The 63,742-nt window shown below is 42.6% G+C and overlaps 3 protein-coding genes across 3 annotated transcripts; 2 read left to right on the top strand and 1 right to left on the bottom strand.

The window, feature by feature from the left end:
* Positions 1-964: 964 nt before the first annotated feature.
* tmem109 (transmembrane protein 109) lies at positions 965-5,548 on the top strand. Its single transcript, XM_032525963.1, has 3 exons — positions 965-1,368; positions 1,849-1,951; positions 3,539-5,548. Exons 1-3 carry the CDS (start codon positions 1,168-1,170, stop codon positions 3,907-3,909), a joined length of 675 nt encoding a protein of 224 aa, XP_032381854.1. The 5' UTR covers positions 965-1,167; the 3' UTR covers positions 3,910-5,548.
* A 1,825-nt stretch (positions 5,549-7,373) lies between these two features.
* Positions 7,374-26,515, bottom strand: wu:fc21g02 (ESX-1 secretion-associated protein EspK). Its single transcript, XM_032525849.1, has 14 exons — positions 26,272-26,515; positions 22,365-22,410; positions 17,713-17,860; positions 17,570-17,627; positions 17,056-17,137; positions 14,923-15,038; positions 13,411-13,579; positions 12,064-12,194; positions 11,500-11,583; positions 11,268-11,297; positions 11,065-11,133; positions 10,845-10,979; positions 10,353-10,475; positions 7,374-8,239 (listed from the first exon to the last, which is right to left on the bottom strand). Exons 2-14 carry the CDS (start codon positions 22,408-22,410, stop codon positions 8,126-8,128), a joined length of 1,305 nt encoding a protein of 434 aa, XP_032381740.1. The 5' UTR covers positions 26,272-26,515; the 3' UTR covers positions 7,374-8,125.
* Positions 26,516-37,192: 10,677 nt separating this feature from the next.
* LOC116695576 (neuronal membrane glycoprotein M6-a) lies at positions 37,193-63,018 on the top strand. The gene is made up of 7 exons (XM_032525912.1): positions 37,193-37,457; positions 50,149-50,341; positions 50,891-51,047; positions 53,159-53,312; positions 55,630-55,706; positions 55,792-55,857; positions 62,107-63,018. Exons 1-7 carry the CDS (start codon positions 37,421-37,423, stop codon positions 62,257-62,259), a joined length of 837 nt encoding a protein of 278 aa, XP_032381803.1. The 5' UTR covers positions 37,193-37,420; the 3' UTR covers positions 62,260-63,018.
* Positions 63,019-63,742: the final 724 nt, after the last annotated feature.

The raw sequence follows: 63,742 nt of genomic DNA on the forward strand, positions 1-63,742 counted from the left end.
AGTAGGTTCATTATGTATTATACCTGTAACCACAATCGTTTGAAGGCCTGTTATGATGCTAATGACATTTTTAACAAACATTTGTACATTTTGTATGAGAGTTATTACTAGTAATACTTCATTAAGTAGTGCGATGGTTTTTTAATACCTTACCCTTTCTTTTGGATTTCAAAATCTGGTTCAATATTAAATGTATAACAACTTTTTTCCTGTATTTCAGCTTTTGACATTATTTTTGCACTGAAGCGCAGGACAGGTGGGTGATGTGTTCTGGGGACAGTCCACTTGGTGGCAGTGTAGTTCTGTTATCATGATGCCAACAGAGAGCACCAGCACACATGACTTCTGACCCCAGTGACATTTATTTTTCCATCACTAGTTCATTTTCTTTTTCTGAGATGCCCAGAGGAGGGCCTGGGGCCCTCATGCTAGATCATGCTCATCGACTGGGCAGAAGTGGACACTAGGTGCGGATCTTCTCAAGCACTAACTTTAAAAAGAGATTCTGTGTTACAGATACAATCACTAGAAGGGTTTATTATTTTAATTTTGGACTTTGTCGACATTTCTCACTAATCAATCAAACTGTCTGTCCAAGAGAAAAGCCAAACGATACATTAACATTGCCTGTGCTATGACTTTTCATCAAGAAAGTAGTGTGATGTTTATTGGCAAAAAATGCCTTCGGAGGACATGTCTCACGGTTGGAGGGATGTCTTACAGCCCGAGGATGTAGCTATGGATATGAAATGAAAACGTGGGACTTACTGTCTATGCTTTGAAGGGTGTTTGCCGCGGCTGGTTGGCTTGTCTCCGCGCCCGGCTGCAGCCGCCTGCTTCCGGCCACTCTACCAGCGATGCGCCGCTCCTCTCCAACGAGCCTGTGGTAAGGTAGCAGGCGGGGCTTAAAACGGCCGAAAACAGCCGAAAACAGCCGAAGACCAGTCGGCGAAGAGCCGTCCCTGGCTGTTGGTTAGTGGAGACTTGTTGCACACTGAGCCAGTGGGGGCACCCTCTCCACCATCTCTCCAACTCCACTTGGTTTTACCACATCCTATGTGACGTCACCACCCGTCTCTGTTTACCTGGCACGTCCACGTTAACGTAAGAGTTTACCGTTACGTTTTATCGCTCATAGGAGTCTTTTACAACACATCCGCTTTCAAGATGTTCGTCCATTCGGATGGCGGAGCTTTCACCGGGCTGTTTGTGCTCAGCGCCTCGCTGCTGCTTGTCTCGGGGGAGGAAGTGTGGGAGAGCCGCTCCGGGATCCAGGAGCTCCGGAGAGCCCTGGCCGACCTGGCCGGGGAGGGGAGGACTTACCTGGGCAGGCTGGCCGGGGAGCAGACGCTGCTCTCGGTGCAGAAGGTGGGACAAGGGAACAATGGAGTCAGAAAGAGAGTGCAACAGTTAAACTCAAGAAGCTAATAAGCTTCTTGATTTTTAACATACATGTACAAATCTATATACTATAGATTCTATTCTATATAGCCTACTATAGATTTGTATATTTTTAGTGTCAGACGAAGACTCAGCCACATGTAAGCTATTTTAAGATTAAGACATGGGCCTAAGGGAAAGTTTCATGTTTTAGGGTTAGGATTACACATCTATAGTTCACATGTATATTTCACATGTTCACATCTATATTTTACATGTTTACATCTATGTATATTTCACATGTTCACATTTATAGTTCACATCTATATTTCTATATTTCACTTGAGGGAAAGTTTTCTGTTTTTTTTCATGTGAGGGTTACTTCCTGCTTTCATGTGTGGACTGACTAAGTCCAATGTAGCTAAAGCAGGCATTGTGTTAAACATGCCCCCCCCCCCCCCCCACCAGGCTTTCTCTCAGGTCCTGGCGGTTGTGGCAGAAGCTGTGTCCGCAGCTCTGAACGTGCTCTTCCACAATGTCTCACATGTCCTGCAGGCTGCTGGAGTCCAAGGTAAGGTCCCACTCACGCCATGTCTCTTCTGTCTGCCACATCAGGACAATCTGCAGGCTTCAAACCATAAGTCCAGTCTGTCAGTAGAAAATCCTCTGAGACAGAGAGAGGATACGGGAGGACGGGAATGCTGGTCTACAAACCAATCAATTAGCAGTATCTGGAGACGCAGTTCTCGTAGGTGATGAGGACAGGACAAAGTCTCGTAGAGATCTTTAGTTGCCTTGCATAACTGCAGTGTGAAACCAGAAGTTACTGGATCAAATGTATCAAATGTAACAATAACAAGGATCTTGGTCCGGACCTTGGCTCGGACTTTGAGGTGTGAAAGCCCTCTTTGACCGATTAGAACCAACGCAGCTTTGCCAAACTTTATTTTATTTGTTTATTTAATACAGGGACAGTGCATATTAATGGACATTATGCCAATATGCCAGAGTTAGCCAAAAGGCTATTTTTCATCTGCAGTCCCTAGACAGATTGTAACAAGTCACCCTAAAAGAAGTAAAATTACATATTACATAACACCATAATCATTGAAATACATTATACATTGGGTAAAAGTACTACTATAGGTCTAAAGTTAAATATAAGAAAAACTAAGTTAGAAAGATAGCTGACCAACAATCAGACAAAGACATGAACACATGTCCACACACAAGGCAGCGGGAGGAGGTCTAATATAATACTACTACTACTACTACTAATAATAATAGGTCCAACGGTTAATGGTAATGTTGACAGCTCTGACTGTCAATGACACATTTCTTTAACTGGATCTTGAATGTACTATGTGTGTGTGTGTTTTTCTGAGGGGTATGGGGGTGAGGTTCCACTCTTTAGCAGTGCCAACAGAAAAAGCCCTTGGGCCAAATCCGCTGTTCCTGAATGGGACGACACAACGGGGATGATAAACCGTGAATCATTTTATAGACAAGACATAGATTTGAATATTTGACCATGTTTTCCCAGGTATAATGGAAGGTAACAATATTACACCAACAGTAGAAAGCATCCGGGAGGAACCAACCAATCACATCATCAGTGGATGGAGGCGGGTTACCCCATTCAGACAGTCTACCTGGGTATAACCCTGGTGGAGCCATCGGTGTGAAAGGGGTGTTAGTGATAAACTGGAGATGTTCCATAATAATACAAATGATAATTGTATTTGAGACAGTGCTACATAGAAGAAAACCAGCAGCAGTGAGTGAAGAGGGCCTGGTCAGACCCAATCTGCTAGTCTGAAATGTGTGTTGAGCTGGGATTGAAGGTGGGGAGGGAGTTAGTTTCCCAGATGGATTGTGGGAAAGAGTTCTTCTTTTAATGAGAAAGCTAAAGCATTTCCTCTCCAGGGTCTCAGTGTTATCATCCTGGCTCCCTGTTGTTGGTTTCAGTCCAAATCGTGTGTGTGTGTCTGTGCATGTGTGAGACCTGGGTTACAATTCATTTTAAGACACAAAAGATAAAAAAAAAAAACCCTTAACAAGGATTCTGTTATTTATAACTCAGAATAAGTGTTGTATATTTCCATTCTTATGTAATAAGAAATTGACATTTCTCTGTTTTTGACAATTGATCATATAGGTGTCCCCGTCCCAAGAGTGTCCCCAGACGGGCTGATCTTTGTGACCCAGTGGCTTATCCTGGCTCTCATTGGCTACTGGCTGATCTCCCTTGTTTTCGGATTGGTTGCCTCGGCTCTGAGGCGGGCTCTGTGGCTGCTGAAAGTAGGCGTGGCTTTGCTGTGTTTTGGCCTGATTGTGAGCGACCGCAGCGTGGACGCAGACACCACCGCCATCCGATTGGCCGGCCTGGTGTGTGCCTGCGTACTATTGGGCGTGGGGACGGGGCGGGGCTCCGTGGCGGCTGATAGGACGGCTCAGCTGGAGCAACAGCTGAAGACCCTGGAGAGACGGCTCGGAGACATGGAGCGGTGGAGCAGGACGGAGGAGTGACGGAGGGACTGAGACTATGTTTGTCCTTTGTCTCCTATGTCTGCCCCTCTCATGCCACATGATGCCTTTAAGGACTTCTGGAACTTCACGAAAGAGGTTTCTACAGTTTGGATCATCCCTACCTGATGACTAAGTGATTCCTGGAAGCAGTGCTTTATTATTCTACATATTTTTATACCGTTTCTCTCTTTTAAATGGCACTTGGGCCACAGTGGGAAGGAATGAGTCTTTCCGTCCACGTTCTAAGTGTCCTTTACAACATTAAAGAAACATTTGGGGACAACTCCTTCTACTCCTTCTGTTTCTCCAGTTAGATGGTCTACGTGATGCGCGGGTATACCCACTAAGAAATCTCCACGATGTCCATACACCCGCTTAAAAATGATACGCAAAAACCTATTTGTGTGTACATTTCACTACAGATATTTTTGTCAAGTGACAGCAATCTAATCTAACGCTGCAGGACATGCATCTTTCATGGACATGCTGCTCGCTGGGTAGCGTGGAGGTAGGCTACGTAGCGACCAGTAGCCTAGCCTCCATTCACCGCACGTTTAAGACAAATAGAAGTGGCCTCTGTTATTTCGTCCTCATGCTTTGGGGTCAGCTTTTGTGATCCAGGGTCAGGTCCCTGATGTGTGTGTGTGTGTGTGTGTGTGTGTGTGTGTATACATATCACACACATGCTGTATATTTATGGCATACTCAGCTAAAATATAGCTTAGCCTTTAAAACGTTAGTGCCTTATTTCACATGAAATAGGCATTTTTTTAATATCAAAACATCACTTATGTTTTATTAACATTATCCAGAAAAACACTTGATTTTTGGACATGGTGCACCAGTGACTGGAAAAAGCCAAATACCAACATTTTTTAGGAGAGAATTACTAAACTCTCCAGATGATTGGGGGGGGGGGGTCCTCCAAAATCTTCTTTATGATGTAAGATCCTGTTACATGACTAGGTAAATGCATTGTGGGTAATGTATGCATTTGAACGTCTAGTACCCAGGAGGGACATTGGGGAAATCCAAAAGTATTTCTTGCGTAAAATAGTAAATAAGCTCCGCTTTGGTGTTTTATTTTTAGGTATAATTGCGTAACCTACAACATTATGCCCAAGTAGAAAAATAATGCTTTTATAAATTCGTTTGATATTTGTGTCACATTTCTATCCTTAGATTTTAAGTTGTTACTCAGAAGGGTCAGTTTGGTCAATGGCTCTTAAAATCTTTTATTTCTTGCATTAAATACTCATACAAGTGAGTAAAGAAGGGAGAGTAAAGCTACAGTATATAATGGACTATTTTACGTTTAAATTAACATTATGAATATGCTTAGACATGCAACGTCTTTGACCTTTATATCATTTGTTACATTTACATAAAACAATCAAAGAAAATCCCATTAAACATTATCATCAGATATTAGACACAAAGGTAAAAAGCAGCCTTGGCTTGCTCTTCAGAATGGGGTTGTCCCAGTTTATGTGACTCTAAAAACCCAGTTGCCCAGACACCAGATGCAGGACCCAGAGGGAGTCCCGCTGCTCTAAGACCCTCTACGTGTACATCTAGGCCGTGGAGATCAGGCTCCACCGTATTTACACACCTCCAGAAACCCAATGAAAGACTCCGTTACTAGAAAGAAAGGCTTCTGTGATGCCATGTACAGTACAATGAATGTCTGTTAGTGGTTGTAGGTGAACATTCAAAGGTGTATGGCAGATGTCAGAGCTCCAACTGACAAACATGAAGTTGCTACACTGTCTCAACCAGAGTTTGTGAATGATGCTACTTCCTGCTCAGCTGTGGTTGGGTGATCAACGGCAGGCACACAGGCTCTAATTGGCTTCTGCTGTAACGGACAGGAGGCACGAGGTAGCGTTCGAACAGTTAAGCTGTTAGCATTTACGATGAATGGAAGCATTACTATCAGAGGATTCAGGCCACAACAATGTGACACACCACACACACACAACACCACACACACACACACACACACACACACACACACACACAACACACACACACACACACACACACACACACACACACACACACACACACACACCCACACACACACACACACACACACACACACACACACAGACTAGTGTTGACCTATAAAGAAGCATAGAATCCAAAAAAGAGGTAGCTATTGTTTTAGCAATTCTGTTTCATATTCTCAGGAAAATCAAAAATACATATGTTTCCTCTAAGCTGTAGGAATCGGACTAGATCATTTAGGTGTGAGTTTCCCAGTGTTGGAGATATCGATCAAAGAGATGTCTACCTTGTCTCAGAGATAAGCCCTTGGCTTGTGGCGCTCCAAGCGCAAAGTCCTTACTCTCTTTCCAAAAGCCCTGTCCTGTTACTCTAGGTGATCCACAGACCTGGCTGGGAGCAGATTCATAATGCGAGCTCCCCTGGGAGAGCTAACACTGCAGCTCAGCCGAGCAGGACCCATTCATGTTGGTATCGAGCGGTCACATAAGGACACTGGTGGCTGTAGGTCGGTAGGAAGAAAACAGGGTAACACTTTACCTTAGGGTAGCTACATAAGAGTGACATGACACTGTCATGACAGTCATGACACATGAACCCTAACCATAACTTGTCACGAGACTTACTAAAAGAAGCGTTATGTCAGAAACGTTCATGACAGTGTCATGCCTCCATTCAATTCAATTTTATTTATAGTATCATTTCATAACTAGTTATCTCGAGACACTTTACAGACAGAGTAGGTCTCGACCACACTATAATTTACAGATATAGTAGGTCTAGAAAGCTCTATGATTAACAGATAGAGTAGGTCTAGACCACACACTATAATTTACAGATAGAGTAGATCTAGACCACTCTATAATTTAGAAATAGAGTAGGTCTAGACCACTCTATAATTTACAGAGAGTAGGTCTAGACCACACTCTATAATTTAGAGATAGAGTAGGTCTAGACCACTCTATGATTAACAGATAGAGTAGGTCTAGACCACACACTATAATTTACAGATAGAGTAGATCTAGACCACTCTATAATTTAGAAATAGAGTAGGTCTAGACCACTCTATAATTTACAGAGAGTAGGTCTAGACCACACTCTATAATTTAGAGATAGAGTAGGTCTAGACCACTCTATGATTAACAGATAGAGTAGGTCTAGACCACTCTATAATTTAGAAATAGAGTAGGTCTAGACCACTCTATGATTAACAGATAGTAGGTCTAGACCACTCTATAATTTAGAAATAGAGTAGGTCTAGACCACTCTATGATTAACAGATAGAGTAGGTCTAGACCACTCTATAATTTAGAAATAGAGTAGGTCTAGACCACTCTATGATTAACAGATAGAGTAGGTCTAGACCACTCTATGATTAACAGATAGAGTAGGTCTAGACCACTCTATAATTTACAGAGAGTAGGTCTAGACCACACTCTATAATTTAGAGATAGAGTAAGTCTAGACCACTCTATAATTTAGATATAGAGAAGGTCTAGACCACTCTATAATTAACAGATAGAGTAGGTCTAGACCACACTCTATAATTTACAAGGACCCAAGAGAAGTTCACTCTTATGTAGATACCGTCAAGTAAAGTGTAACCAAACATAGTTCCTCCTTGAAACTGACCAACAGTATGTCAGTGTAGTCCGGCGCACATTGGCCAGGCCCTGTGGTGTGTGTAGCTGGACAGTAACTGGACAGGGACACACAGACACCCAGTCAGTGGCTAGCTACAGGCCCCTGCTCAGGTCCCTGGCTGTGGATAGTGCACAGGCTAATTCATTGTACACAAGTACACCTCAAGGAAACTCATTTGTCAGTGAAGCCTTTTTCAGTTTGTGTGTGTCTTAGCTGTTACTGTCAGGTTCTTTCCCCTGCGGACTGGTTGGGATCCCTGGCTAATCACAGAAAACCCAGCAGGGCAGGAACACACAACCCAGCCCTGTGTTCACAATGTACTTATGACTTTACTCCACATGCTAAAACCTCTCCTTTCATTGTCTCCTCACCTCAGGGAATTGGATCCCCCCCCCCCCAAATAGTTGACTCCTCTTGCCAAACCTCAGCTGTTGGAGCCAGTAGATTTTATACCATACATTTTTGCTCATTTAGCCTAGAACCACGTTACGACATTAAAGAATAGAATCTACTGTCCAGATGCTGCAGCAGGACAGGGAGGACGCTGCTCCACCCGGCGGCATCCCTACAGGAAGCTGCTGGAGTTTTTGCCTCCGGTGATGTTGAACTGGTAGGCACCATCGGAGGAGCTGAGGATGTCAGACCTCGGAGCTTCCGGACAGGATGCTGCTGCTCCAGCCTGGGGGGGGGGGAAGCATGTTCAATTTATTTCCAAATTCATAGGAATACATTTGATGGCTTTTTATTTTAGTTTGATCTGTGACAGACTGGCTCAGGGAATGTGACAAAGAGGGAGTCCCAACACAATGTGGTGTTTATATGTCATACAGTGGCTTGAATACACCCATGCTAAAGTTGATTAAAAAGAGGAATAAAAAACATCTTTTGGAAACTGATCTTAATGCCTTAATACAAAAAAATAGTAAAATCCAACCTTTAAGGACACCAATATTCTTTGTGAATGAATAATGTAAATAAATAAATGTTCTTCCTTAAAATACAGGGGGCATAAGTATGCACCCCCCTATGTTAAAATACAGGGGGCATAAGTATACACCCCCCTATGTTAAAATACAGGGGGCATAAGTATACACCCCCTATGTTAAAATACAGGGGGCATAAGTATACACCCCCTATGTTAAAATACAGGGGTCATAAGTATACACCCCCCATGTTAAAATACAGGGGGCATAAGTATACACCCCCCTATGTTAAAATACAGGGCATAAGTATACACCCCCATGTTAAAATACTGGGGGCATAAGTATACACCCCCCTATGTTAAAATACAGGGGGCATAAGTATACACCCCCCTATGTTAAAATACAGGGGGCATAAGTATACTCCCCCCTATGTTAAAATACAGGGGGCATAAGTATACACCCCCCTAATTCCTATAGAAGCAGGCACATTTTATTTTTATTTCATGGATACTATGCATCCTGATAAGATCCTTTGGCCTTTGGAATTAAAACAGCCCCGCCACACACCACACACACCAACAACACACACACACACACACACACACACACACACACCACACACCACACACACACACACACACACACACAACACACACACACACACACACACACACACACACACACACACCACACACACACACACACACACACATTAAGCTTAGCTATTAAGATAACCGAAATAAAACCATGCCAATCTCTATGTATGGTGAAGGGTATGTGATGATTTATTTATTTACAATACATTATTCATTCACAAAGAAAATTGGTGTCCTTAAAAGGTTGGATTTTCCAAGATTTTTTGAATTAAAGCATTAAGATCAATATCCAAAAGATGTTTTTTTATTCTTCTTTTTAATCAACTTTAGCATTGGGGTGTATACTTATTCTAGCCACTGTGTGTATTATGCTTTTGGGCTTTTCCTCTTTCCTTTATTGAGTTACATATCTTTTTTGTGCATGTTATAGGTTTACAAAGTTCCCCCCCAAAGGGACTTACCATTTCCAACAGAAAACACTGTTCACACTGTAGCCCAGTCTTTAGTTCAGAGACAAACGTGACATCACTTTGTAAGACGCGTTATAATGCTCGCCTAGCTGCTAGCGTGGCACGCCCTCATACTCAGCCACTGCTACTGACTGGCTAGTAGTCCTTACCTAGGTACTGTCAGGGCACGCCCTCATACTCTGCTTCTGACTGGCTAGTAGTCCTTACCTAGGTACTGTCAGGGCCCTCATACTCTGCTTCTGACTGGCTAGTAGTCCTTACCTAGGTACTGTCAGGGCACACCCTCATACTCTGCTTCTGACTGGCTAGTAGTCCTTACCTAGGTACTGTCAGGGCACGCCCTCATACTCTGCTTCTGACTGCTAGTAGTCCTTACCTAGGTACTGTCAGGGCCCTCATACTCTGCTTCTGACTGGCTCGTAGTCCTTACCTAGGTACTGTCAGGGCCCTCATACTCTGCTTCTGACTGGCTAGTAGTCCTTACCTAGGTACTGTCAGGGCCCTCATACTCTGCTTCTGACTGGCTAGTAGTCCTTACCTAGGTACTAAGCATGTGCGACTCCCAACAAAGATGGAAAGAGGCTGAGGTTTATACTTTACAGAGTAGCCGGGCTGGAAGGTCTGTGTGTGTGTGTGTGTGTGTGTCTGTGTGGTAGAGTGAGTGACAGAGTGAAGGTGACTATCTTTAGAGTGAATACAGATTCTAGAGTCGTGAGAGAAACAAAGTGTCTCCCCTGTGCTTTCTTACCACGGTGGGAAATCTGTAGCAGGAAGAGTACAATTGAGTGTGTGTGTGTGTGTACCTGTGGCGTGGCAGTCAGCAGGGGTTCAGCAGGGGAGGGAACTGTACTCTCCATCTTGACGTACTGGTGAACAGGTTCAACGGCTGCTGCTGGAGGAGAGCTATGCATGACTGGAGCATAACCCTACACACACACACACACACACACACACACACACACACACACACACACACCCACACACACACACACACACACCACACACACACACACACACACACACACACACACACACACACACACACACACACACACACACACACACACACACCCACACACACACACACACACACAGGTCTTGCATTCAGTGATTGCACAGTTTACAAATGTGATTGTAGAGAGGTGGGACAAGGTGAGCATGAGGCCAGGGGGTTTCTAGCTGACACTGTCCCATGTTTTACTTCCTAGCCCCGTGTTTAACTTCCCAACCTGAATCCTTTGACTAAATGTCATGACTCTTTTTCTCTAGCATTGAGTTAAAGAAACGCATCGTACCATCGGCGCTACAGGTCCGGTGGGGTACTGGCCTGGTGGTGGACCGCTCCATTGTGGAGGCTGGTTAGGGGGGATCATAGCTCCACCAGCAGGAGGGTAGGCCGGGTACTGGGGTGGGTAGGCCGGGTTAAAACCCTGCAGACCAAGAAAATCAGGAGTTAGATTAGTTAACACGTTCCATGTTGTCAACGCATGTTAGGCTGCTGTTAGTGATACTAACTGGGGAGGGAGGGGGCCCGCTCCACTCTCCTGGGCCAGTAGGCTGAGGTGGGGGGTGCACTGCAGGACCCTGAATAAGAACACACATGGGCACAAGAAAAAAACGTGTCTCAAGTTGGCATGACACATGCTGTCTGTGATGGAATAAATAAAAAGTAAAAAATAAGAATTGTGTGTGTGTATGTATGTGTGTGTGTGATGTACCATGCTGGGCTCAGTGCCATGGTAGTACACCTGCCAACACAGAAACACAGTGAGACATTGGTAGAAGCACAATGGGACATGCAGTCAGTTAATAATAATAATAATAATAATAATAATAATAATAATTATTATTATTATTATAATTATAAACAGTATAAATTATTAAATGAAGACATGTTGGAGACGTTAGCCTATCTACAGATACACAGACATCACATCGGTATACTCTCACCACTCCTGGGGTCCCAGGGCCGCTGTAGGGAGGACACGGTCCAACAGGACCGCTGGGGGGAGGCTGGACTGTGTTTAGTGTGGCCTGGAGACACACAGAGAGATATTAATATAATATATTTCACATTTCACAGGCTGGAACTGTATATTCTTCTACACTCATTTAATTATCACTCTGCGTGCTAATGACATGAATACGTCAGCTGACTTAAACGGCAGTTCTTAGAAACGTGTAGTCTATAGAAACAAAATGGTACAACATCTGCAAGGGCAAGTTCTTTTGTCCTACACTGGACGCTTCCTCCTGAAGAGCCAATGGGGAATTGTTTGGAATTTCGGATTGACGTAAATAATTGAGATGCGTATGAACTGTTTTTAGAAACAGATGGAGAGAATCTTCTGACCTCATCTCTTCCCACAACCAAGAGCCAAGCTCAGCACACCGGGTGTATACCATGAAGTAGAGTAGCCCGGGCTTGTGCCTTTACACTTTGACCAAAAGTCAAAATATGGAACCTTTCTTTCATGTTGTGTGTGTGTCGCTGTCTGAGCCTGCTGTTGGTACCTGAAGTGTTCCAGAGGTGCCCGATTTCTTCGTGAAAATCTTCTTCCGACAGCAGCAGCAGATCCCAGCGGGGATGCCCAGCAGTAAGAGCAGGGCCATTAGAGGGTTTCCCCCGGTGTGCTCATGGTGGTCTACATGGGGGGGGAGAGGGGGGCGGAGATGCTTAGCCTGACTCTGTGTGTGTGTCTTTAGTAAAAGCAATTTCAATCATTTTCCAGGTTTAAGCCCATTGACAACAAACCCAAATCACAAATTCAATACAAGGGAGAGGAGGGGTTGCTCCTCTGCTCCTCACAAAACACATGCAGTTTTGTGGACATACTGTACGTTTTGGCGCCACAGGAGAGAAATACCTCGTGTAGTCGCTGGATAATTTGTAATTTTACAGAAAGTCGCCAGATTTGTCGCTAGTTGCTTTTTTGAAAAAAGTCGCAAAGAGGGTCTGAAAAGTCGCTAAATCTAGCGACAAAGTTGCTAAGTTGGCAACACTGTTTTCATGGAGACAGACGCTGTGTGTACGGAGGGCAGGGGTTGTGTGTGTGTGTGTGTGTGTGTGTAGAGGGACAGAGAGACGGAGGAGAGCAGAGAAAGAAAATGCAACTGAACTGATTGATAGTCTATGGAGCTAGACAGCCAAATGTGTCTCTTTCACCTGATTTCCGTTGAGAAATCTCAGATTTGATTGTAGTTTTTGAATTTTTTCAACATGGATTACAGATCAAAAGTTGAATGAACGAGTACTTCTGTCCTTTCGATTTCTTACAGGTTGGGTCGTTGTTGCCCTGACGCGCTAGCATTCTGCTAATAAATGCTGATTGGTCAGTGAAGGACTGATTACGACCGGAGATCCCGCTTGACGGCATCTGAAGCGGAGCCAGAATGTTACAGTGAATATTTTGGCGTGTTATTCAAAACATTAGCAGACCTCTTTCTAGCGCGTGTATTGACAGGGAGAGCCTAACCTGTCAGCTGTGTGGTCGATGCCGTGTGATGTGTATGACGTCGCTGACATTTTAAAAGGGTTTTAGAACAAAAAAGCCACTTTAAAAAACTCTAACACCCAGCAGGGTGTATTGTCTTAGCCTCCCCTTTTGAATGTAACATTGAAATTACTAGGCAAAAAATGATATCCTGAGCCTGAGAAAAGTGGATTTTGAGGGGTATAGATCCATGGACCAACATTCATTCTGCACTGATCCGTGAGTGCCCTCTAGTGGACCCAGGGTGAAACTGCAACCAGTTCAGAAGCCCGAAGTATTGAGAGAGAGGAACTTCTTCTCTCTTATTAGAAAGCACCAGTATAGGAAAAAAAACCACAAACAATAGCCAACACTAAGGGGGACCCACCTGTCAGGTCCATCCTGGTAATAGACACCACCCGGTTCCTGCGGTCTCTTAGGGTGTAACGGCCCACATCGCTGGTGTTAACATTCCTGATCTCGATGTTCATGGAGTGGGTCTTAACCCGGTCCCAATAATCCGGAAGGTCCTGGGACACCGGAGCACCATCGCGCACCTGAGGGAGACAAAGTCCTGTCAGTTCACTCTGGAACCCCAGGCAAATCTCCAAATCCTCGATGTGATTACATTTTCTATTCTATGGTCACGGTTCCATTCGATTCTCGATTTTTACATTTATTTTTTTAAATCACAAGTGGCTATGCCATTTTTACACTAGACTTTTATGCAGTATAATATCTGACATGTATTACATTACATTGTCAAATTTACATTAATAAATATATATCATATATAGTAGTAGACAAGTTGCACAAGCACACCCGACTTGTGCCATATTTTCCCAGCACATCCTCAGTTTCCCCAATACCAATACACAAATTCATCAATGTTTATTTTTAAAAGAATGATATGCCATTGTTGGTACACGTGTGTGTCACTAGTCTAAAGCCTCCTGTCCACTATCTTGTCGGGATGATTTAGATGCGGCCTCGGCCCTTCACCAGGCGAGGTCGCGGTTACTGAAGCTTCTAGTAATGAACCCATTTCCAAACCAATTCCTCTGAGTGGTTCAGTGCTTCACCAAAGCTTCATTTGCCCTTCACTAACATTGTGGAAACACAATAAGCATGGAAAAAAGGATATTGGAGTCGGGTGTGGCTCCAGCCTGGAGACCTCCCGGCTGTGTGCCGTCCGCGAGCTACGACTTTTCAAAATAAAAGCTTGCGTCTGGGCCGCTATGTTTTCGTACATTGGTATTTGGATGTTTTTGAACTAAAGAATACGGAACCATGCTAATGAATACAATTATTTTTTTAGCAGATGTCTTAGTTACAAGAGTTTTGTGTTTATATGTGCGGGCGAGATTTATTTAGTTTGGGAAATCGCACGATGGGGGGTGCGAGACTGAGAGCTACAGGGAAAAATATGCACCAAACAAAATGACCCTTCCCATAGACTAACAAAAATTGCATGACACTCTCCTCAACAAACAATAAAAAGACATGACCGTCCCCTGATGTCCTCCGGTGGTCCATCCCATGAATACTGAACGGTCCCTAAGTTAGAGGAGTTTGACTTGCAGCACTTCAACGATTCCTTTTTTTTTTTTCAAAATTCAAGATAGTGAAATTGTGACACCCTCATCCATGAGGCAACCAACCACTACATCCACCTGAAAAGCTTCCAAAAAGGTATTTATGTCGGGAAATTATTATTCCTTAAGGTCAGTTAACGCACCACGTACAATCCCAATAATAAATCAGCAAAATTACTTATGAACAACTGCATTTTACATACCTCTGCACCTTTAACAATCCATCCATCCCCTTCCCTGCTAGTTTTTATACACCCATCCACCCATCCGTCCACCCATCCGTCCACCCATCCCCCCCCCCTCACCAGCGTGACGTTGGCAGCCTCCCCAGAGAAGGAGAGCACAGCGTCGGCCAGGTCGATGCCCTCCAGCGAGATGTCCAGACTCTCTCCCGCTATACACTTCACATAGTTGTGTCTGGCTGGAAGACAGAGCCCGACAGTTAGATTTGTCCCTCTGGCGTCTGTCCTGAGGGTTAATAAGCTTCGACAAGCACATGGATTCTTTTTTTTCCGGAGAGATTATTATCACAGAGAAAAATTCACTTTGAGGAAATGGAAATCTACTGTGCTGCACATGGTGTAAAGCTTTAGTCATTTATAGAGTAACCTACTTTTATAAACTCGGTAAAATTCAGGTTTCATGGTAGTCTGCTTTATTAGCTTGCAAGTTAACTATCATCGTCAAACTTCTGCTCTAAGCTAAATGGCTAATTTAATTTATGATCATTAATGAAGTTCCTTTACAAAACAAATCTGAAGAAAGAACTGTGTGTTTCATGTCAGCAGCACAGAAGGTAACGGTTCAAAATGCAAGCACAAGCAGGAAACCCTGCTACGCTAGTTCAAGCTTCTTTGTGCTATATCCTAGGGGGTTAGCACTCACCTTCATTAGCATTCCATTGACTCCCATTCATTTTGACATCACTTTGACAGTTAATAACTCTACATCTGAAGCGTTTAAAGACTCTATTTGTCCAGAGAAACGGGATCTGCTGTTCCATTTCTTTAACTGTCTATGGCTATATCAATATAGCTAGCTGACCTTCTGGTTACTATCAGGGGCGGATTTAGTCATTTTGAGGCCTAAGGCAAACACAGGCATGGGGCCCTCCACATCCCTTGTTCTCCCCCTTTTCCGTCCTTATTTATCTGAGAAAGACACGCTTGTAACTTTTCTCCAGTCTTCACTAGAGCAACCTGGGCTGACACTGTAAGTGGGTAGCTCCTCCTCATCAGTGTTAGCATTGCTAGAGCAAAAACTGGCTTCTTGCTGCTCTTTAGTAACGTTAATGTTCGTGTTGTCAGTAGCCGTCGTGAAAAAGGTTGTTACCTTTGGAAGTTTTGCTAAAAACTTTCTGCTTTCTTCCCGCTTCTTCTTTTTTTCAGAACCACTTCGGTAGCTTCCCTTCATTTTCCAACCGTCTGTAGCCTCCAGCTTCCAGCCTGCTGAGCCGTTTGGTTACAAACACACGCAGGTGCGCAGTAGGATGATGGAATAGTCCAATGTAGCGGGGACTGGGGGGGTTTTCTCATCATGAATTTAACAATCGGATAGCACTTTAGCGTATCAATGTTTAGAGATATAATTAATTGGTGAAAAGTAAGACAACAAATCCTAACCATAAGTTTATGAGGCGTTTTACGGGGCCCTTGGTAGCTTGGGGCCCAAGGCAATTGCCGACCTTTGCCTAATGGTAAGTCCGCCTCTGGTTATTATTAACACCTATAAGCATAAATATATTCCCTCACCTATCTAAGCATGCAGAGAGGTTTGGTTTGCTTTTCCTGCTTTTCCATCCAAATACAAGAAATGAATGAAATGTCCTTTTGGGTGCTCATACCATTGAAGTAATATATCTAAAAAGTACAGGTGATTGTGGTATTATTCATTTTGGCAGTGATAATAGTTTGACATTTTGTGCGAACGTTGTTTCTTGCATCACATCTGTTCCATGTGTCTGAGGACGTGGGTGTTATGTGCTTTGTTGTTTATTATAGTGACATTCAAGTCTCTGAAATAGAGTCTATGTTATAATACCCAATGGCTGACATCACTGAGTCATTGAGACTCAATCATGGACTTTTTGACTCTTCTTTGCTGTTGTTTTGCTACAAATTAGTCTCTACCATTGTCCTGTAAGGGGGACTTTTGGTCACAGCGGCTGATGTTTAGAAAATGTTCACGCTTCTGTCGATAAGGGGCGATGTCAACATCTATGGACAAATTTAATGAATGTCCGCTGTCCTGAACCAAGTGGAGGATTTTCAGTGAGTGACAAGGTGTCTGACCCAGATATCTCCTGTTGGGTGCTACATGTGTGAAAGGGAAACTCCGGAGTCCGGAGTTTATATGAGAAAAACTGCTCTACACTCCCTTAAAGCTATGTTCTCAAAGTTCTTAGCAGTCCTGGCTAATACAAGCCTTGGCTAACTCACTTGTGACGGCCACTCTGACAGTGGAAATCTCTTTGTTCCAATAGTCTTTCTGGATGTATGTCCCCTGGTCCTCATAGGTCACCTGAGACAAACATACAGACCACATTAAAACACTTCATTCCAACCATTGGCACACTAGGAGCAGGTGTTTCTTTCCACCGCTGAATGGGTCTGGACACGTGCAGCTATTTCCCTGACCAAGCTCCTAAGCACCACTACTGCATTACGATAAGATAAGATTAGAATTATTAACTAAGATAAGCCTCTAGAAGAAGTTATAGAGAGTAAATTGAGTTGTGGCCGCAGCACAAAGACAGAAATGAGTACAGGTAAATGGGGAAGTCAAAAATTGAATAACAATAATAAGAGTTAAATACAACTAGAATGAGAGGAAAAGTAAAAAGAGAAACTATACAACAGCAATTAAAGATAAAGAGACAACAATTAATTAATCATATTAACAGAAAGTGTTGACTTTAGAGTCATCAGTTTAATTAATTCAGACTTTGGTTACCTTGTCGATGTACCAGCGTCGGTCGGTGCCGGTCCCAGACACTCTGCCTTTGGACGTACTGCGGAGGACACAACAACAGTCACATGGACAGAAGGAACAGTGGAAGCAGCGGGCAGAACACGGCCGTCCCTACAGTCTCTGACCTTACTCTACCCTTCTCCAAGTAGCGGAAGGTCTTTCCAGGCTCAAACGCGGGGATAAAGTCCAGCGTCTCCACACCCTTGGGCAGGTAGATCTTCAGCTGGCGACCATGGGCCAAACGCTCATTGAGGTCTACGACATTATAGGACTCTGAAGCACAGCGGAGAGAAAAGGAATACAAACATAATTTTTTCAAATATTTGGGCAGCTGAATTCTCTATATCAGTGGTCCCCAACCTTTTTATCACCGCGGACCGGTCAACGCTTGACAATTTTACTGCGGACCATGTTGGTGCGCCGCTAAGACTCTACTCCCGCTAAACTCTGCTCCTCTCGACCACAGCCCTAACGCTCTCTGACTTTGGTCGCTATGGTAACGTTTAAACATCCTTTCAAAATAAAATACAGATACGCCACAAAAACGAATATAAGGAACATTTTATTTTCATGAAAGTTTTAACTCACGATAACGACAAATCAATGGGAGCCCTGAGCTTGTTTCTCTGCAACGAGACGGTCCCATCTGGGAGTGATGGGAGACAACGACACCCGAAGTGTGTTGCTTATGTCCAGTCTACTCCGTTGTTTGGTTTTGGTTGCCGTCACTGCAGAAAACCCCGCTTCACACAGATAGGATGTCGGAAATGGCAAAAGGGTTTTCAGTGCTGTCGTGGCGATCTCAGGGTATTCTGCCTTGACTTTAATCCAGAACACCGGCAGAGTGGCTGTCTCAAACAGACTTTTAAGGCCGCCGTCATTTGCGATCTCCAGCAGCTGATCTTCTTCTTGCACAGACATGGTAGATTCACCTGGTTGGTTGACAAATGGGTCGCGGATCCATTCCTTGCCAGTTCGTGGGTCTTTTGTGGTTGGGAAGTAGCGCTCAAACTGCTTTAAAAGCAAAGACAGGTGATCGTGCACCAGCTGGGAGAATGACGGATCAGGCTCCGTCTCACCCAAAATCTCCGCTAATGTTTGAAACATGTCCAATACGCCTCTGCTCACGCGCCGTCCCCACAAATCCAGTTTGGCTTTAAATGCAGCTACTTTATCTGCCAACTTGAAGACAGTTGTCATTTTCCCCTGAAGTGACAGATTGAGTTCATTGAGCAGGTTGAATATGTCGCACAGGTAGCCAGTTTTGCGACCCTTCCTCGTCACTGAATGTGCTGCCAGCGGGACTTCTTCTCTGAGAGAAATCTTTGCAGCGGCTCACGTAACTCAAACACTCTGGTCAGCGATTTCCCTCGGGACAACCATCTTATTCTGTGTATAAGAGGAGGCGTCGGTGGCTCTGTGTCCATCTCCTCGCAAAGTTGCTCAAACAGGCGCAAGTTAAGGGCGTGTGCTTTGACGTGGGTTAATAACTTTAACAATATCATTCAATACCTGTTCAATTCTGGTGGCATTTTTCGGCTTGCCAGCATTTCCCTGTGAATGATACAATGTGTAGATTCACATTCAGGGGCGACTTCTTTAACCGAGCAGTTAAACCAGACAGCCGTCCGGTCATCGCAGCAGCTCCGTCTGTGCATATGCCGACACAGGAGGACCATTTCAGTTTTCCTGATATGTAACCATCCAGCGACTTGAACAGTTCTGCGGCCGTGTGTTGGTTGGCAACGACAGTGCACACAACATATCCTCATGCACATCCCCTGATAAAGATATCGCACATACACAGTAGTATTGCCTTGTTGTCAACATCTGTAGATTCGTCACCTGGAGTGCGTACCACGGTGATGTATTATCCTCTCCAACAATTGTGTCTCAATGTCTTCGGCTATGTCTTCAATGCGCCGAGTCACGGTGCTAGCCGACAGAGGCACCTGAGCGATCTTTTTAACAGCAGCCTCTCCTAGTAGTTCCCGGCAAATGTCTTCAGTGGAGGGCAGGATCAGTTCTTCACCAATAGTGAATGGCTTTTTAGCCTTAGCAATACGGTTAGCCACCAAGTACGATGCTCTCAGTGCATTAGCATTTACTGATGTGGTGGCCCTCAGTGATTTCTTCTGTCCGTCGTGTTCCTGTTTTTTTCTTTCAAAATACTCCAGGGGCTTGTCTTTTAATCCTGGGTGCTTGGTCTCCAAGTGGCGAAGCAGTTTTGAAGGCTTCATTGCCTCATTAGCGAGCCGGTCGGCGCATACTATACAGAGCGGGCTCGGTTTGTGGGAATCACCAACCGGGATAAATCCATATTTCAAATAGGACTCCTGGTATTGTCTATTAAAAGCTTTCTTTTTCTTGGAAGTGGGCTCTTCTCCGGTCTCTTCACTGGGCCTTTTCCCCTTCGCAAAGAAATTTTCCAAAGACATCTGTTTCTTACTCATTTTGCCGATTGTGGGTTCAATATTGGCGCGAAAGACGTAACCGAGAGAGTAAATAAAAGGTTTTTCAAAATAAAAGATCAATCAGACTCAGACAATACATGAAACAGAAATATTTAATTATTTCTTGTACGGCCCGGTACCAATTGGTCCGGGGGTTGGGGACCACTGCTCTATATCATACCAAGACCCATCCCGTCAGGCTTCAAGGTATGTGTTTGTGTGCGAACAGCCGCGCAGTGTAGCGAATGCTCCGGCATGGAGGGAAAAGGAGCGCTACTCGTCTGTAAAGGTTTCCCTTTAACGTCACTGGGTTTTCACTTTCCACTGTGATCTGTGTGCTTAAGCGTCTCCCTTTGTCTTTTGAACCTGTTTTTGCTGCTGAGTCAGTTTGACATCCTGGATTTCCTCCATACGGAGCCGCTTCCACTTCCACCAATCAAACTGGCTACACCGGCTTGGCTGGCGCGCAGGGGTGAGCGCGTCGCGTTGCCAGTTGCTGCTGGTAGCGCTTCGCTTCGGCAGCTCAACGCAGTTTATTTTGTCCTATTCTGCACAACAGCTGCCATTCAACATCTGAACCTACACTAGTTCACTCAAGCACTCTCTCCTAATCCCACACTTGTTAACACGCTATAGGTCTGTTAGCTACTTTAGTAGCTCGTACAGTGTATTGTGCACGCAACTGTGTGCACTGAACCGCGAGCAACATCAAAGCGCCCATATTCTGCTCATTTTCAGGTTCATAATTGTATTTTGAGGTTGTACCAGAATAGATTTCCATGGTTTTATTTTCAAAAAACACCATAATTTTGTTGTACTGCACATTGCTGCAGATCTTGTTTTTACCTTGTGTGTTTAGGTCTTTGTTTTAGCTACAGAGTGAGACATCTCACTTTTATTCTATCTTTGTTGGGAGCTGCACATGCTCAGTAGCTCGGTAAGATCACATCAACTAGATAACTCTTTCTCCAGCTTTGGTCAGTCCAAGGCAGGATTAGCTGGGAGACTTCTTCTAGACGAGGGCCACACAGGGACAGGAAGTAGTTTTTTCTGGAGATTATGGTCAACTAGTGGCTGTTGGAGCAGTGTTTTGCTTCATCAGAGTCTCCTGAAGTTGATGATGAAGAAAACAAGTATCTACTTAATGGTGTTTCTTTATGTCTCAACTTGATTGTTTGGATCTGGATCATTTTAATCTGCACGACTGGATTTGTTCCTGACAGATAAGATGTTCCTTGCTCCTCTGATGTTAAAAGTTGCATTTTCAATGAGGTTTTGCCTATTTCAGCTTGTGTAGACTGATGAGTATTACTCATGTATCTCATTGTGTAAATATTTAGTGAAAGCACCAATATTCAAACCTACAGTATCGCTATTGAGGCGTTTGGTCCAAACATCGTGACATTGGATTTTGTCCACATCGCCCATCTCTATATTGAACACACTTTTAAAATACCGCGACAAAACCAAAAAACGCGATAATTTTGGTCACTATAACTGTGAGGTTACATTTTCATACCGTTCCATCCCTAGTCTGTGTGAAGGGTGGAGTACGTAGGTGTTTTATCTGATAAAACGGCAGGTGGTATGCTATAAAATGATTAAAACATTGATGGATTCACGTTGCCGTAGATACTCCATCATGCTAGGTGAGGACGTACTTGAGAAAGAGGAATCCATTTTTTAAGACAGAATACACATGACACCAAAATAATATACAGGAAATGACTTAATGACTTTCAGTGAGCGGTTTGAGATTTTCTGTTTGTAGTTCTTGTTTCCTGTCCCCTGCGTCCTCTGAAAACAGCTGACAGTAGATTGACATATCACAGCTCCAAAGAAACAACAGCGCTCCCAAAGCAAAAAGCTTTCCGTCTCGCCTGTGACTCACACAGTCCTGCGCCGTGTGAGTTGGTGTAGCCGGTTACAGCACACATTCCACGGCACATACAGCCCGCTCCGCCAATACGCGGTCAACGCATTAAACCCCATCTTCAACTGTTGCTCAATAGCGTGTGTATTCAATGTTGTTTTCAAAATCCAAAACATAATTTCACAGTTCTAGCAGATTTATCAATACAGATGATATCAATAAAGAAGGGGAAAGTCCATGAAATCATAGAGGAAAAGATTATGGACTGTGTATAGAATGCAAATGAACCTGTTTGGTTTCATTCTGATAGTGTAACCACCACTCGGGCAGCTTCTTGTCCAGCTGGCTGAGGGTGACCTTTGACCTCCCCGTGTACCTACATTAAATCTAGACCCCATCTGGTGCCATGTGTCCAGCGGAGCAGACAGACAGAGAGCTTTCAGAGACTCACCCACAGGGAGGGCAGCAGCCAGCAGCAGCACAACGCTCCACATCATCTGCAGGGACACACACATTATTATTATCACTTCAATATTATTATTGACACATATCACAGCATTAAATTGTTTGCTCTGTAAACATCACGTGAACAAAGTCGATTCAGGAGAGCTTTGAATGTTTCATCTCTAGCTGTGAGACACAATGAGTCCCAGATCATAACGCGGAGACCCTAATACTGTCTCTTAAGTCTCTTTTAATCAGCCTTAGTGGTCCCCTAATACTGTCTCTTAAGTCTCTTTTATACAGACCTTAGTGGTCCCCTAATACTGTATCTGAAGTCTCTTTTATATAGACCTTAGTGGTCCCCTAATACTGTCTCTTAAGTCTCTTTTACATAGACCTTAGTGGTCCCCTAATACTGTATCTGAAGTCTCTTTATATAGACCTTAGTGGTCCCCTAATACTGTATCTGAAGTCTCTTATATATAGACCTTAGTGGTCCCTAATACTGTATCTGAAGTCTCTTTTATATAGACCTTAGTGGTCCCCTAATACTGTATCTGAAGTCTCTTTTATATAGACCTGAGTGGTCCCTAATACTGTATCTGAAGTCTCTTTATATAGACCTTAGTGGTCCCCTAATACTGTATCTGAAGTCTCTTTTATATAGACCTTAGTGGTCCCCTAATACTGTATCTGAAGTCTCTTTTATATAGACCTGAGTGGTGCCCTAATACTGTGTCTGTGGGCAAGGTGGAGGCTGGGGGTGTGGCCTTGACCAACTGCCACTTTGCTCGTTTGAAAGCCATGATGTCTCTCTCTCATGGGGGGGCCAAATTCTTTGGGTGGGCAAAGCAGAGAAAGGGGAGGTAACCTTATGACCTCATAAGGGGCAAGATTCCAGATCGGCCCATCTGAGCTTTCATTTTCTCAAAGGCAGAGCAAGATACCCAGGGCTCGGTTTACACCTATCACCATTTGTAGCCACTGGGGACCATAGGCAGGCTGGGGGAACTCATATTAATGTTTTAAAAACCTTGATGAAGTGACATTTTTATGCCATGGGACCTTTAAAAGACCTCTACACTAACACAACCAGCCTTTTTTTACAATGCATTCTGATATCACAGTTCTGTTTTTTGCAATGTAAATATGATCTGAACTCAAACTGATGAAGCAACTACCAACCACTCACTATAATCTACTTAAATACTTTGGTTTATCTTACTGGAGCAAATGGCACACTTATCAGTAGTGATGTAACGAGTCGAGCTGTGTGTGTGTGTGTGTGCAGTTAGGCTGCAGCTGTCTCTGCTGCCTTTCTATTTTAAAGGAGGCCTTGCTCTTAAATTAGCGCCTATAGTGTTCCTAAACTATGCTGCTCTGTGTACATGAGATGAAGTCAAATACAAAATGAACAAGGGGCTAGAAGAAATAGAAATAGTGATCCCATGTGTGCATTTATAATGCATGAACTAATAATACACTAACTCTGTCTCTGAGGACAGCTTTGGGCTGTCAATGTCTCGGGGGGTTTCTGGTGTGAAAGACACAGTATTTGTAATGTTTACCGAGTCAATTCAACAGCCAGACATGAGCTCACGTTGAACCGCCTCCACATCGGCCCCATGTTTCAGACCGTTGTGTGGATCTTCTCCACCTCTAAGGTAGGAAGCTAAAGGTAACAGTATGAATTACAGAGGCACAGTGTACCTCTGGACAGATGCAAGGATAGATTGTCTAACTACCCCTCCATTACTTCTGTCTGACAGACTGTGACACTTTAATGTGTCTCCAACTCATTGGGTGTTATAAATCCACCTCGCCTCAGCTGGCATATACCATCAGCCACTGGCAAGCGCTGCTGTAGAGACCGGCATGTGCCCCAAGGGATCGGCATGTGTCTGTAAGTACCACAGTGGTCGACCATCAGCCACTCTTCAATCTCGACGTCGCTCCTTCCTGACAGTACCTGAAAGCCTCACAGGGAGAGGGACCTGGCGGTATGTGCGATTAACATGAAGATACCGTGGTAAAGTTGGTTTTATATTGGACGTTGGCTGTCCGACACATTCAAAAAATCTGCAGCTTGCCTTTTTGATCAATGCATGTCAAATCACTTTTCTTGAACTCAGCTAACTCTCTTCCACATTGCACACAGCTTATTTTTATATTTTGTTTGATTTTTAACAATTCTTTTCGATAGATATAATAGATACTTTATTCATCCCGAAGGAAATTTTAGGCATTCAGTAGCAAGACAACCATAACACAACAAACACGTACATCACACATACTTTACCTAAGAATACAAAAAAAAGGAAAAAAGAAAATCACTCATAGAAATGCAATGACCGTGGTAAGGTGAGATACTACGGTAGACCGTGTGCAATGATGACGGTACAAAAGTGCAAAAGTGAACAAGTGAACTGTGCAGGGATTGAACAGTGATGATGATGATGATGATGATATTATTATTATTATTATTATACTTTAACTACAAACTACATTTTTCACTCTGTTGTTATTACACACATTACACACAGGCTCAGGACCTACACATGCACTAATGGAGAGATGTCAGAGTGAGGGGGCTGCCAATGGAAAGGCGCCCCAAGCGGTTGGGGGTTTGGTGCCTTGCTCAAGAGCACCTTGGCAGTGCCCAGGAGGTGAACTGGCACCTCTCCAGCTACCAGTCCACCACCATACTTTGGTCCGTACGGGGACTTGAACCAGTAACCCTCCGGTTCCCAACCCAACTCCCTATGGACTGAGCTACCACCACCCCAAAATATACCCACCGTCGGGGAATCGAACCCCGGTCTTCCGCATGACAGGCGGAGATACTGATACACTATACTAACGAGGAAGGACATAAACCATAGTCTCTTGACTATGACTATAAAATATCAACATAATAACCTATAATCTGACTGACTGAATAAGAATAAGAACACTATGTCACAGGGAATAAGTTATAACATTTTATGTAAAGAAATGCTAGAAATCTATTATGCGACTTGAACTGTTCATGTCTTACACATCACTTATTTTTCCAAAAACTCCATCCTACAAAGTATTTTTTAAGTAAACAAAAGCTATAAATCTATTATTTAACCTATTATGTCACATAAAAATATCAAAAAATCTTCACATAATCATAAAAAATAAGCTTTGTGCAATGTGTAAGAGAGATAGCTTAGTTCAACAAAAGTGACTTGACGTGTCGAAGAGCCAACGTTCAATACAAAACCAACTTCGCTCTTCCTACTCAAGATGAAAACAAAGGATGGAGGCTTTCTGCAGCCTGTGGTCCCGCCTCTTACTGTTGGAGCTTAAATGTCCCACTAACGGAAAGGTGTGGCTCGGCCAGGCTCCGTTTACTGCGACGGACGGCTCGGAGACAGGGGTGTGGCAGAAAAACACTGTAAGTCACACGACCCCCCCCCTCCACTCGCGAACCGTGTCAAGGTCTACCACCGAGCGCGCGCTGACGCGGGGGGAGAAAAAGCTTCACGTGCCTTTAAAACGAGCTCACACACGGCGAAACTTTGGAGCCATGTTGTTTTAATGAGAAGCAGAGGGGCAGACACACAGGCACACAGGAAGGCAGGGCGGCGTCTCATTAGGACCCTCTCACGCAACATCTCCACATGTGGAAATGTACCCTAGCCTACTCATGATGTATTTTCCGATATATTCCAGAAATATTCCATAGAGGAGCACCTCATTCGCTTGACTCTCTCTTTTTTGCCCAAGTAGTCACCATGCCTCCCCGAACAGAGCGGGAGTTTGGAGTGAATTGAATTTTACTGAATATTACGCCATTAATTTTGTAGTGGAACACGAATTCAGAGTGTTGCAGTCACCCCCACCCTACTCCATTATGGGACTAGAGCCTGGAGTCCGTCTCTTACCTTCCAATGGCGGTCTGTCTGCTCATGCCAGGCCGTGGTATTGGCTCAGAATCCGGGGCTCCCTGCCACAGCTGCCGGTCGGTCTGAGTGGAGAGGGGATGGCTGGGGAGCGGCCAAGACGTGCTGCCTTCAGGGTACTGTCGGAAATATCACCAAAGTGCAAGGAGGAGAATCCCAAATTAACGTGTTATGACCTGTATCGCTTCGTCAACACTGTTCTATTTATGTAAACATCGTATTCTTGTGGGGGAAAAAAATCAACTACAACATGGCCCTTTGCAACAGGAATTCCTGAGAATACGGGTGCTGAGATCGCTCTGGGATCCCCTGATTATATCATGGTGTAGTCTGCCTGTTACAAACAACTTCATCAGGGACATTAGTGAAGTCCAGATTATGATAAATTGCTTGTGTTGTTTATTTACTGCATTTCTAGGCAAAATCCATATCTAATAACAAAAACAAGCTAAGCCATGTACGCCACACTAACTCATGATCTGCACACATTTTATTATTAGATACTGTTACATATTGTAGGAACTGCCAGGATTACATTTCCCTGAAGTTGTATTTAGGATTTCAAACTACATGTCAAGAAATAGCGTACCTCTGATTGAGTACATTTATTTGACACAAGTTACTTTTTACATAACACAACATCTGATCTGATGCTTAACTGAAATGATAGAATACTGTATTACCCAGTATACAGAGTATCTAAAACTGGCTCCACCTTGACAAACGTCCACATTAAAACACTACCATATAATATTCTATTGGCTTAATAACAGAATACTTTAAAAAGGAGCAATTCTGCATATTGAGTAGTCTTTTTTTGATACTTCAAGTACATTTGGCTGATAATACTTCTGTACTTTTACTTCAGTAACACTTTGAATTCAGCCATTTTGAATTATTATTTATTACAGATATTACAGCTTGGACTTCCTTCGCCCATTTTATCAGGGGTGCATCGGAGGTGACCTGTGTGCATTTAGCACTAATACGCACCAAAGACTTGGTGGAGGAGACATAAGAAAGAAGAAGAAGAAGAAGAAGAAGAAGAAGAAGAAGAAGAATTTATACTTGATTAACCCGGTAAGTTAAAATAACAATGTTTTCACTGTGTTGTTGTATTATTTTTGTTATTATTACAACTGGGAGTTATCATTTTGGAACTACTACTGTTGTGTCACGAAACAGTTGTAGGATTTGTCTTTGCTGAAACTTAAAATCTGTGGTCAATTTTTGGTTTATCAAGCCGATTTAAAGAATTGTTACCATGTTCCCATATCGGTATTGCCTCCGATACTGCCTAAAACGCTGGTATCGGGACCAGAAGTACTGGAGTTTATGCATCGATCCGATACCACGTAATAAAGCCCTAAAGAAAATCTACGTTAAAGTAGTTTATTTATGTTCTTTTTCTGTTATAACTGACTGTCAAACTGGATAATTAAGAAAGTTCTGTGGCGTTCATTGTTTGAGAGTTTAACCTGAGTCAGACCGACAACAAAGATAGAAATCATATCCCATCCATACAGGGATAGTAGTATACAGCTGTTAAAACATAATCCTATACATAAAACACTGTATCGGATCAGTACTCGGTATCGGCCGATACGCAAGTTCAGGTATCACAATCGGTATCGGGAAGCAAAAAATGGTATCGGACCATCTCTAGTTTCCAGAGTGTGAGGTCTGGCTCACCAACAGTTGTACTAGTGGGCTGTATTTGTACTTTTGCTTGTCTTTAGTCCCTATTATAGAAACTAGGGCTGGGCGATATGGAGAAAATCTAATATCACAATATTTTTGACCAAATACCTCGAAATACCTTGTTGAAAAAAACACTTTATTAAAAGGATAAGATGATGGAGAGAGATGATTGTGAGGGTGATTATACTGGGGTGGGTGAGTAGGGTAATGGGTTGTTTGGTGCAAAATGTAAAAAAAAAAAAAAAATGTTTGGTAGGAATAATAATGTAAAATGTATAATTATATAATTAATAATTAATTAATTATATAATTTATAATAATATTCTGAGAGATCCTTCCTTTTTTTTTGAGAAATTACTTAGCTTTAGTTGGACAGGCCTTATATGAACGCTAACACAGATTAAAACACATGGAGTGGCCCTTTAAATAGTGTATTTTGGGACTGGGAATACATTCAATCAATCAGTTTCCACTGGTAAAGATAAAAAAGACAGAAAGCAGCATATTAAAGCTCAACACGAAAATAATTAAAGTGACCATATGCTGCTCATTTTCAGGTTCATAATTGTATTTCGAGGTTGTACCACAATAGGTTTCCATGGTTTCATTTTCAAAACACACCATATTTTTGTTGGACTGCACATTGCTGCAGATCCTGTTTTTTACCCTGTGTGTTTGGGTCTCTGTTTTAGCTCCAGAGTGAGACATCCCAGAAAATCCCAAATCCCCAAATCCCAGAAAAAGTCATTTTTTTCTTCTCAATATGAGCGCTTTACACAACTATGTATTGGCAGTAGCTCAGTCCATGGGGAGTTGGGTTGGGAACCAGAGGGTCACTGGTTCAAGTTCCGGTTCAAGTCCCCGTATGGACCAAAAAGAAGGGAGTGTGGATTGGTGGCTGGAGAGATGCCACTTCACCTCCTGGGCACTGTCAGGTGCTGTTGAGCAAGGCACCGTACCCCCCCACCCGCTCAGGGCGCTGGTTCAGCTGGCAGCCCACTCACTCTGACATCTCTCCATTAGTGTATGTATAGATCCTGAGCGTGTGTGCGTGTGTGTGTGTGTGCGTGTGTGTGTAGTTCAGGACTGTGGACTACAGTGGACTACTAACAAGTGTGGACGCCGAGTGTAAATTGTAATTTCCCCATTGGGGATTAATAAACAGATTAAAATTAAAAAAATAAAATACCATACAACATTAAGCTGTGGTCAAGAAAAAAGGTTTAGGAAAGTCACAGTTTCAGAGATTTGAGATTGTTCTCCATAAACAACACGTTCAAGGTGTTGCTCAGTGTCTCCTTACTCCTCACACCTGTCCCCCTGCAGCGTATGGAGCTAGAATTGTTTCTTTATTACACGCCCCAACTGGCCAATAGGAATGTGGCCCCGCCCATGACACTATTCTCACACTGAGAGAAAAATCCTGAGACAAGAGCAAAAAATTGAATCGAGAGCAAAGACTTCGGTTTTGAGCGAGAAGTAAAACATTGTGTTTTTGAGAGAATTTTTTTTCACTCAAATATATATTTGAGAGTTTAAAAAAGAATTTTGAGATTTGTTTTGCTATTGGTATAAAAATTTTTTCTCTAAAATATTTTTTCTCTCATAAAATGCTTTTTTGCTATCAGTGTGATAAAGTTTTCTCTTAAATATATATATTTTTTTCTCTCACATCATTTATTTTCTGGCTTGTAATAAAGAAAGAATTGTAGCTTCATAGAAGCGCTCCCTAGTGTGTCCCAAGATGGTCTCACAGACCTAGAGACAGAATTAAAACCATCCTTTAAATGTAGTGTAGTAGCCTGCAGTGGGCCACTAGGTGTCACTGTTGTACTGGCTTTCAAATGAAAATACAGCCATTTGAGTTTTGTTGTCCATGTAGTTTTGCGATTTTCCCCCATCTTTGTCGCCATGTTGTTTCACTGTTACATCAAGGCCAGCAGCCTGCTTTATTTTATTGAATATGCTTTTAACAGTTAAATCAGTTCATTTGATGACACTATAAGTTTGTTTGGGTGTACAGCTGCAGTTTCAGTGACTTTTTTTATGCCATATGATTGTGGCTAGCCAGTACTGGAGCAGGGTGAAGCAGTAGCATTTAAGTTGACTTCATATTTCAGTTGATCATTTATTTTTATGTTGCAAATTTATTATGTGCTGTTTTCAATTAAACCATGTAGAAACATTTTTACAGAATACTGCATGTATAATTTTGTACGTATTATTTTCAGAAATAGTTTTTTAGCCCAGGGGTGAACAGAGGTACCAGGAGTGGACAGACGCCCAGGGGTGGACAGAGATACCAGGGGTGGACAGAGGCCCAGGGGTGGACAAAGGCCCAGGGGTGGACAGACGCCCAGGGGTGGACAGAGATACCAGGGGTGGACAGAGGCCCAGGGTGGACAGAGGTACCAGGAGTGGACAGACGCCCAGGGGTGGACAGAGATACCCGGTGGACAGAGGCCCAGGGTGGACAGAGGCCCCGGGTGGACAGAGGTACCCGGGGAAGTGGGGGACAGAGGCCAGGGGTGGACAGAGGTACCAGGGGTGGACAGAGGTAGCAGGGGTGGACAGAGTACCAGGTGGACAGAAGCCCAGGGTGGACAGAGACCCAGGGTGGAAGCCAGGGGTGTGCCAGAGTTACCAGGGTAGTACAGAGATACCAGGGGTGGACAGAGGTACCAGGGGTGAACATTGGGGCTGCATGATTTTGAAAAAGACCTAATTGCAATTATTTTGACTAATAATGCAAATGCAATTTGATTTGAGATGATAGAAGGAATTTTACAGAATTGTTCTCATTTTCATTGAAAACATTACAATTCAGATTCAGACAACTACTTTTGAACGTACACATGTTCCACCGAGTTTCTTCCAGAGGCTATTTTGCAGATTGCTATTGGGATTGATTTAAAGATATGCCAACAAAGCAGAGCACGTGTTTCTCCCATCCCAGAATGCTGTGTGGAGGAAGGTCTGGCAATGCAAGAAAAAAAAAGTCTTAAGTCTGTAGACTAGGATTTGTAGGCAGGACATCTCTGCAGCACAACAATAATGTGACATGGTCATTTGACTGATTTCTAAAGGGAGAGAGTTTCTGCAAAGGACAAATTATTATAATATTGGAAAAAGAACAAGAGTTCATTATGGAAAACCCAGCAAATAATGGTCACATGGCATACAGGAATACAGTTAGCTGATCTTTTGGATTTCCTGTTGGAAGCTCTCTTTCACATGGACACAATCAGTGTTCTTCTTCTGGAGCTTGACATAGAGGAAGTGTTCGGTTTTTATCCTGCTTCTTTGTTCTGTTTTCTGCAATTTCCTCCCGGGTCTTGTGGTGTTGTTTTGTCTTGTGTTCTCTTGAGTGTCTATATGTCCTGTTTCCTGTTTTATTTTGAAGTCTGGGTCTCTGTCTCATCTTGTCTTTAGTTCTACTTCCTTCGTTTGGACTCTTCCCTGTGTCTTTTTAGTTTTTCCAGTGTTTTTTTTGCCTGTCTTTTGGATTTTTGTCAGTGTTTTTGGACACCTTGTTGTTTAATAACTTTCGTTATATCCCTTCTTATTGCCTTACTTGCCCACGCCTCATCTCTGCATTTGGGTCCTCCAAGTGTAACAGGAAGTCTACGTATGGCATGATTTGGTGATAAAGTTCCAAAAGAACCTAAAATCCTTATCTTCCAGTGGCCTGGCCAAGGCTCCTGCTTTTATTGGGGCTCTCAAAACAGCAAATGAGATCCTCCTAAAACGGAAGGGCCCCCTTAACCTCTTCTGTTTCCTCTATAGTCAAATCTGCACCAAGGAGCTCTCTCTGCTCTTCTGTCAGTTTGGAAATAGCATTATGTTATTTTTTTCACCATGTCAGCTTTCCTTTGTTTCTCACTGTAAACACGTAGCCATTCTCCATGCCGTCTACCTTTCCCCAGAGCAGTTTTACCTTTTTCTTGCTAGCTGCTGGATCAACTCCTCCTTTTTTCTCCGCTGCCTCCAGCTTCTCCTCATCTATTCTGGTGATTAAGCTGGAAAGCGTTGTCTCCATCGCAACATATACATATACATATACATACATATATACAACATATACCTTCCAAGTCGGCTGTGATCTCGGTTACCCGTGTCTGGCGTCACGTTATGAGACTGATTGCACAGCTTCACTTCCGCCTCAGTGCATATGCCTCTTAACGTCCCCACAGGCCGTTGACTTCATGCCTTTGGACATTCTTGGCCTCCGCTATGGTTCTTCTCCCAGCTGAGCACAAATGTCCCTGGTTATGTATCTTTAAAAGGAGAAATGTTGCAGTGGCACGCAGAGCTCTCTTTTCAGCAGCCTTCTCCTGGCATTACGTCATGTGACAGTGAGGAAGAATTCATCCTGGCTAGGCGCGTCCATCCAAAACAACGCGGGAAGAGAACAATGTTGTCTGGTGGTCCAATGCAAGCTGGACACATAATTACCAGTAAGTAATTAGAATGTCTAGAACATGGAGGGCCAAGTGTATGCACAGGGGAAAAAGGGGGAAACTAGCTTAATCAGTTACATAAACTGACATTTCTGCCTTCCAACCAACATGATAAAGGCAGAGGGAATTTTGTTTGATAAAAAACATAAAAAGTGGCATCCTTTTCCAGTGTCCCTCTTACTCTAGCCTGGGTCCACACCTCTGCATTAATGCCCCAATCACAGCTTTTTTTTTTTAAAACAGGTTCAAACCAGATACCATGATTTTCACTTAGGCCAATGTAAAAATGCACTTTAAATGAATGACACAGTAGTTTCACTTTTTTCAGTGTGCTTTTATAATGCAACACGTGAAATAAGATGATAAACAACACAAACCTCACCCAAGGCCGTTAACGTTTTTTCCATGTGTCACGTTACCATGCACATAACACCGTAATGCTCTTCTCTTGCTCCCTGTTGTCATTTTATGGAATGCATCACGGTGCAAATTGAAATGTAGACATTTAAAAACTTATAAGCTCAATTTATATGAAACCAGGATCAAGTATTGAAATATCCAAGGAAAAAATATCAGAAATGTGCAGGGTACTTGTGGTTCCTAGAGTCCAGCCAGAGCGTTCAGCTATCAGGCTCCTCTCCTGTGGAACCAGGTTCCAGTTTGGGTTCAGGAGGCAGACACCACCTCCACATTTAAGAGTAGGCTTAAGACTTTCCTCTTTGATAAAGCTTATAGTTAGGGCTGGCTCAGGAGAGCCCTGAACCATCCCCTAGTTATGCTGCTATAGGCCTAGACTGCTGGGGGACTTCCCATGATGCACTGAGCACTTCTCTCTTACTCCTTCTCCCCACCTGTATGCAACCTCATCCCATTAATACATGTTACTAACTCAACTTCTTCCCTTTCCCTGTCATGGGTCCGCTGTCTTCTGTGTTGTTGTTTTTCCCTGTTCGTCTGTCTGTGTTCCATCGGCCGCCAGAGGGCGCTCCTCCGAGGTTCCATGAGAGGCGTGTCTACTCATCCCCTCCTCCATCTTACTACACAGCTGGTATCCATCATCATTATCACCTCATCCATACTTAAACCTGGGCCGACCACCTCTTCGGCGCCAGTTCGTTACCTACATTCCCGTGGTAACTGGTCCAGTACTAAGCTTGTTGGTATTCCTTTACCTTGCCTATGTACTTACCTTGTGTTTCTGCCACAGCGTTCGTGTCCCGTCTCGTCGTCTGTCTTGGATCTCCTTCATCTCCCACCTCACCTCTCGTGTCTGGATTGTTTGTGTGTTTGTTTTTGTGTTGGTTATTCTGTTCCATCAGAATTAGACCCATTACTGTGTACATCACTCCCTCTTGTGGTCGTTCTGTGTCCGGGTCCTACACCTCACCTAACATTCCCGGAGTCTTGTGCTCTCTCGCCCCCAGAGTCTCGCCCCTCTGCTCTCTCCTCCTATCGCTTCCTGCAGGTGTTTCTGGCTCTGGATCTGTGGTTGGAGTCTCCTGCTGCCTCCATGTTCCTGTTCGACACCCATTGCTACACTTCTCCATGTCTCTCTCTGTCTGTCTGTCTGTCTTTCTCTCCATCTCTCTGTCTCTTTCTCTCACCCCCAACTGGTCAAATCAAATGCCCCCCCCACCCTGAGCCATGGTTCTGCTCGAGGTTTCTGTCTCTTAAAGGAAGTTTTTCCTTGCCTCTGTGGCCTAGTGCTCGTTCTTCGTGGGAACTGTTGGGTTTCTGTAAGTAACATCAGAGTCTAGACCTGCTCTTTATGGAAAACGCAATGAGATAACTGTTGTTGTGATTTAGCACTATATAAATAAAATTGAATTGAAACTGAATTAAATATATCAACAGCAACAGCAATAGTAACAAAATGGTTTAGTAGCAGAGATTTTAATATAGATTTACTCAACCCACAAGGAAACAACAAAACTACAGAGTTGGCGTCGTAAGAAATATAAAGGCACTTTTTTTCATAAGCTTTGGTCATGTGAACAACTTCCGTTATTTTGGAAATTTGTTACCAAACTGATATCTCAATCTGTTCTCACTGCGAAGGCCGAAAAAATACGGACGGCTTTCGTCTTTCTTAAGCCAACCACAAGCTTTTTCTTAACCTAGCAGTGTCAAAAGGGACGCCAACCGACTCAGGGAAGCTCAGTTACCATAGTAACTGACTGATGTTAAGTTACCGCTCTTTCTGAAACGGGCTGGAGTTACCATAGTAACTGACTTTGAGGTTAAGTTACCTCTCTTTCTGAAATGGGCACGAGTTACCATAGTAACTGACTCTGAGTTTAAGTTACCGCTCTTTCTTAAACGGGCTGGAGTTACCATAGTAACCGACTCTGAGATTAAGTTACCCCCCCCCCCCCTCTCAAGTTTCTGTTTTTAGTTTTTGTTGTGTTTTCCGTTAGTTTTCCATTTCCTGTTTTATTTTGGTAGTCTTTCTGTTATCCCATGTGTTGTCTTGTCTGTGTTACTTCCTGCTTTCCCGCCTGTGTGATTACCTGTCCACGCTCTTATGTGTTCCACCTGTGTCTCTTTGTCTCCCCTGTCTTGTGTATTTGAGTTCAGTCTACTCCGTACCCCAGTGCGAGATTGTCTGCTCCCCTGTCTTCAGCCTTCGAGCAGTTTTCCCTGTGTCCTGTATTCCTGACTTCCTGTTTTCCCTGTTTTTTCCCGATTTTCCCTTTTGCCCTCCGTTTACTGGACACTGTTGCCTGTGTGTTATTAGCTTTCTAATAAACAATTGTACTTTACCTACCTGAGTTGTGCATTTGTGGGTCCATTCTCTGTGTGCGTGATAAAATACATGTAAGAAGAAAAATGAGTAGGCTACATGAGTTTTTAAAGACAAGAACAAAAGAAGCAGACTACAGAACCAACTAAGAGAACTACAGAAACAAACTGAGCATAATGATGAGAAGCAACAAAAAGGATTACTAAAGTACACTGGAGGACTAAACGAAGTAAGGAACACCTGGAAGGTGTTTGATGATATTATTCAGAGTAAAAAGGCAAAACAGGAGACACTTACAATATGAGCGTAGCTGCAAATTAATTTAATGATTTCTTTGTTGGAGTTGGTCCAGGGCTATGGTCCCCCCAGTGGCTAGAAATGGTGACAGGTGTAAACCGAGCCCTGGGTATCCTGCTCTGCCTTTGAGAAAATGAAAGCTCAGATGGGCCGATCTGGAATCTGGGCCCTTATGAGGTCATTAGATGAACACAGCTGACAAAACTGACGAAGACTAAAGGCTGCAGAAATGCTAGAGCCTTCTGAGTAAACCTACCTCCCCTTTCTCTGCTTTGCCCACCCAGAGAATTTGGCCCACCCATGAGAGAGAGACATCATGGTTTTTAAACAAGCAAAGTGGCAGTTGGTCAAGGCCAAACCCCCATCCTCCACCTTGCCCCCTTCCCCCCCTCCTCCTAAAAAAAAGCTACAGACTCAGAAATGACACATACTAAGGAAAGCTCATTGTATTGTGGGATTGGCTCTGGTAGCTGTGGTTCTGCACTAAGGCTGAATTTTGGGAAAGAGACTTCAGATACAGTATTAGGGGACCACTAAGGTCTATATAACAAAAGACTTCAGATACAGTATTAGGGGACCTAGTCTATAAGACATCAGTACAGTATTAGACCACAAGTCATAAAGAGACTTCAGATACAGTATTAGGGGACCACTAGGTCTATATAAAAGACTTCAGATACAGTATTAAGGGACCACTAAGGTCTATATAAAAGAGACTTCAGATACAGTATTAGGGGACCACTAAGGTCTATATAAAAAGACTTCAGATACAGTATTAGGGGACCACTAAGGTCTTATAAAAGAGACTTCAGATACAGTATTAGGGGACCACTAAGGTCTATATAAAAGAGACTTCAGATACAGTATTAGGGGACCACTAAGGTCTATATAAAAGAGACTTCAGATACAGTATTAGGGGACCACTAAGGCCTATATTTTTATTTTTCATTCTATTTGTCATTATAAATTATTCTGATGAATGAATATTTGAAAAAAATGCATTGGCCATTATAAATGCCAATACCGATAGTTCGGGAAAATTCAAAAAGAACCTCAAAACATTTCTTTTCACTTAATTCTTTGATCCTTTTGTTTTCATTACATGTCATTTCCAATCTTTGCCATGTGATTGTGCAGAGCGGCCTTGTTTGATGGGTCCTCTTTGTTGGTGTCTTCCAGTCCTGTAACTTAAGGATGCTTTCAAGGTGTTCTTGTCAGTCTAGGTTTATGTGTAATTATTTTCTAGGATCTTGTCAGAGTGCCTTGTTCATTGAATCCAGACTGAAATCAGCTGCTTTTCATGTGGGTTTTTTTTGTATTAAATGAAAGGATTTACTGTACTCTGTCATGGCTCATACCTTGTATTTGACACTTTTGCTTCAGTTCTAATAATGTCCAACAATAAAGATTTTTACATTACATTACATGTAATTTACCTGACACATTTATGCAAAGTGAGTTACAATTGCTAGACATGTCAGCGATCACACGCCTCTGGAGCAACTAGGGGTTAAGTGTCCTGCTCAGGGGCACATTGGCAGACTTAATTCGACAGTGTAAAAACAGCTTTACACTAAGAACACATTATATAATTTGTGGTTTACATTCAGGTTTTGTATTTTTCATACATACACTTTTGAAATCAATATGTGTATAGAAAGCTAAAGATGCAGAGTGAAGATGCTACATGAAGATAGAAGATAGGCAGGGTGAAGAGAGAGAGAAAGAGAGAGAGGCAGAGCAGAGCATTGGAACAGGGACTTCCCTGAGCCTCCATCGTCTACAGAGAGAGAAAAAAAACACTCTCACACACACCGCCTCCCACACGCACACACGCGCGGACACACACACGCACACTGTGCTGAGAGCTAGGAAGGGGCTTTAAAGAGCTTTACACTAAACAGAGACAAAGGGACTGGAAGTTGCCACAATGGAGGAAAACATGGATGAATCGCAAAGCCAGAAAGGTAAGACGGAGGAGCAATTTGTTCATTTTTCATCTTTAATCAGCTGTGCCATTGTTCTGTTCAGCCATTCCTGTCTGAATCATCGGCTTCCTTTGTGTGTGTTGTGGGCAGAGGGAAAGAGGACAACATACATGTCCTGCAGAAATAGGTTGTGTAGTTTCATTGGTTGCACATGTCATTTGCACATTTCATTGACACAGTTCAAACAGGCTGTTGTACTCATCGTTTCATCCCAGCAGGAATGGATCAATAGGCTGTGAATTTTAATGTTGCCGTCTATACGTCTGCCCGGATTATATAAGCCATTTTTCTTGTGTGTTTCGATGAATGGACGCATAAATCAGCATATTGTTTGGGTTGAAGATGAGAAGAGATGGCAGACACTGGAGGGTTTGTGTTGTTTTGGAGCCTGGACAGACAGATGGACAAACAGATGGATGGATGGATGATGGATGGATGGATGGATGGATGGATGGATGGATGGATGGAGGAGGTGGGAGTGGCACGGGGTAGGGAAGAGGTAGAAGCGTGTGCGAGTGTGGGGCAAAACCTAGCACTAAAGCCCAAAATGTGAGGGAGGAGGGATAAGTGGAGCAGTGATTGATGCCTCCGTGGGGATTTTCTTTGTTAGCCTCCATTGTTGAAGCTTCACGCTTGTCTGAACGCCTTCTCCTCTCCTCTTCCCTCGCTCTCTGCATGTCTCCCTGTTTTTCTGCTGTCTGTCTGTCGCTCCCACCCTGTCCCTCCATTTTCTCCATATCTCCCTCTATCACTAGCGCTCTCCCTTCATCTTTGGTTTCTGACTCACTGGATTTCAAACTCCATCTGTCTGTCTCTGGGCCTTTGCAGCTCTCGGTCTCTCTCTTTATCTGTCTCTCTCTCTCTCTCCCTAACCCTCTCTTTTGAGTCATCTCTCGCTCACCTCCATCCCTCCATTTCTTCCTCCGTCTAATTTTGCCTATTTCTAATCATACACTATTCTACTAAAAATAACTGTCTAGCCTTCCATGTATGTTTGTTTTTTGCATTAATTTTTTTTTATCACATCCTCCCATATTATTATTGTTGTTGTTGCTGTCAGCGGTGAAAATGGGCGTGTCCATATTCTCCATTGCACCTTCTCTCGTCTGAATCCGACCTGAGCAGTGCTGCGTGCACGCACCCAGACATGCCAACTTTGATGGAGGGGTTTTAACGAGCAATGATTTGCTTTTATCACCGTGTTAACATTCATTAACACTGTATCCACGGTAACATCGTTTTGGCTTTGTCTTCTGATGCGTGATAGGCGGATTTGTGAAGGTTTTCTGGAAGGAACCCGTTTTAGCCAATCAGAAAGCTCGATGCGGAGGCATGATGTTTGAAGCAAACATGATTTTTCATTTCAGACATTTTGTTTTGTTTTTAGCTGTCACCCCCACTCCTTCTGTTCATCCATTTAGCTCCCATCCCACATTGGCTTCATTCTGTCCATTCTTCGTGTTTTCTCACTAGCCTCCCATCTTCTTATTTAGAGAATGTCAGAGACCTGGTCTCGGTCCTACAGTAGTTTAAATCAAGGATGCCTGTCTGTTTCTTTGCCTATTGAGCTGAGCTTGGCTGAACAGACGACTGTGTGTTGCTTGGATATGTACAGTATACTGGTAATAACATAATAATTATACTAATAATAACAAACCACTCATCTGTGAAAAATGTAACATTGATTCTACAGTCTGGTTAAAGGCTTCTAATTATTATACAGCATGCATACCCAGTGAGTATGTCCAGCTTATCAGGCCCATTTCATAATAAAAATGGATTAAATGAATGATGTTGAATGAGTTTATCAATTGAAAATGAAATGATCGCAAAACAATTAGAATAAAAGAGTGGTGTTGAATGTGACTGGTGAGCTGAACTTTGTGTTGCTGACTCTATCAATCTATCTATCTATCTATCTATCTATCTATCTATCTATCTATCTATCTATCTATCTATCTATCTATCTATCTATCTATCTATCTGTCTGTCTGTCTACAATGATATGTACTGTAATACACATGATGGACATTCAGCATGTCAAAGCCAAAGTGTTTCCCAAACTTTCCGTAATAACAGTGAGAGCAGAGTCTCAAGACGCGACACACTGCCTACAATGATTTTAACACAAACACACTAGCTGGCTTCATTGGTATAGGATACATTGCGGAGCTGTTTACCAAGGCAACTCAATAATTAGCTTACGGTAGCTTTGTGATGGGACAGCACCTTGGGAGACTGGGCTGGAGTCTGCAGGGCTAACCCTGTCCCTCCACTCAGCAGCCAGGAAAAGAAGAAAGGACGGGCCCCCTGGTCTGAAGGAGCTCAAACTGGAGACTCTAGCTGCTTACTTGAGTATCATCGATACACTCTGCTGTATGGTGAATCATGCACAAGTTGAAGGATCTGATGGGATTACATTTCAATCGGAATTAAACCTCGTATGGACACTTCAACATCAAACTGCCAACCATCCAATTGGCAGGCAACCATCTACCACTGACCCACAGCCACCCAGTGTCCCCAGAAAGTCAAAATGACAGAACTCAAACTGTCCTAGCAACACATAAAGGGGCCTTCTATACAACTGTTGCAAATTTGCATCGCTGTTGGTATGATTAGTTTTGATGTGAATTACTCACAGGTTCACATTTCACATTTTCACGTTTATCTGTCATGCATGTGGCGTACATGGTTCAGATGAACTGATACATGGTTTCAGTACTCCACACCAATCATTCAGTCTGCATATTTACCATTGAACATAATGGAGTACGACTAATACAGAGAGGTGAACACAGATGAAGACATGAAAGGGGAGAGAGGGAATGACGTGCAGCAAAGGGCCGCAGGTCGGAGTCGAACCCTGGCCCGCTGCGTCGAGGAGTACACCTCTATATATGGGCACCCGCTCTACCAACTGAGCTACCTGGACGCCCAAAACACTGAGTCTTTAAAGATCTGGCTACTCTAACCAGCTGTTGAATACATCAGCAGTAACAACCGTTGGTGGTATATACTTCTATGTAATTACTGGCCCAGGACAATTTGAGAAATTAATTTCTGATTTCCTGTAGATGTCAGTGGGATATCTGACAGTAGTCATACAACTGAAAGTGGACTAAGTGTATATGCCTCATATCCATTTCATTATTATGACCACTAATAGAAAGAAACTTAATGGAGAGAGGGATAGGTCAATGCAAATTGATTTAGCAGGCCCACAGAGGGTGAGAGAGAAGAGAGCAGGGGAGGAGGGTGAGAGAGAGAACAAACTGGAGAGAAGGAAATCTCTGAAGGTAATTCCCTTACCTCCCATTGGCATAAGAAAATAAAATTATTAGAATTGACCCATTTATGACCCATATGGTACACCATGATTACACTGGTTTTATTGTATCTTGCCTTACTTCAGATAACGTCCGCCATCTCCTTCATATCATTGAAGGCGTTACTAAAGTTTTGTCACCATGCGCTTCTATATTTTTAGATCTTGAGAAGGCTTTTGACAGCCTTGAATGGCAGGTTCTGGAAGACCACAGTATACCACAGTATATTTCATTAGGTTGCTTTTCACACCTATAGTTCGGTGGTCTCGTCTCAGAAATGATGAAGAAATAACGTATAACGTCTGGGTTTTTCTGTTTCTGATTTAGTGTTTCTAATATTTTAGAAGAAGGCAAATAATGAACAGATGACAAACAGTGAGTGGAAGAAAGAGAGATATGATGATGTCACACAGACGACGAACAGCAACTTGTGGTCAGAACAGCTTATGGATTAGAAAGTTATCACCCCAACATCAAATGTAGGTCTGTAAATTGCGTGTAAGGTTGAAATTGCAGGCTATTAAATGCTCTGTTTTTGGTTCACTTCCTGTGTTTGGGTGAACAGAATTCTAGTTGACTTGTAAGCGAACTGAGACACCTGTTTTCAACTGGTTCAGAGTTTGTTTGTTGGATCCGCACCAGAGTTACATGTGAAAACAACTTTACATGACAACCATGGTCTTGGTTGGTAACACATTCATCATCTTTCTTTGTCATTTTCTGTTGCTCTGTCTCTGGCCCAGTTGATTTGCTAATGCTAATGTGATTTGCTAAATACTAATCACCACTTATCTTTGTATGCAGATGACATTCTTCTTTATGTTAGTGACACTTCCACTCAGCTCTCCATTCTCTTTGAGAGTTTCTCTAAATTTGAGGACATCTCAGGCTACAAGATAAATTGGTCCATGTCTGCTCGGCCTCCTCTGAATGAGGTTTGAACATTTCTTCCTCTACTGCTAAAATCATTACCGATAAATATGGTGCTGTACTCAACACAATACTGGCTGATCTTTCAAGGTGGTCTTCGATTCCCCAATCTATTTAAGCACGCTTCTCTATAGTTGAGTTGAACAGCATTCCTAGGATCAACTCCTGCTGCTCTATGATACATATTTCTTCTCCAGCTGGCTACTGCAACATACTTCATTCTTCACAACAAATTTATCTGACAAATAAGCGCCCAAGAATAAGACTGGCTATTCTTCAACAACCAAAAAACACAGGTGGTCAAAATATACCAAACTCATTTTCAATTTACACAATTAAAAAAATGTCCGGAGGATTTCCCTGTTAACAGTAAGACTATCTTGAAAATTAATTGTTTAATGATAGTGGAAATTGGCTTTACAGAATAGCAGCTTTAAAGCAACATGAATGGTTTTCTTTGGTCCATTAATAAGTTTACATTTGCACACTACTAAGGTTTGTGTTTGTAGATTGCAAAGATATTTTTTTGGAATAGTATACAGTTAAATTAACACATCCTCATAACTAAACAACTTTAGTATTATTTTTACCATTATGGAATGCATTTGATTGTTGTTTTAAGGATAATATGCAGTATTATCCTTAAAAAACAAGGACCACTACAAAAGTAATTCCTCTTAATCATCTCTGTGCATTTTCTCTTTTCTTTTTTCTTTTGGATAGTTGGGATGTTTATGGACGTCAGGGGTGTGTAACCCCCAGCCAATAACAGTGCACAACTTAAACAGACACAGAAACAGACAGGGTGAAGTTCTGCATTGCCACTGAGGTGTAGGTGTGTGTGTGTGTGTGTGTGTGTGTGTGTGTGTGTGTGTGTGTGTGTGTGTGTGTGTGTGTGTGTGTGTGTGTGTGTGTGTGTGTATGCATGTGTGTTTGTGTGTTTGTGTGTGTTTATTTGTGCTTTAAAACATCACTGCTGTGAAACAATCAGAAATAAAGAGGATAACTTTGTGTTGTTGTTATTTGACAACTAAATGCTGTAATTCTTATATTCCAAAAGTGTACCCTTTCACATTTTCAGCTGGTGATTGACGTTGATGATTGAATTTTTTTTGGGTTTACATCTATCACTGTGGTTGGTCCCTCTGGAGCTTCCTCCTCCTCCTCCTCTCTCTTTCATTGCTGTTTGTCCTCTCTCTCCCATAATCAGCGAGACGTGATCATGGGAGAGAGAATGGCGCTGTAACAGACACACAGCTGCTGAAATACAACTTTATCCTACATGTTAGCGCAGCCTTATGCCCAGATGAGGACAGACTGGGGATGCTTACATGTAGTGCTCTGTTCATTGACACTAATGTCTAACAGAATGAAGGGCACAAAGCCTTGCAGGTAGGAAAAGCATCCAGTACAATAACATATACAACATATTATAATGTGTAGTCATAATCTCTCACACACACACACACACACACACCACACCACACACACACACACACACACAATCACATCAAAAAAACGAGTTCAGCTTCGAGGTGACAAATTCCTGGTGCCTTATAACAGAATCTAGAGTCAAACCACATAATTAGATAATGTTCCAACAATACGCCATTATTCCATACAAAAAATCAAAAGTTTAAGTCCGAGTCCATCAGCGCTCATCTAATGCTGGTTTGGCGATAGGAAAAATGATCTCATACATATCATTTGCATGTTCTTTTGTAAGCCTATTTGTTTCCTCGCTGGGCAGAAAAGCTATGCACGTGTTATCTTACAACACAGGGCACTCCAGGATTTAAAGGATAATTAAAGTCTTTCTGGCTCGACAGTTTTCTTTTATTTACATCTTAGAGTGGCTCTCAATGCCTATGGTGTTGCCTGGGGTTGTAATATGGACAGTCAACCAATACACAGACTTTATACCTCAGGCACAACAAGTTTATCTTTGCATCTAAATTTAACTCTACTCACTCAGTCCAAAGCCCAACAATTTGTAGTGGTTGGAAAAAGGATTTCCCAACATCAAATAGTCCAGGGTATGGTCCAACATTCAACTTGCTTCTAGAAACACTGGTCATAAAAGGATCCACTATAATTTAGTCATGAGGACTTACTTCACCCCATAGAATCTCACAAAGTTCTCACCAAATCCCTCCCCGACCTGCTCATTCTGTCCTCACGGCACTCCTGGCACATTTTCATATAATGTGGGAATTTCCAGCGGTCAAACGTTGTGATGTCATCGGCACCATCAACAATTATTGGGAAGAATGTGAGTTCTTCCAATCCATTTCTTCTACTGAATTATGGACAGGATGCTTTTTATCCCATTCCTGTCCGCTGTATTATGATGGCTGGTTTAACTGCGAAAATGAATTGGTTCCAACGTGATGGAAGCAGCCACACTTTTGAGTTCCGTGAGTTAAGATATAGAGCACCAAACTGGACTAAAGCCTAGTTCAAAAAAGGGTTTGCCCCCACCAACATCACAGTGCTAAATAATACTGCCAGCATTTGATGTGTTAATGTAGGTATCTTGTGTGTTAAATTTTTTTGTGTCTTCACATGTGTTGTTCTATGGAACATGACAAGAAGAGAAATGATTATCCATATGGGACAATAAAGACTCTATCTATCTATCTATCTATCTATCTATCTATCTATTATCTATCTATTCATCTATCTATTATCTATCTATCTATCTATCTATCTATCTATCTATCTATTCAGCTATCTATCATCTATCTATTCATCTATCTATCATTATCTATCTATCTATCTATCATCATCTATCTATCTATTATCTATCTATCTATCTATCTATCTATCTATCTATCTATCTATCTATCTATCTATCCATCTATTGATCTAAACTGGATAATGTTAAGATGTTGAAATTATGGTAGACATCAGATCAAGGGCCTCATTGCTTAATTTAGTATTGGATAGATTTTAATTGTATTTTAGATATTATTGTATGTTGTTTGCATCACCCACACTCCAACTGGTTCTTGTTTGGTTAACAGGTTAAAAATACAAATTGGAATACAAAAAAAGAAATTAAAACACCGGGTCCTTTGTGCGCCTTGAGTGAATCCCTTAAGTGTTGAACGCTGGGGGAAAGGGTTTAAACCCCTAGCCCGATTGCAACATTTTCTGGTAAGGGGTTTTTACCAGATTCACATTTCTGGGCAGACTGCACAAAGGGTTTTAAAAACCCACCCAAAAGGTCCCTTTACATAAAAATTAAAATATGGGGGGCAGTTTGGGTTTGAAAAAAAGGGCCTACTGAGCAATTTCATCCCCCAAAAAGATGACCCTCACTTGAAACACTAGCGCTTTTTTATAAACCCAATTTTTGTTTTATATTTTTTGGGGATTGGGGACCGAGCTTGAATTTTTTGTTGCATTAATTTGCAGCCCCTCGTCGCGGGGGCTGGCCCTATCCGGGAGTTGTTTGGGTGAGGTAGGGTGGGTTTTCGGGATGTGTCTTTTTTTAAAATCTAAACCCACCCCCAAGTTTAGTTGCTGTATTGGTTGCTGTGAGGGATTCGATGATTCGAAACTTGCGTCGATCCCGGGAAGTGTTTCCAGGTCCCACACCAGACGTAGTGATGGAAAAGGGGGAATTTGGCCCAAAGGACAATTTTTTGGCAGTGGAATTGTGTGTGGTGTGTGTGGTGTGGTGTGGGTGTGGTGTAGTGTGTTTTTTTTGGGTGATTTGGCCCATGATGCGCAGGAACAAAAGGGGTTTACGGAAAAGTCGCAAAAAAATAAAGCTATTTTCCTTTTGGGAAATTTTTAATTTGGGTCTTTAAAAACCCGTTGAACCAATGGAATTCCCTGTTTGTTTTGATGCGAGGCCAAAGTTTGGAAACATGGGACCAAATAAAAAGGGCCCCTCACGCTGCTTCCGGGGCTTGTGTTTTGGGCGTTAATCTCACTGATTTTTAAGGTGCTGTTTTTTTGTTTTTTTTTTAATAATGACTGATAGAGTACAGGAAACTGGAGGGGTTATTTTTTTTTATTGAAAAATTTCTTATTAGATGGGTTTATCATTTTCTTTCGCCAAAAACCCTCTGTTTTTCATAAGTTTTTAAAAGGGGAAAATTTTTTAAAATATTAATAAAAAATAGAAACCCCCATATATATATGGGTAAAATTCCTTTTTCCTATAAAGAAACAGGGGTAAAAGTACCACAGACACCCAATAAAAAAATTCAAAATAGAAAAAAACTTTGTAGGCAATTAAGATTTTTAAAATCCCCCATTATAAAATCGTAAAAGAGATTAAGATCCCTTTCCTGGGGGAAAGTGGTTAGCGCCCTTGTGTTACGGGTTTGACAAACGTTTAAGTCAAGGGTGCGATCACTTAAGAAGCATTACCCATGTGCAGATCCACGGCACCCAAAGACTCGCTTCGTTTCACGTCTGCAAATCTACCTAAACAAAGAGAGACAGCCGTACAGTGATGCCGTACACAGCCGTGTGTGTTCAGCCTGTCCCACTTTTTAGCAGGTCAGGGTCTTTCTGCGTTTACCCCAAAAATCGGGAAAGCCCGGGGGATTAAACAGGCTCCACACTTCACTAGCGACCGTGGCAAGGTCACAGTCATGTTCAGAAATACATTAAACCCCAATGCTCCCAACGTCTGGTCCATCCCGACAATCACGTCTTTTTAAGGATTCCAGGGTTTTTGAACATGGGCTGACTGAAAATGAAAAAGGGGGCAATAAATATTTCCCTCCCGCACCGTGAAAATTAAAAAGATTTGATACAAAAAGGGTTTGGGAAAATTTGCAACCGCCACCAGCCAAGGGTGAGGGCTTTTTAAAAATGGCGGGGGACTTTTCTTGTAAAAAACCCCGTGGCGGGTGGGGGGGGTTTTTAAGGGCACTCCGTGCTCGGTTTAAAAACTGTGGCAAAAAAACCCCGGTGTTTTGGAGGCCCATGCCGGCACAAGCAACTATTGAGGGCAAGTAAAAAAGAAAAGGACTTTTTGAATGTGGCAAAAGGAAAAAGAAGGAACGTTTTGTTACTAGGGTTTGGGGGTTTCCCCCAAATTCATTTTTCAGACCCCATTTTAATGCATCGTAAAAAACATTATTCATGCTGCCCCTGCTGGGAGCCCAGCACATTACACCCGACCTATTTCACTTAATACTGCGTAAAATTTTTGGGTCAGTCAGATTCCTGTCTGCATAAGCAGACAGCCAAAGGGAACGTTAAAAAAGCGGCATAATACCTAAGTACCTCATTACGGCTAAATATTTTTTCGGTTATTTAGCACTGAAAACGATTACGAAACAGAAACAAAACTCTTGCGCGACAGAAAAAGATGGGATATTACTCACTCACGATGGGGGCTCGCCTCACAATGTGACGATGAGTGAGTCGCCACGGCACGACCCACGCTTACCCCATAACGAGCGTCCTTCACCCCACTCGCTTAGAAATTAAAACAAAATTGTTGGTTTAAGGAAAAACTACTTTTTAAAATTTGAGGAAAAAACCACAAGTCATCCCAAGAATCCATATCAAGTGCCGCCCCTCAGCTGGAAGATGGGACCCCAGGAGCAGAGTGGGCAATAAAGGTTCCTTTTTTCACATATTTTTACTTGCTTATATTTAAAAAATTTGAATAATACAAAAAAATGGATTGAAACATTCAAAATTGCTAGTGGGGGTAAAAATTGGGCACTCCCCGCCCCGTGGCAAAAAAAGTTAATTCCCCGCCGGATAAAATAGGGGCAAGTAAAAAATTAAAAAAGTGAAAATGGGTTTTAAACAAAAAAATTTAAAGGATGCTCAAATGCAAATGCGTAGGGTTACATAAAGCCAAGCAATGTTTCTGACCGAATTTAAATAAAAAAACCAGAAAACATTTCATTAAATTTTATTTACACTTTCATTATAAAAATTTACCCCAAACTGTAAAAAATTTAACCTCGCTCCACTCTCCCAAATGTGCATAACTGGGAGTCACCAGCTGTCCCCAGTTCCGACAGACTTAAACGGATTTTGTTCAAAGTAATCCAAAAAAAATATGCAAGAGAGTCCAGAAAAACGTGAAAAGTTGATTTTATAGCTGGTACTACATTGGTGTATGTTTACGCGAAAAAAAAAAAAAAGAAGAAATGATTTTGTCAATGCCCAAAACAGTTTTTTTTGCAGCTTACCCCTGTTTCGTGTGATTTCAAAATAAAAGTCTCTTAAACTTTGGTCACTTCCAAAATGCTGCGTGTATACAGAGCAACATTAGCATGTAGCACAGCAGCCATGAATCTTTTATTAAATGGATTCAGTCAGTGTAAAATGGTAGCTTCCTACTGTGCAGCAGCCATCTTTGTTCCTCTGTTCCTTCAGGAAGCTGAACACTGACTGTGTGTGTGGTGTGTGTGTGTGTGTGTGTGTGTGTGTGTGTGTGTGTGTGTGTGTGTGTGTGTATTTGTGTGTGCGTTTATGTGCGAGCGTGTGTGTGTGTGAAAACGGGCATTAGTGTGACTTTAATACTTGCAGAGCCACAACTGTTGCCATGACAACGCTACAGGCAAAGTGGGTCAGCAGGCTCCTGCCCAAACCCCGGTTGGCATAGCAACAAGGCTGGTCAATTAAACCTTAGCAGCACGATGAGTCACACAACACACACACACACACACACACACAACACACACACCCACACCACACACACACACACACACACACACACACACACACAACCACACACACACGCACACTGTGATACAGGTAGCCTAACTAGAGAGTTTGAGTCCATTCATCCCCAGACATTATGTGGACCAACAGCTGCTGTGCGTTCACACAGCAGTTATCATCCATCAGTATGGCAGCTAGTTAGTTTGACCCTCACCCCAGTATTCTTTTATTATCCGAGGCCGGTGGCGTATGAATATAAATCCACCCTGTGTTTCCTTACCTCACTGAGCCAGTCAGAGCTGGGCTTTGGGAAGGGAAGAGATGGATAGGATGAGGAGAAAGAGACCTGTAGGCTCACCTAGCATCACCATAGTGTCATTACATAGTATGATGTCACTGTTTGGGAAGCATTTCCTATGTATATAATATAAAATATAATATCATTCCAGTGAATCCTATTTGGCAGGAGGGACAGGTGAGACGTGCTGAGGAGACAGATGGTCAGGATTAGGTTTCCGTGGTGACAGTAGGGTGAACTTGCTTAAACGAAACGTGAATTAATCATTATTGACAACATTCATTATCAGATGATCATTTTAGCCTCTTCTGTGTTTCCAGATTATAGCCTGGACCACTGATTGATGTCGCCCGATTGACAGATCATTCACGCTACTGCCGACTGACATGGTTATCTAATATCTTAATCTAAATACCCCCATAGTAGCCTCAGTGTCTCTAAAATCCTGCATTAAGATTAGTCTATTCTACTGGGACAGAATCTGAAGGAATATTCAATTGCTTTTTATATTTGTATTGTTCACTGTAATCTTCTTATTGTTGTTTTTCAGGGGGACAACTTTAAGATCTGTCAAGGGACAACGGATGAAAAATAGCCCTTTGGCTAATTCTGCTGCATTTACAACAATGTTAATTAATGTACACTGTCCCGGTCCAAAAAAAAAAAAAAAATTAAATGAAACTATGTCACGTGATGTGAGGCTGAGCCTCGTTCAGTTCAAGATCACACATCGCTTCTATTGGACTCCCCCCAGATTGGTTAGAATGGGTCTGAACGACACAATAAATCCAGACTAGATTAATGATAGAGGATGGAAGAATGAAGGGCTGCCGTCTATCCAGGAGTGGGCTTGTGAAGTGGCTAGGTTGGCGATGTTTGAAAAAAATGGGCAATGTGTGGACTTTCCACCCTTTCTACATGAGTGTAGACACCAAAAATGACTCATTACTTTTAGGAAAAAAGATGGTGGTTTGGATTAAAACACTCCAGAGGAACAAATGAGCGTTTCCCTTTTCCTGTTATTTCATTCTGAGATTATTTTCCATTGAAGTTCATAAATCAGTGTTTCGGCATGGCTGGTTGAGTGGCATCTATATCCATATCATTGGTATGGGGGTGTAATTGTCCCATCCCCTGGGAGGGGAAGGGCATGTTGTAAATCATACGATTTGTATTTTCTTAAGAAAAAAATGAAGAGGACTGTATTCTCCATAGAAAAAGTCTGCTAATCCAACTGATCATTCATTAATGAAGACGCTTTGAGACGCAGTATAGTCCCTCTCATTGACGTAGTTTACTGTGTTACATCATCAGGTCCATGGTGCGTGTGCATGCTTTAAAGCTTTCTGAATCATCTTGTTAGTACATATGAACATTCTGTCACCTGCTGTGCCCATTTATAGATTCAAATTGATTTCATCACACCGACTATTTGAAAAGATGAATTCTGTGTGTTAAGGTTGTAAGGAGTGCTGTGAGCGCTGTGTGGGCAGTCTGCCCTGGGCCTCCCTCATCGCTACGGTCCTCCTCTACATGGGCGTGGCCTTGTTCTGTGGGTGTGGCCACGAGGCTTTGAGCGGCACCGTCACCATCCTTCAGAACTACTTTGAAGTCATCAGAGCCCCGGGAGAAACGCTGGATGTGTTCACCATGTGAGTGACTTGTTTTACCTCCAATGACCCTAGTCCTACCTGTGGGTTTTCAGGTTTTGGTATAATAAGTATAAATTGCAATCCCCTTACATTCCAGTCAAGTTTTTCATAACAGCAGGGACAACTGATCATATGACAAACCTTTACTTTTGAGATACTTTACTGGGAAGACTCTAGCATTTCTGCAGCCTTTAGTCTTCGTCAGTTTTATCAGCTGTGTTCATCTAATGACCTCATAAGGGGCGAGATTCCAGATCGGTCCATCTGAGCTTTCAATTTCTCAAAGGTAGAGCAGGATACCCAGGGCTCGGTTTACACCTATCACCATTTCTAGTCCCTGGGGGCCATAGGCAGACTGGGGGAACTCATATTACTGTTAAAAATGTTTCATGCCATTGGACCTTTAAACATCAGATGAATTGATTCTTTTCTCCAATACAGATGATGCTGAACTGATAATTGCCTTTTAGTAATTAGTAATTAGTCAAGTTTAACGACTTTGTGTGTGTGTGTGTGTGTGGGTGGGGGGGTGTGGTGTTCTCTGCACAGTATTGACATCCTGAAGTACATCATCTACGGCCTGGCAGCTGGATTCTTTGTGTTTGGAGTACTGTTGCTGGTGGAGGGGTTCTTCACCACCGGAGCCATCAGGGATCTCTATGGAGAGTTCAAAATCACCGCATGTGGACGCTGCCTCACCGCATTCGTATGTCATACACACATACACACACTTCATGACGCTCTCAGAAAGAGTAACTGATTGGGTAGTTAATGATAAGTCTGATAATATAATATACAATTTCATCTCACACACACACACACACACACACACACACACACACACACACACACACACACACACACACAAACACATACACAATTGAATAAATTAGTCTACTTTGCATACTAATTCAGTACAGAATGTAAAAGTCATTTGGCCACTTTTTAAAATCTTAGGTTTTATATATATATATATCTATATGATATTTTATATTATATATATGTATACATAACCATATATACATGCAGTACATTTCCCGTACACAGTAAGATACAGGGAAAGGAAAAAGAAAGAAAGAAAGGGGAAATTTCAGTTTTTCACTCTGTTGTTATTTATTACACACACACCCAGACCTATACATGTAGTAATGGAGACCTTTCATGTCACATGACAAGCGCTTTGGTGCCTTGCTCAAGGACAATACCTAGGGACTGAGCTATTGACAGCCATATATGTATATATACACATATATTATGTATATATGTATATAATACTATATAATATATATATATATATATATATGTTGAAACCAATGAAAAAACAACTGTAATAGGAACCCCATTTCAGTTGTTTTTCATTTGCTACATAACTGTGAGCCACAGGTGCAAACCTCTAACTAGAGTCTGCACAGCAACAGTTCATGGGGACCAAACTCTAGTTCCCTTTTCATCGCTAGAACACAGTTTTCAAAAGTCTACACACTCCCAGACTGATCACATGAAGTGGCGCATGCATGACACGCCAATCCGTATGCCATTATTGGCGTGTTATCATCGCTTTTTAGCGTGTTTATCCGCGCCTTTTGGCCTCCGTTGACTTACATTACCTTGCGATTGCGTGTGAACTTACGCCTTAGCAAGTAGTTTGAAAGGGTCAAAAATCCGTATAGGGAATTTGGTCGGGGGGGGCGGATGGGAAAAACACAGGACTTTCACCCAGGAGACCAGGGAGCGTGACACGCATGTCACGTTTCCTGTACCCAGACGTCTTGCGGTGGTTACATACTAAGTGAAAAACGCTACATCTTTACTATGGTAAAACTGCGTCCTTACTGTGTTTCAGAAAGTAATTGAGGTGAAAGCAGTGGAAACACCACATTCATTAGTATTTAGAAGTGATGCAGACATCCAGTGTGATGAAGATAACTGCTGCATGATGCTGGGGAGAGGCAGGATTAGACGCTCTATTCTTTTTTACTGTTACCTTTATTACTTTTTCTGGTCTTACAGGAAGGTGTGTTCAGGTGCATTCTGGGCGTGATGGTCTTACAGGGAGGTGTGTTCGGGTACATTCTGGGTGTGCTGGTCTTACAGGGAGGTGTGTTCAGGTGCATTCTGATCGCACCATTGACCAATAAAAACCTGGTCTAAAGTCAAAAACGCCTCATTTAATTGTTATTTTAACAGCGCATTAGTAAAATGTGCCTAGGCTCGTGCACAGTGCGTGCACACTATGCCTGTTACACACACACACACGCATATACACACACACACACACACACAAGGAAGCGCAGCAACACACACACATGCAAACAATTAAAAATAAAAATATTATGGTGAAATCCTCATCATCAACACGTACAACCGCGCCTGGCTTTTAAAGGGAATGAGAGATGACCGCTGACTGGTTGATTGCATGTTACCCAGGATACACCTCTGATTAATGAAGTCACTAAGTACAACCCTTTAGGACCATGCACCCGGCGCACTAGCAAAAGGGGATTTGGACACGCTGTAAACGCAGCTGCGCCAGGCGCTTCACACCATGTGCTCATATCGGTGAAGTTGGGCCCTGAGTGTGTTGAGTGACAGTGTGTGTGTCTGCACTGAGCCTGTTCTGAGACCAGTGTGAAGAGTTGAGTTGTGTCCAAAAATGTAAGCCTGAAACTAAAACATCATTGCTCTTTGAATGTGTGTGTGTTTTTAACAACGCTTTATACATTTTTCAATGCAATCACAACTTTTAACAAATGGTTTCCAATGAATGGTGTGTTTAAGGACAGTAACCCATCTGATGTACTGTCTCTGTGCTCTCAGCTCATTTTCCTGGCCTACCTGTTCTTCCTGGTTTGGCTCGGAGTGACAGCCTTCACCAGCCTGCCCGTCTTTATGTACTTCAACGTTTGGTCCATGTGTCAGAACACCAGCTTGGTGGAGGGAGCCAACTTCTGCCTGGACCTGCGTCAGTTCGGTATGTACCTTGGTAACATCACTTCTATTTAAATATCTCTCGAAATAAATCTAGTTATCATCTCTGCTTTATCTTCTGCAATGTTCTTTAGGACAGCAGACCTTACAATATGTTGTATGTATGTATTCCACTTCAATTTAAACCATGGAGACAGACAGAGGAACGCTTCTATCCATCTTGGCTTTCTGAGTCCAAATTCTTCTGATCATTCAGATCACAACTCTAAAGGACAGAATGAAAGAAACATGTCTTTTTGCCCTTTGGGATTTATTAAAGAAGAAACGGGTTGATTCTTTTCCACAGAAGGTATTGGGCAGCTTCTGAATACAGTTTGCCATTCATCTGTGCTACAATACATGTTCTCATAATCCTTGACTGCAAATTCTCCCTGCACTGCCTGCTTACTGACAGAACACATACTGTGCGCATCCTCCCACTTTGTGCAGGCAAGTACTGGCACACACGATGGAAAAACCTGTGTGTGTGCGACACCACTGCCAAATTACCAGTAGAAAGCCCACAGTGTACCATGTGCCACAATGGAGCCCGGAATCTTCTCCCTACTCAAAAGGACTGATGAAGCTGAACTAACCTGGACTGTATTAGTCGTTGAACCAGCCCGGTCTGTGCCTCTGAGGTTATTAGAAGAGGTTGCTAGACGGCCTTTGGACTTGGACATGTGTTTGTCTCAGTTGGTGGTAGTGCTGTGTCAAAGCTGACTTTTGGCTTCACATGGTTTAGTGATCCACCCCCCCCAATCTTTGTCCTTTTGCAGAGTCTGGGGCTTTTAACCCTCATGTTGTCCTCGGGTCAAATTGACCCCTACCCAAAATAACATGACTGATTCCCCACAACACTCTTTGGGGTCATTTTGATGGGTGATTTTGGGGCGTCTTATTCCATTTTATAGCATTTGAAAAAAAGTTGAAGTGGTTTTGCAATAGTATTGAGTAAAAGTTGACATATTCCAGTCTGTGATTATCCATCAACATACATTCCTTTAATTTTAGTCTAAATAATTCCTAATTTCTGCTTTTCTAACTCAAACATTAGGTACAATTTCAATAAAGGTGTCAACAAAATGTTTTGATTTTCAATTTTGACGGGAAGACAACTCAAGGGTTATAACTGGTAGATGCTAGATCGGATCCACTAGACGTGTCAATGAAAAGACGTGCCTCATGGCCCGCCTTATTCTGCCTCTGATTGGCTTATGCTGGTATTCTTACCCTAACCTTAAACAATCCTCACTCCCCATGCCCAAACCAAACCAAAGATCCTCTCTGACCTGACTACGTTGACCATGGTAGCAGATCCGATTTAGGATCTACCCTTATAACTACATTGGCATACTTCCTTGGTGAATGTATGCGTGTGCCTGAGCAGTATTTGATACAGTTAGACACCCCCCCTGGCCCTGACTGGTGCATCTGAACAAGATTGCAGGACTGCAGATTGCACTAAAGACTTTAGGTGGTGCCCCCTCATTACCTGCTACACCAAATGACCTGCTTCATGTAGTTCTACTCAAACATTGGGTCAGTTTCAGCAAATCTGACAGAAAGTTAGTTTTATAAGTCTTACCTACTGCACCTTTAAGGTGCCACTGGCACGTCTCTGACTTTGTCATTTTACATATGAAACAGTTTTAGGACAAAATCTATTTTCTGCTTGGATATGAGGATGGGTTGTGTGAAAGAACATGCAGGAAGCAAAATAAAGTAAAAAAAAAAAAAACTAAAACAAAGGAACAACTAAGTTAAATACAATCATTTAGACTGAATATGCATTTCAAATCTGACAATACAGCATGACGGTCCATGTTTACTTGTGGGCACAGTTAAAGTTTTGGGGGTTTCTGTGCAAAGTCAGTGATTGAAATGGTGATAGGATATTGCTGGGACTAAGATCACCTGAACTTCAAATATGAATGTTTCATTTTGCCAAGACTTTAGCCACAGATAGTTTGATTGACCAAAGACACACACCAAGAGTCGTTGTGCAGGCTCTGGCAGTATGCCATGTGTTGTCCACTTTAAAGTGCAGACTAGCATGCTGTCAGCAGACTCATTACTGCATCTAATGGACATGTCTCATAGGGAAGGATTCTAATAATTCACTGATTTATGAAAGTTTGGATAATATTGAGGTATGTGTGAGTGCATTGTCCCCAGCAACCCACTGTGGTCACACAAGACCCTTCCTTCCTGTTGGCCAATCTAATTCAGTAACTACAGAGACTCTTTCAGAGTTGCAGGAAAGTTCTTCAGTTGATTTATAGATGGCCTGCGTAATGAGACGTGTGTGTGTTCATCAGGAGCGGTGGCCATCTCTGAGGAGAGGAAGGTGTGTACAGGATCTGAGAAGTTCTTCAAGATGTGTGAATCCAACGAGGTGAGAAGAGCCAGCTGATAGAATGCATGACCTGTTCCAAGACAAAGAGCAGAACAGTGTAAACTGTGAATTTCTTGTGTTGCAGCTGGACTTGACCTTCCATCTGTTCGTGTGCACACTGGCTGGAGCAGGAGCTGCTGTCATCGCCATGGTGAAGACCATTACACTCATAGCTGATTGGCCATGGGCAAGGGGGGGGGATAATAGGCACTGATAGGCACGGCCTTTAACCCGTGTATCTACTTTACAGTAGGAATGACATGGACACACCTACAGTGCTCCACACTCAAAAAGTATATTATTGTACAAAATCTCTCTAAGTGCAAGTGATAGAAACCATTCTCAAAGCACCTATTCATAGTTTTCATGTCACGGCGCTATGGGAACGCCTACCTGGAGAGCAAAAAGAAGCTGTCCTCCACTGTCTGCCAACGAGTCAGCTCAGCTTTAAACACACTGGAGCCAAACTGTCAGATAGTTGTTAGTTAATTGGATGCACAAACCGAAAGGAGGCCAGCCTGGGATGTGTTTCTACAGAATCCCATCTCAGAACAGAAATCCAGAGAGGAGGACATTGTGGATTTGTGCAATTATACGTGCCACACAAGCGGACTCATATTACACTGACCACTGACACTGAAACTGACCACCCAACCGTGTCTCCCGTCTCCATGGTCACACCAGCTCATTTCATTTCAATACTTTGTGTTGAAATTCAGGTTTCAGTGTCTTGCCCAAGGACACTTTGACTTGGGACAGCAGGGCCAGGGATCGAGCCACCAACCATCTGATTGGTAGGAGACCAATATACCACCTGAGCCACAGCTGCCCCCAATTACCCCATAACAGAACAGACAATATTAGTATACCACACTGTTTAAAAGCATCTAAATCTCCATGTGTTAATGAAATCTGAATTCTAGCCCTGTTGTTACAGAGCAACACCCACCTGACCCCCTGCCCTTCTCAGTCCTCCACTCTGTTCTTCCTGCTCACATAGAAGGCCATTTTGGCTTCACCTGAAATCTGAGGCACCGCATATCAGGAACAACACACACATATCTAAATCAATAACCAAAAACACTAATGTTGCTTGAACTTAAACACGCACATGCTTAAGCACAACATGAACTGAGTAATTTGCTTATTGTTTGACTAAACATTGGCAACTACTAGAAATACTAGAAACTAAACTAGAAATTTCACCCTTCTTTTGTTTAACCCTAATGTTGTCCTCGGGTCAAATTGACCCGTTTTCCTATATCAGTGTCTTTTTTTAATTCTCCAAAATAACATGATTGATTCCACACAACACTCTTTGGCAAGTACAAATCTCTACTTTCATTAATTTTAGGTTGTCATGTTCAATTTTATAGCATTTGGAGAAAAAAATTGAAGAGGTTTTGAAATAGTATTGAGTAAAAGTTGACATATTCCAGTCTGTGATTATCCATCAACATCCATTCCTTTAATTTTAGACTAAATAATTCCTAATTTTTGCGTTTCTAACTCAAACATTAGGTATAATTTCCTATAAAGGAGGTTTATTAACAATACATTCCAAAACTAACTGTAAAACTAAAGTTAATAAGTTAATAAGACAGGAAGACAACACAAGGGTTAAAGTGACAAACTTGTCACTGACTCTCTGGTTAAAGTAATTTCAGTCTCCAGCTTTTTCTCCATTGAGAGGGAGGCTAAGGCCTTCAGGCTCTTGGATCATAGTGTTCCTGTTTATTGTTTTGACCCTTTTAAAAGTTGAGAAGCACCTCTGAGCCTCGGCAGTGGTCATGGGCGTGGTGATGATGATTTTCAGGGAGGTCACAGTCTCTGAAAACAACTCGGACTGATTATTGTCCATGAAAACTTGGAAGAGATCCAGAGCACTACAACAGGATTTGAATCCTTGCTGGAGATTCAGATTGGTCCCATTGAGCATTGGATAGGCAGTCAAGGTGGTGTTCAGTGGGGGGGGGGGGGGGGGGGGGGGAGTCACCAGACGCCTCCCGATATGATATCATCGCAATACTCATGCCACAATATTATTGCGATTTTAAACATGTTGCAATATTCTGTGAAATACTGCAATTTATAACCTTTTTTGCAACTTCTAATTTTTCCCAATTTCAAATGACGTCCCCAAATGGTTGCCAACATCTGTTTTATCTAAAAAGAAACATTTCTCTGTTTGTCATATCACTTCAATGTGATTGCTGCAAAATGGGACAAACTGACCAACAAATATATAATATATAATATACATTAACAGATCCATACTTGGCGCCTGTGTATCGATAAAGCATTGCCACTGAAAAAAATCGCGATACTATGCTGTGTCGATTCCCCCCACCCCACCCCACCCCGAGTGTTCAGTGCTTCTTCAGGGAATGCGGAGCAGTACTCTACGATCTATTAAAATAAAAGAGCCACACTGAGGATCGTTTTCCAACAGTCCCGACAGTTACTAAATAAATGTACTCGATTACTGTACTTCAGTATACTTTACTTTAAAAGTGTGGTTAATACACATAAAAAATGAATAAAATAAAAAAAAACATAGAATGACTTTACTATACCCAGTGAACAGCAGCGTTTTCAGCAACAAATAATTCTGCTTCGTTGGCACTTTTTGTTATGACAGTGACCGATTTCTACAACACAAACTCACCTCTGCAGCACGCCTTTCATTGCTGAGAGCCACAGCCATTGCATGGAGATAATTAATCATCATAAGTATTATATTGCAATAATAACAGAAATACAAACAGCTACATCTTTATTACCTGATCTTTTGAATGTCCTGGATGCATCCTACTACATGGACTGAATCTATCTTCCTCTTCTGGAGCTTCAAAATCAAAAAAATCTTTCCTGCGCGATGTGTTTGTCATCAGTCATTCTGTGTAGGAATATCTATTGTCTCAGCTGCCAGGACTGAGATAAAATCGCTGTGCTGGTCTCCCTCCCAACAGACAGCATACACTCCAGTAGCTTATTCTGCACTGTTCCTTTAAACACTGGCGCACACAGTCTAGGATTTTGGATTATTTGTTACTTCTTCGTTGTGCTTTCTGAAACCAATTCTGTTGCCTTTATCTAGCTGTTCCGCGATGCTAAGTCTTCCAAAAAGATGTAGCTTAATGCTATCTAAGTGGCCGAGGCTGCTCTCATGTTTTTTACTCTTCTCGAGATGTTTTAACCCTCGCATTGTCTTCCAGTCAAAATTGAAAAACTCTTTTGTTGAAGCTTTTTATCGATGCATTTAACTTTTTCTTATGTCTTGGTCCCTTTTTCAACACTTTTTTCCCATAGAGCATTGTGTAGAATCAATTGTGTTATTTGGGGTAATTAAAAAGAACACTGATACAGGAAAAGGGGTCATTTGACCCTGAGGACAACATGAGGGTTAAGTCCCGTACCCCTGTGGTTGTCAACATTTCTCTTCCAGAACATTGAAATAACAGACAGGGAAAGCAAAAGAAGGCATTACTCATACCACATCCAGTTAGTTTTTTTCCATACATAGTGCTGGAGAAGCTTTGTGAATAAGATCTCCTTCGTTCCATGGTCTGTTGCACAATGTGTAGATCTGAACGGGGGGGGGGGGTCCGAGGTCTTTTACCCTCATTTTTTCACCAGCTTTCCTTCTTATAAAGGATATTTGAAACAACAGAATTTTCTTTCACTGCTGCAGCAGGTGTAACGTTACCTACTTACTAGCTAGCCTACTAGTTCAAGTTGCTAAAACTACTTCTGGGCGGGTCCTGGGCTGTTGAGTGACAGATGTTGAGAACCATTTAGAGTGGATAAATTAACATGTATCCAATTCTGATTCGCCAGTGACGCAGCGCAATGCGTTCGGAGGAGAATCTTTAAGAAACCAATCAACGACTCACATAGACACCTATTGCCATGAAACCGCAGGAAACATATTAAAACGTAGAAAATAGTAACCAATAAAGCCTGTTTTTAATAAATGCTGAGGCTCTTAGTACCAGCCGACACATCGTATAAGTAAACTTTATCATTTTTTTTATACAATTTTTGTATACATTCATATTTCTGGAATTCAGATGGGGGCGGCGCCCCAGCGCGCTCTATTGACAAGCCGCCACTGCCTGAAAGGTTGTTTAGGAGCTGCCATGATAAAAACCCTCTCAGTGAAAACCACAGCAAAAAAACTGAAACCATTGTTAAAAGAGAGAGTAACTCTCTTTTACTTAGTAAAAATTCATTAAGAACAGTGGTCTTAATAACACTGGAGGCACCATGTCAAACCCTCCACGGTTTCCTCCCAGTCTCTTGGACCATACAGTGGACAGCCTGGTACACAACCCTGTGTTGTGTGTATGGTCTTCACACATTTTATCTACAAGGCCTTTTTGTCATCCTCCCAGTGCTGGGCTCAGGTAGTCCTTGGCGACTGGGTCTGCAGGGTCCGCTTTGATCTTTCCTTGGCGGTAGTTCGGGAGTAGGCTCCTCTCTTTTCCAGAAAGCTTGGGCTCCACAGCTCATGCGTCGGGCCCCCTGCATCCACCTGCGATGCTACTGCGGGTGTCCAGCTTGGACCTGTGAATCCATGGTTCTCTCAACAAGCTATACTATAATTATGAGTCATAATTCTGCATATCTTTATCAGTGTCTCTGTGTCCCTACCGCCCACCAAGAGCCTGGGTCTGTCCGAGGTTTCTGCCTAAAAGGGAGTTTTTCTTCGCCACTGTCGCACCAAATGCTCGCTCAATTGTGGGAAATTGTTGGGTCTCTGTAAGTTAAATGAATACAAGTGAATGCAGAGCTTTATGGCATATTTCAGCTCATGTGCTGTGTTGTTAGCTTGTTGAACTCTGGTGTCCCCTAGTGACCACATACAGGTCAGCACTCTAATTCATCCAAACCTGTTTCTGAATTAATCAGACCATTCTTAGACCTGTTTTTGTTCTTAGACCATTTTTTTCTTTGTGGCTTATTTTCCCCAGGTGATTTAGTTTATTCTATTACATTGCCAAAAAAACAAACACGTATCCTGAATGCTTTCTCTTTTACAAATCCCTTTTCCTGCTTTACATACTCCCTGTAAATAATCAAGACTTTTAGCGTGTATAGAGCAGCATAGCTCCACCAGACTCCATGTAAATAATCACCACTTTTAGCGTGTGTAGATCCTGCATATCTCCACATGTAAATGGGTGAAATAAGAGTTATTTCAACCAGACCAGAGTGGTGATTGTCGGAACAGTGGAAAGATGAACCAAGACAGCCTTTGGTAGTTTTATTTTGCTTCTGTCGACTTTAAATGAAGTGTGTTTTAGGATTCTAAAAGTAGTGATCATTTACATGGAGTCTGGTGGGTTTGGTGATTTCGGGGCCGTTTCACGTTAAGTGTAAGTGAGTTTTCCTGGAGCAGGTGGACAAGTTGAACCGTGTCATAGAGACAGGCATCACGCTGAAGGGATTGTTTGGACAGCCGTCTCTCCAATGTCCCTCCGTTCATAACCGACGAGTTTCTCAGCAGAAAGCTCTCCACACACAGAAATGTGTTGTCCCCTGTCTGGGTGTAGACATCAGTAGCTGAAGCATGCAGCGTCTCACCGTGGATAACTGTTGATAATGCTTAACCATCGGAGAGAGGAGCTCAACCTGCGCTTCCATGTTGAAGTTGATGATGAAACCGAAAAGTTATGGAGAAGTTAGATTTTCAGTTCAGCGCTGATTTCATAGCCGAGATCTGTCTGTGTGCTCCTGATAGAGTGTGTAGAGGCGTCAACAAACTACGCGCCAACCTACAAGGTTCTCCTTCCCCAAAGCCTGGCCTGGAGATAAGAAAATGGCCGCTCCCTAGAGTGTTGGTTTGAAACAACCTTGTGGCATCCCAACTGGCATCCCTCAGGCCTCCTGGCCCACATCAGGGGTGTTTGTGGGACTGTACAGGACAACGCATGCAGATCAGATCACAAAAACAGTGATAGGCTTGCCTGGCTTGTTGCAACCAGCTTCGGTTCATATTAGCTGGGGTGACGTATGATGAAGGTGGGCCTGGGGGTCCTCCCCCATACTAATTTGAGCATGTAACACTTGAACACTGAATTTGTATGCACCTATTTCTACCTATATCTGCATCAACTTATGCTGAAAATACCTTCATTTATGTAAAGGGAAATGTAGTGATGACAATTCAGAATATAACAGCATTATCTAAAAAAAAAAAAAAAAGAAGACATCTGAAATTAATTGGTGAAGGAACCATTCAGTGCTTTATAGACTTACAGCAGCATTTACAAAGTAATTCTGCATTGTACCGGAAGCTAATCATGTGATTTGAGTATTTATATATGTATTGAGAGATTTCTCCAAGTTGAGATGTGTACTTTGATTAAGCCGGGCTTCTCCTCTCCTTGCTCAGGTCCACTTCCTGATGGCGCTGGCGGCTAACTGGGGCTACCTGAAGGACGCCAGCCGTATGCAGAAGTACGAGGACATCAAGTCCAAGGAGGAGCAGGAGCTGCACGACATCCACTCCACACGCTCCAAAGAACGTCTCAACGCCTACACATAAACACACAAACACACACACACACACGCGCACACACACACACACACACATACATGCACACGCACAGTACATGCATGAGTGAAAAAACAACAAAAACCTACATTCAAAGACAAAAGAAGGCAGGGATGAGTTGAGTTGATAAAAATGATGAAACACAGACACCATGCAGTAGATCATTGGCTCAGGTGATCTATGCTAACACCTTAGCATCCGCTATGTTGCTTTTCTCCACTTTGATTAAGCCAGACTTTTAGCTTTCCCTTCAGAGTGGAAACAAAGCGAGAGCACGGTGCAGCTGATGGCATCATTACATCATTACTCAATTGTAAGGGTTCCAAAAATTTAATCTGGCTGAATCAACTTTAAGGAGTTCCAAATATTTCACTCCGAAGATTTTTTTAAATGTAAAGGCCTGAATGGACCAGGCCCGGCCTCAGCCTTTTTGGGCCTTAAGCTTTCCTTCCCCTTCAACTCCCCAGAGTAGCTTTGCAGTGTGTCACGTGCAGCAACATGAGCTGACAGTGGCATGCCATCACAGACAGAGACTCAAACAACCATGGAGGAGGCAAAAAACTGGCAAAACAGCACAGTGCGTGTATAAAAAAGCACCAAAACGTACAAAATGATAAGGGTTTAGGAAAAAGATGCAGGGAACGGAAAAACCCAGAGATCTGTTCCTAATGTTAATGTACTTTGTGGCCCCTGGGGGCCCTCAGCGTCTGATTGGATTGATACGTTTGGCAGACTGTGCTTTTACCTTTTTTTCCTGGCTTACCATTGGTCACCGTGCTGACCTGTGACACAGCGGTTAGCATGGCACGCTGCAGTCAACGATCTACAGCGCGCACACACACACACACACACACACAACACACACTCACACACTCACACACACACACACACACACACACACACACCTCACTCACACAGTCGGTGTTGTGCAGCCAGTGTTCTATGGTGGTGTCGTGTCGTGTCACCACATCATGAAAAGGTGTATTGCAGAGAAAGAAACGTGCACCCAGGTAAAGATGGGTAGCTTTGAATCCCTGAATCCCCCCCCAACCCTTCTTCTTTCTCTGCTACGGTACCTCTTCATCCTGAGCTCAGTTTCATTAGCAGTTCCACACGGCCGGCTTTTGGAAATGAAACACAGGCTTAATAGTTTCATGTAAAAATGAAAATGAAAGTGTATTTTGATTGAGAACGTCGGGCTCGCTGAGCTCACTTAAACTTTCAGAATAAAAGCAGCTGAGATGCCGGTGGGAAGTGAAACGGCCAATGAAACGGGGCTTCATCCTGTCAGTGGAAACTGAGGATCCGTCCTCAGAAACAGCACATCCTTTCAGCACAAAGTCTTTTTTACATGTTCTCGTCAGTCTGATAAATAATGTTTTTGTCTCACTTTTTGGAATTTTGCCACATTTATATCAGTATTATTTAAGTGTAATTTTAACATTGGGGTATTTATATGGGGCAGGTGTGTGTG

This window comes from Etheostoma spectabile, chromosome 2 (genome assembly GCF_008692095.1).
Source record: "Etheostoma spectabile isolate EspeVRDwgs_2016 chromosome 2, UIUC_Espe_1.0, whole genome shotgun sequence".
Lineage (NCBI taxonomy): Eukaryota > Metazoa > Chordata > Actinopteri > Perciformes > Percidae > Etheostoma > Etheostoma spectabile.

What these genes read in the sequence shown, in the direction of transcription:
- tmem109 (XM_032525963.1), top strand. Translation starts at nt 1,168, where the DNA reads ATGTTCGTCCATTCGGATGGCGGAGCTTTCACCGGGCTGTTTGTGCTC. An exon ending in CGCTGCTCTCGGTGCAGAAG is followed by an intron (nt 1,369 to 1,848) that starts GTGGGACAAGGG and finishes CCCCCCCACCAG; the next exon opens with GCTTTCTCTCAGGTCCTGGC. An exon ending in GCAGGCTGCTGGAGTCCAAG is followed by an intron (nt 1,952 to 3,538) that starts GTAAGGTCCCAC and finishes TTGATCATATAG; the next exon opens with GTGTCCCCGTCCCAAGAGTG.
- wu:fc21g02 (XM_032525849.1), bottom strand. Translation starts at nt 22,410, where the DNA reads ATGATGTGGAGCGTTGTGCTGCTGCTGGCTGCTGCCCTCCCTGTGG. An exon ending in TACCAGGATGGACCTGACAG is followed by an intron (nt 12,195 to 13,410) that starts GTGGGTCCCCCT and finishes CCCCCCATGTAG; the next exon opens with ACCACCATGAGCACACCGGG. An exon ending in TGCTGACTGCCACGCCACAG is followed by an intron (nt 8,240 to 10,352) that starts GTACACACACAC and finishes CCCCCCCCCCAG; the next exon opens with GCTGGAGCAGCAGCATCCTG.
- LOC116695576 (XM_032525912.1), top strand. Translation starts at nt 37,421, where the DNA reads ATGGAGGAAAACATGGATGAATCGCAAAGCCAGAAAG. An exon ending in TGAATCGCAAAGCCAGAAAG is followed by an intron (nt 37,458 to 50,148) that starts GTAAGACGGAGG and finishes CTGTGTGTTAAG; the next exon opens with GTTGTAAGGAGTGCTGTGAG. An exon ending in CCTGGACCTGCGTCAGTTCG is followed by an intron (nt 53,313 to 55,629) that starts GTATGTACCTTG and finishes TGTGTTCATCAG; the next exon opens with GAGCGGTGGCCATCTCTGAG.